Here is a 69,466-nt window from a genome sequence, read left to right as displayed (position 1 = left end):
TCTCACTGACCACGTATTTGATTACAATAGCCATTACAGTCCCCTGATCTAAACCACATTGAAAACCTGGTGTGGAGACATTCTGCATGGATAGTTGATCCCAGATCCCTTCCTATGGATTTACCCACATCATCAGTCATTACAGTAATGATGTTATCTCTGCATAATTAGGATGCACAAAGTAATAAATGCAGGGTTGCCAATAATTGTTATACATGTTTTGGAGAAAGATATTATTTTCCAGGTTTGGGGGTTGGTCAATTAATTGGGTTTCCTTGCTTAGTTGCCTCATTTAAATCCTTGGTAAGGCTTGGGCACCTGTGAGGCCAACCAAGACAGAAGTCAGGAGAATGTGTTCCTTCACATTAGGATTCCGGTCTGGACTTTCGGATTGATCGAGCAGCGGGATAATATCCAAAACAGCATCTGATGTGCTGTACAAGACACATATCTAAACAACTGTCCTGTGTCTGCTGTGAGTTTCTGCAATGAAGCAAGGCCTTAATGACACATTTTATTTCAACTAACTGGGCAGAAACACTGGGTTAAAAGTAGAATAATACCTCACAGTTTCAGTTCAGGATCAAACTGATGAACAATAACAATACCTATTTCATAGCTTTTCATCAAATTTTACTAGGTGATCTAATAATCATGGAGGACACTGTATTTACAACCAATTTAACTCTAACGATTACACTGCGATTATCGCAAAGTCTCTTACTGTACCTGCACAGTGTTCACATTGTGACTTCATTCTCATACAGAATATAATCTACTGTACCTGCACAGTGTTCACATTGTGACCTCTTCATTCTCATACAGAATATAATCTACTGTACCTGCACAGTGTTCACATTGTGACCTCTTCATTCTCATACAGAATATAATCTACTGTACCTGCACAGTGTTCACATTGTGACCTCTTCATTCTCATACAGAATATAACGTTGATAATCACACTCAGAATCACAGCAGTTGTCAGGAAAGAAATAACGATGAAGAGTAGAGAATTAACCTGATTGCCCAATGGGTCTGAAACAGTCAAAGATAGTGTGAAATTATATACTCAACATTTTATCCAATGCTGGAGATATGTATTGCCTTAAAAGTGTAACATCTACTAATTAATATTCCTTATAATATTATAATATGAGTTTGTAATTGTTTACCTTGAATGTCGAGCTTGGTTCCATTCCCAAACAGTATCTCTCCACATGAAGCCACAGCACAGTAGTAAGTCCCAGTATCAGAGAGGCTGAGGTTCCTCTTGGGGAGGTTGTAGACACAGCTCTGTGTAGGAGACCAAGACTCAGGGCTCTTCATACACTGACCACTCCTGTCTCCATTGGTATAAATGATTCCTGGAGGAGATTCTCCTGAGTCATGTCTGAACCAATAGACACTGTGTTCTCCTTCACAGGTCCCAGTGTTTATTGTACAGTTTAGAGTCACAGAGTCTCCTGGCTGAACTGACTCAGAAACCGGTTGCTGAAGCACAGACTTGCTTTTGGATTCTGAACCTGAAATGAATGTACAGGTTCATGGTGTACATTCACTGATCCTGCTAGGTTAATTCATCTATGACCACATTTAAGTGACTTCATTTTAAAAAGAAAATTACCTTTGACAATTAGGACAGTTCCTGACGCAAATGTTATTCTGTTGATGTACAAAGCACCACAGTAGAATGTAGCTGAGTCCCCTGGTTCAGTCTTGGAGATGGTCAGGTTAAAGCTGTTCTCTCCTCGCATCACACTTAAACGTTTAGTCCCACTAAAGTCCTTGGTAAAGTTGTTGAAGTAAAACGTCTCTTGGGAGTAATGAGATGATGAAGCCATGAGAAGAGGCTTCTGTCCGACAGTTTGTTTAAACCAAAGAACACTGTTCATCATATTAGATGGACAAAAGCAAGTGAGAGAAACACTACGTCCTACACGTGTAACTATCACAGAGTCTGGTTGGATAACATCCGTAGTTAGTGCACAACCTGTGAAGAAAATTTGCAAAGAAAATCATGGTTATTGTTCAGGATTAAATTAAACAATGGATACAAAATACTTCATATGTTTTTAAGAATCGACTTACCCAAAATGGTGTTAAGCCAGAAGATAGTCCAAAACTGCATCATAACTGTTTCGTCATTCAAATCGCTTGTGCCCTGTAGAGAATGGTTTTCACAACCAGGCACCTTTTCTAGAAAGTGCTTGCTATGTAGGAGGGGAACACTGACGTGACTGATTGTATTGGTTGTCTGAACAGGCATTAAACATCTGTTGAAAACACAAACCCAATGGGTTCTGTGGTATACCTCAAAATCTGATATGGAGTTTCCACAGTGAAAAAATAAATCTCAGAGTGGAATTGCAATCATGTACATAAATCTAACGGAAATTTCACATGTTAGAAATCCACATGAAAGACAACGCCTTTTGGTATTTTCTTAAAAAGTAATAAACTATGTTTACCAAAAAGTTGTGATGCTGCGTAAAATGTAAAGAAAAACCGAATGCAATGATCAAATCAGTGCTAATCATTGAAACTATGTTCAACAGAAAATAGTACCATGACAACATATCAAATGCTGAAACTGAGACATTTTATTATCTCTTGAATAGAATATGCCCACTTTAAATTTGATGCCAGCAACATGTTTCAAAAAAGTTAGGACAGAGGAAACAAAAGACTGGAAACATTGTGTAATGATAAAAAACTGAAGCTGGTGGATTTTCACACAACTAATTAGGTCAGTTGGCAACAGGTCAGTAACATGATTGGGTATTAAATGACCATTACAGACAGGATGGTTTTGCCAGATGTGAGGATGAGGAGGGGTTCACCACTCTCTGAAATACAGTGTGTGCAAATATTGCAACAATTTAAGCATAATGTTTCTCAATGTAAAATTGCAGAGAGTTTGGGGATCTCATCATCTACGGTACATAATATCATTAAAAGATTCAGGGAATCTGGAGAAAACTTTGAATGCAAGGGACAAGGCCGAAAACCAATAATGGATGAATGTGATCTTCAGGCCCTCAGAGGGCACTGTATTAAAAACAGACACATTTCTATAGTGGACATCACAGCATGGGCTCAGGAACAATTCTCAAAATCACTGTCTGGGAACATGCAGTGTAATGAGAAATGTCTGTTGAGGAAGAGTAGAAGCGTATTCGACGAAGAGGCGCGTCTTACCCCACCAAGTCTCCAACATTCTCTTGGTGATGTTAATCAGGGGTCCTGCATGACATTTGCTTCTCTAAAGATCTGGACCACCAGGTGTGGGCCATCAGCCCCACCCCTCCTGAGCTCACATGGAGAGGTGTGAAACTCTGAGCAAACTGGAATGTAACTAAATGCATGATATTGTGAAAATTTATCTGGTCCCCATAATGGGCAGAATAGTCTTATATGCTTTATTGTACTGTACGGGTTATGGATCAAAGTTCACAAGAAGATAGATAGATGAGATCATTTTGTGGCACAGTTCATGTCCTTTGTGTTCATTGTTTTTGCCAAGGTAAAGTAATGCTAATGACTATTTGGGGGAGTGTTTAGATGTCTGCTTTTGGGATAAATATGCGTGGGGCTCCTAAAAGGTAGATGGCTCTGCCTGGCACATGCGGGGGGCACGTTGCTCTATTCGCCAAATAAGGTGTGCAACATCATTTTGGCATGTGCCGTCTTGCACCACATGGCTGAGGTAAACCTTTCAAACCACTCTCTAATACCTCTCACTCAGTACATCGATGCATCCACAAATGCAAGTAAAAACGCTACCATTTACCATTATATGGAACAATATATACAGGTTTTGTAGCAACATATGCTGCCATCCAGACAATGTCTTCTTCAGGGAAGGCCTTGCTTTTTTCTGCAAGACAATGACAAACCACATTCTGCACGTATTACCACATCATGCCTTCATAGTAAAATAGTCTGGGTGCCAAATGGGCCTGCCTGCAGTCCAGACCGGTCACCCATTAACAACATTTGGTGCACTATGAAACGAAAAATACAACAAAAGAGACACCGAACTGTTGAGCAGTTGAAATCGTATATCAGGCAAGAATGGAAAAACATTTCACTTTCAAAACTACAGCAATTGGTATACTCAGTGAACTCTGCACTGTGTTGTCTAATGATGTTTGAACAAATTGCTTGTGTTAAATCAGTGTTCTTCCTTTCCTCCTCTTGACAGTTTAGCAGATCAGAGCTTGCACTCTACTTTTGTCGTTACTGACATCTCCGTCTTCCCGCTCTACCAATCTGAGTTCTATATTCTATACTTATGCGGCCACAGGCGACACAACCATCGAGTTCCAATTAATGTCCCTATGACGTGGTATCGGCGCATGGTTATACTCACTGAACTCTGCGCTGTGTTATGTCTAACGATGTTTGATCAAATTGCTTGTGTTAAATTAGTGTTTTTTCCTTTCCTCCTCTTTCCTCCACACTTTAGATACAGTTAAAATCATGGATGTATCTTCTAAGTGAAATAATATAATACTGTAGAAAATATATCCTGGTTGTAAAATTCCCATACAAAACACTTTTAGAACAAGAATAAATAGATTGTCCCCCTGACAGACTGAACCAGTTGTATAACTGTATAGCTTCCAACACCCTTAACACCAAGCATGGCAAATTCTGTATGTCTTCATGACATCATCAAGGATTGCAACAAGAGACAAGCCTTCAAGAGAAAATAAGAGATAATAAAATATCCTTTTGCATACAGTAGTTCTCCTGCATCAGATGAGAGTGAGAGTCAGGGGGTTATGGGTACATTGTATAAACAACTAAAGTGGGTTCACAGGCTTGATTGTCTTTTTTGACACCAGGACCGCGAACAGGCCTTTCAAGAGGCGTGTGCTGAAACTGAATAAATGGTCAGAGTTGTCGACTCACACGGACGGACAACATGTTGGAGTGAGTGATGCCCGTAACAAAGATGGAACCTGCATACCTGTCAGAGTGTCACAGAGAAGGGCGCACGTCAGCAGGAAAGGGCACTATACAGCCAAGGGACATTAGTTCTGTACAGGTTGAGCCTTACTGTGCACGTGTATAAGCTGTGCTATATAAGACCTTAAATCATGGGTATGAAATATCACATTGTCTGAAATTGTTTTAGTTACCATGCTTTGGTTATGGTTACAAAACATGCTTTGGTTATGGTCTGTAAACATGAGGTATGAGTAGGTGGCAGAGACACAGTTATAGCATTACCCTTATAAACCTGTATAAGGCAAACGGGTTCTTATTTCAAAAGGACACTTCACCATGTGGTTGATAATGTACGTTGTTAACGGTTCCTACAGCTGAAAGTATACCAGGACTCCAGGCCCCCTAAAAAGTGACATTTTGAAAACGACACTGCAAATTTAAGGGAACACATAATCATCACAGTATAACACAAAGTCAGTTAAACCTCAAGGATATCAATCTGTCCAGTTTGAAAGCATAACCCGATTGTGAATCAATGTCACCTGTTTTGGTCCAAATGAAAGTGACAACAGGCTCACTGGAGAGGCAACAGCAAGACAACCGCCAAAAAGGGAATGGTTTTGCAGGTGGTGGCCACAGACAATTGATCCCTCCTTATCCTTCCTGACTGATTCTTCTCTAGTTTTGTGTTTCGCTATTGTCCTTGTAACTACTGGATTGGGCTGCAGGTACTGCATGAGGCAGTACCTGCAGCCCAATCAGGTTGCACAGGTAGTCCAGCTCCTCCAGGATGGAACATCCATAGGTTCCATCGCAAGAAGGTTTGCTGTGTATCCCAATACAGTCTCAAGAGCATGGAGGAGATTTCAGGAGACAGGCCATAACACAAGGAGAGCTGGACAGGGCTGTAGAAGGGCATCAACCCAGCAGCAGGACCAGTATCTGCCCCTTTGTGGCAGGAAAAACAGGAGGAGTACTGCCAGAACCAAACAAAATGTCCTCCAGTGGGTTACTGTTGTGCATGTTTCCGACCAAACTGTCAGAAACAGACTCCATGAGGGTGGCATGAGGGCCCGACGTCCTCTAGTGGGACCTGTGCTCACAGTCCAGTACTGTGCAGCTCGATTCACCAGAGAACACCAGAATTGGCAGGTACGCCATTGGCGCCTTGTTGTCATCACAGATTAGAGCAGGTTCACACTGAGCACATGTGACAGACGTGAAAGAGTCTGGAGATGTTGTGGTGAACGTTAAGTTGCCTGCAACATTATCCAGCACGATCGGTTTGGCAGTGGGTCAGTGTTGGTCTGGGGAGGCATATCCTTGGAGGATCGCCTCCCATCATCAGATCACACCCATCATCAGACCTTACGCTGGTGCAGTGGGCCCCGGGTTCATCCTGATGCAGGACAATGCCCGGCCTCATGTGACCAGAGTATGTAGGCAGTTCCTGGATGACGAAGGCATTGATGCCATTAACACCATTGTGCCCCACAAGCTGGTGGTTAAGCTCAGGGACCTGTGTCTTGACCCCACTATGTGCAGATGGATCCTGAACTTCCTGATGGGCAGACCCCAGGTGGTGTGGATAGGCAACGCCACATCCTCCTCACTGAATCGCAGTACTGGTTCTCACCAGGGCTGTGTGTTGAGCCTGCTCCTGTACTCTCTCTTCCCCCACGACTGCCTGGCAACACATGACTCCAACACCATCGTTAAGTTTGCTGACGACACCACCATCATAGGCCTGATCTCTGACAATGACGAGTCAGCCTATAGAGATGAGGTAAGGTCACTGACTTTGTGGTGTCAGGATAACAACTTCCAAACAACTCAATATCAGCAAAACGAAGGAGATTATTGTTGATCACAGGATGCAGTGGCGGGGAGACCACATCAATGGGTCTGCAGTAGATAGATTTCACAACATCAGGTCCCTCTGGGTCAACATCAGTGATAACTTGACTTGGTCTCATCACTCTAACAACTTGGTGAAGGAAGCCAGGAAACGGCTCTTCTTCCTACGCCGATTAAGGAGATTTGGCATGGATTCCAGGAGACTCACCAACTTCTACAGATGCACTACTGAGAGTATCCTGACCAGCTGTGCCTAGCATGGCAGCTGCACCGCCCTCGACCGCAAAGCACTTCAGAGGGTGATTAAAACAGCAGAGCGCATCACAAGGTCTGACCTGCCATCCCTGCAGGATCTCTACACAGAGAGGTGTAGGAGGAGGAGCAAACGGATCACTACAGATCCCAGCCACCCATGTCACGGACTGTTTACCAAGCGTCAGGCAGAAGGTACAGGAGTCTTCAGTCTAAAACAAACAGGCTACGGGACAGCTTCTTTCCACAGGCTGTAAAGCTGCTAAACTCAAGAAACCCTCTTCCCTTCCATCCATAGTCCATGCACACCTGTCACTTTATATCATGCTCATCTGCCAATCATATCATGCACACCTGTCACTTTATATCATGCTCATCTGCCAATCATATCATGCACACCTATCACATTTACATTGCACTATGGTTTTATAGTTGTATAGTTATTATTATTGATGTGTGTTTTTGTACAGTGTTATTACTGAGTGATTAAGTTATCTTCTATTTTTTTTAAATTATAATTAATGTTACTTTTTTACTTTTAACTGCACTGTCGGGAGTAAGAAAACCAAGCATTTCATTGCCGTAACTTGTTATTGCAAATGACAAATAAACCTTTGAACTTTGTCTCTCGACACTTAATTAGCAAAAGAAGAATGAACATGCAAATTCTACAGTTTCAATGGCCTTAACAAAACAACAAGCTACGTAAATACATGTATGCAAATGGTGTGCAAATAACGAATAAAAAAACAATACATTAGTTCTCAAGAAAAATACAGTTGATATCTGTTATGCAGAGGCAGAAGCACAGGCCACCAAAAATGTTGAACATGGTATCTATCCCCATAGAATTCCTGTGTCTGTCACAAATAAGCCTAGTAAAATCGACACATAATTATCAACAGAAGAACCAACATGCAAATTGTAGTGTTATTATTTTGTGTATTTTCCGTCTCTGTTCACACCAGCGAAGTGACACTGTTGTGCGTGCAGAGAGTTCATCCGATGAGTCTGCAAAGAGCACATGCCTTTAGTCTGCACACTTAACATTAGAGAAGACCCAAGCCTCTGATCTCCTCTGGTACCACAGCTCTCCAAACCACTTATTATTGTACAACATGCATGTACAAAAAGTGACTATGCGATTAAGATAGCACAATGCTTTTAAAATTTCATTGTGTCTTTGTACTCCTCCCAAATCGGGCACACCTCTAGAGACTGAGGTAGTTTGGTTTCGGTTTAGGTCAATTATTTTTAGTCTGGTGGTAAGTGTGGAAAGAGATACAGAAAGGGGAAAGTGTATCTGAGAGAAAGAGAGAGAGAGAAAGAGAAAAAAGAGAGGGTAGGGAGAACAAAAGATTGAAAGAGAGGTTAGAGAGAGGGTGCAAGACAACAACAGGTTACTGTGGTGGAGCTGAGAGCTCCAGGTCAGTCTTCCTGTGGTGATTTTTGCTCGTCTTCAGCAGAGAGAGAATAACATGAGTAAACTGCAGTGGAAAATAACTAGGCCTGTCAGTGTCAACATAAATCATCCATAGAAAAAAGGATTGTCCACACAAGATAAAAAGTAGGCTGTCAATATTAAGTAGGCTACAGTAATTTTCCACAAATCTTAATGGTAAAAAAAATGCCCCAGTCTTTGTCCGTTTTGTTGTACTTTACATCCCAAAGTTGTATTCATTCAAAATTGGTCTGAATGCCTTTGATGCATGGGAAGCTAGCAAGCTAAAGAGCACTGGAGACAAACCAGGGGGGAATCTTTGTCCCAAAATCCTCACCAAACATAGAAATGGAAATAAAGTGTTGAGTGAAACAAAACAGGCAAGTCTCAGTCATCAGCGAGAGACACATGGCAGAGTCCCTGTAGTCAGAAGAATTCCAACACTAAATAGTTAGTAGAGTACAGTGGTGAGGCTGGGTCTTCTACACAAACCAACAGGAAATAGATCAAGCTAATAAAATGTTTTATAGTGTCTGCACATGAAAAGGTTTAGAGTATGGGAAATACTTTTAGCCAATTTGTATTTACACAATACATCTTTTCAACTGAAGGCAGGGGTCTAAGTGAATGTGGGAGGTCTACAGTGTGGGTGGTTTGATGCACTTAAGCCCAGCCTTCCTGTAGACCTGGTTAATCGTCTATAGAGATTCACACCAAGGGCTACCACAGTGGAAAGTTACTTCTGGTCCATGTCTCTGTCACACGTCATCTCCTCATTGTCACAACACCGCAAATTTCCACATTGGCACCAAAAAAGATTATAAATATAGAATCAGTAATAACATCTATAACCAACTTAATTTAGGTGGTAGGAGATGAACTGGAAATATAGAAAGACACAATGAGACCAAGAGAGAATGAGAGATGGTATAAGGGCTATATCCCTCTCCCCCAGTGTATTAGTTTATGAGAGGCCCAGTGATGTTCACTCCAGCAGGTCCACTCAACACTGAGCTGCTACTTCCTGCCACTCACACTACAGGAAGTGATGCTTTCTTCACTGGTCCCTCCCCCTCTACCTCAGACCCCAATCATATTCTCCTTATAAGGTGATTTACTGCTTCTTAGAATAGGGGTCCGTGATAAGCATGAAGAGAAAACAGGAAATACCAAGGAGCAAGAAACATAATGACAAAGTACATTTTCATTCAAGCCTTTATTAGTGATCAACATGATACAATGCAGTTATCTATACTTTTTTCTTAAGACTAACCAATTGAAGATTACCAAATCACAAATACATACAGAGGTACAGTATAGGTAAGCTGACAGGCCAAAATAGGCAAAAGCATCTCTATGGCCATTAAGTGTTTTGCCTTCATAAGCCTCTTTTCTAACCACTCTCTGTTCTACTGGGTTTTGTGGCCTAACTGAGTGGAAGAGAACTTCAGCAAACATACCCAGGAGGGATTGATTGATCATATTACATTTCAATACATTTAATTAAGGTAAATTTATAAACATCATAGTCTCTGTGGAAGAAATGTAAACTTCATGGCTGTCAAAGTTAACATGTTAACAGATGCGTTTAATTAAAAAATGTGTAACAACGTAAAGAATATTATCGCCGTAAACGCGCTTTGTTTTTTTTTTGCCTCAGAGCCATAGTTACTGCTTGAACTGAGCTGTCACTTATTTATTTTACTACAGTATACGGGTAACTTTATTTGGCACTTGTGCTGGAGTGGCCGAGAGTGCATCACATTTGATTTTTTCAATATAATTATGTAATATAGCCCATGCATTCATGTCATTTATCGCGTTGACTCGCCGCTTGTCTGTGAATCCTGCCGTTAAATGGAGCACTGACGCTTTCAGCAACGGCATGGCGTTTATGTGAGAAAACGGGGTGTAAAAGCACATTATAATAATCAAAGTACAACACCTCAAAAAGGCATAGGTGTGATTCAGTGTTGGATTACATGCCTGCAGCTGTGCAGAGAGAGGGAGGGGCTGATGGGTGATTAAACAGAACCCTAACATCATTTGTATTGTACTTGGTGCCTTGATCAAGAGCACAATGGAAGATGGTAGAACTACTGGATCATAGACCAACAACTTTCTATTTAGATTTACATGGGTTACCAATATGTCCTGCCAATCATTGTGATAATCTGAGCCATGACATACCCTATTTGAATGTACCAACTTGGATAATGGCAGCTCCTGCTCCTGTTTTCAAGTCAAGCAGTTAACATAACGCACTGCTTCTTAAACAGAAATGTGTTTTTTTGGGACCAGATCTGTGCAATTAATTGTGATTAATTCTTTTTCATCTTGACCGTTAACTTAAATATGTATTCAAAGATATGGCAAACCAATTTCTGTCCTCTTCCACCGCTCCAACTTGTCATCTGGTAGCAGCATACACTACATGGGTGTCCAGCTCCGTCTCCCTCCTCTGCATTTTCCTCTTTATATTCCTGGAGGTGATATTCACTGTGGCATAATTCAGAGCATCAGGATCTTGGTCCTGTAGATTGAGAAACACGATAAAACCCAGTTAACATTATTGCAGTGCTTGATTTGTATTTTAGAGATAATTTCTCGAAAAACATACTATACGTACCAGATTATTTCGTGGTGGTTGTTGTGAGCCAGCAACTGAATATGATAGAAAACAGAGAGGAGATATCAACGGTTCATTCCATTTTAGTGTGCATATGAATTAATAATATTTACCAAGGTTGAACAACCTTCATTTTTTGCCTCCACAATGTTGTGGGAAAAATATTGACATTTGTGAGTGTTGTTCACAGGCCAGATATTATCATGAACAGGGCTCCATACCTGGGCTTAGTCTGTTTGTGTCTCGTCTGATCTTAAGGGCCAGGAGAAGGAGGACAGTCAATAGAACAGCAGTCACACCAGCCAGGATCGCAACCAATGGGAAGAAGTCTGTGGTTCCAACATCATCTTCTCCTATCATAAGACTTCATTCAGCATCAAAACTATAGAAATTATACCTAATTTACTACCAATTTTGGGAATGCTTAGATCATAGTAAATGCAGTTATGCTGTATTTTTCTTTGGATGTTACCATTACTCTAAACAGTTATCAGCTCAGATTATCAATGTGGGTTGAAGTTAATGCTTTGAATGGTTCTTTGTCAAAAAACTTTAAATCTACATACCTTTATGACATTGTCCTAGCTCTTTGGGTGTGTTGGCATCTCCATGACCTTTTGGATCAATTGGACTGTTAAACATTCATACAGGTTACATAACTGTTGATTGCAAATTCATTTATTTCCAACTCTTTCATGAGCACGGCAGTCTTGTAGCACAAAGTTTCATCGAGGCATCCAATATTCACAGTAGATGAATTAATAAAACATTACCTATGACATGTAAAACAGTTGCATTTGTGAAGATGAAGTATCTATCGAATAATCCACAAAAGTACCGACCACAGTCAGCAATGTCCACTTCTGTGATTTTAAGAAGTATCATTTCATTCTTCAGTACCATTTCCATACGGCTGGGCTGAAAACCGTTATGATGTGTAATGTACGACTCCGTGCTGAACATAGAAACGATGCAAAGAGGCTCTGATTCATTGACTTGCTTGAACCAGGCTACATGTCCAGGAACTTTAAGGGTATTTTTACACTGTAGAGTGACATTGTGACCCGGATGGGTGATCACTGAAGCTGACGGAGAGACAAACTTGACCAAGGACAGACCTAAAACACTCAAAAATAAGATACAGATACAAATGTTAGTAGTTAATTAACACACCTAAAAACAGTCATAACTGTTTGAGCGGATGTCTTTACGGATTTATCAAAAAACCTAAACTGAAGATACAGTAACTTACAGAAGCAGTAGAGGACAAGAGCTGGAACATGAAGGCATTCCATTCTGGGTGTAGATCAACTCTGCCAGACCATGAAGAACTGAATCTTCATAAACTAGAGTTGAGAGTAATTTGTGATTATGGGCGGGACATCGATGGAGTGGCAAGCAGAGTTGCATGTTACCACAGATAATTTATTTTTAACCACAAACCTCTCTTGTGTATGATTTCAGAGAAACAGTAATACCATATTTTAGTTGCTGACAATAGCTAGTCTTTTCAAATTAATAGATAAATAAAATCGGACACACGAAATTGGCAGTTTAGTTTATAAATTGTCTTAACCATTCACTAGGGACAAAGTCAGGGACTATTACCATGTTGTAGACTCACACCTTGCTGTTGGGTATAACTAACTATCCTCTGATTTATAAACTAAACATAGAGATGTGTTAAAGTATTTTAATGTTGAGCCAAAATGGGTATAGATAAATTGCTTACCTCAACTTATTTTGGAAACTGAGTTTACGCTTGGAGTGTGACTGAAATACAGTACCACATTGCCTAATTATAATGTAGTGACATGACAGTTTCCTTAATTTTTTTTAAATTTGGAGATCAAGTTGATTTTTACATAGGCCATGGCTGCTTCTCCAAATTTTTCAGGAACTTTAGTATGTCCGACTAATTGTGTAATCTGAACATGTTTATTCTCAAACACTACTCTGTCAAAAGCAGATTTTTCCATCTCCATCCATCTTCTCCCGCTTTATCCGGGGCCGGGTCGCGGGGGCAGCAGTCTAAGCAGGGATGCCCAGACTTCCCTCTCCCCAGACACTTCCTCTAGCTCTTCCGGGGGGACACCGAGGCGTTCCCAGGCCAGCCGGGAGACATAGTCCCTCCAGCGTGTCCTAGGTCTTCCCCGGGGTCTCTTCCCAGGAAGGCGTTCCGGAGGCATCCGAAAAAGATGCCCAAGCCACCTCAGCTGACCCCTCTCGATGTGGAGGAGCAGCGGCTCTACTCTGAGCTCCTCCCGGGTGACCGAGCTTCTCACCCTATCTCTAAGGGATCGCCCGGCCACCCTGCGGAGAAAGCTCATTTCGGCCGCCTGTATCCGGGATCTTGTCCTTTCGGTCATGACCCAAAGCTGTGTATTTATGGTCATTGTCCTGTTCTAAGTCAAATCTTCAGCCTAGTCTAAGGAACACTCTGGAAAAGGTTTTCATCAAGGAACAGTTTACTTTGCTCTGTTCTTCTTTCCCTGAATCCTGACTAATGTCCCAGTCACTGCTCCTGAAAAGTATCCCCACAGCATTATGTTGCCACCACCATGCTTCTCTGTAGGGATGGTATTGGCCTGGTGATGAGCAGTGCCTGTATCCTCCAGATGTGATGCTTGGAATCCAGGCCAAAGAATTGTGTTTCTCATGGTTTCAAATTCCTTTCAGTGTGTTTCGGCATGCTCCAAGCAGACTTTCATGTCCTGTCATGTGTTTTTTACTGAGAAGTGGGTTCCATTTGGCCCCTATCACCAAGGCCTGAAATTTCTTCCATTTAAAAATCATGGAGGCCACTGTGTTTTTGGGGACCTTCAATGCTGCAGACATTTCTGGTACACTTCTCCAGATCTGTGCCGAGACACAATCCAGTCTTGGAGCTCTTCAAGCGCCATAGCAAAGGGTTTGATAAGAATTATGGCTGTAACCTAACAGACTGAGGAAAAAGTGAAGGGGTCTGAATACTGTCGGAATTCACTGTAATTCATGGTTACACAAATCACCCCAGAGTGACAAGCCGAAAATATGTTTTTAGATATCTGTGTTCAGTGGGGTTCAAGTCGGGGCTTTGGCACATTCACATTGGCCCAAAGCATACGCAGCGTTATGTTGTCTGTGTGCGCTACTGTGCTGAAAGAGGGATCTTCTACCCAGTCTGAGGACCTGGGAGATCTGGATCAGGTTTTCAGGACTTCTGTATTTTTCATTGTTCCCTTATTCCTTATCAGTCGCACAGGCCCTTCTGCTGAAAAGCATCCCCACAGGATGATGCTCCCACCACCATGCTTCACCATAGGGATGGTATTATGAAGGTGATGAGTACCTTGTTTTCACCAGACATAGTGCTTGTCATTCTGGCCTAATCATTTCAGTTAATTTTCATCAGACCGGAGACTTTCTCCTCATTCTCTCAGAGTCCCTAAGGCTGCACTCTAGATTAAATATCTGAATAGATGGAGTGCTGCAGAGATTCTTGTTCTTCAGGCAGGCTCACCGATTTCTGCAGAGAAACTCTGAAGCTCTGTTAGAGTGGCCACTGGGTTTGTGTCACTTCCCTGGCCAAGGCTTTTTTTTTGCATGGTTACTTTGTTTTTACAGACAACCAACTTTAGGAAGAGTATTGGTGGTTCCAAACATCTACCATTTCATAGTGATGGAGCCCGCATTGCTCATGGGAACTTTAAATGCTGTTAAAAAATTTTTTCAACCTTCCTGTGATCTTTGCCAAATCATGTCCAATCAATAAAATGTTATACTTAGATGATGTGTGTGCAAATCCACCTGCTAACACCTTGCTTGTGGCATGGTAAGTAATTTTTTTTAATGTTTTTGCTCACCAGTGGTATACAGGTGCTGGTAATATAATTAGAATATCATCAAAAAGTTGTTTATTTCAGTAATTCCATTCAAAAGTGAAATTTGAAATAATGTATACATTCATTCCACAAAGACTGATATATTTCGAGTGTTTATTTCTTTTAATTTTGGATGATAATAACTGACATCTAATGAAAACCCCCAATTCAGTATATCAGAAAATGTGAATATTATGAATAGGTTCAATATTGAAGACACCTGGTGCCACACTCTAATCAGTTAATTAACTCAAAACACCTGCAAAGGCCTTTAAATGGTCACTCAGTCTAGTTCTGTAGGCTACACAATCATGAGGAAGACTGCTGACTTGACAGCTGTTCAAAAGACGACCATTGACACCTTGCACAAGGAGGGCAAAACACAAAAGGACATTGCTAAAGAGGCTGGCTGTTCACAGAGCTCTGTGTCCAAGCACATTAATAGAGAGGTGAAGGGAAGTAAAAGATTTGGTAGAAAAAAGTGTACAAGGAAAAGGGATAACCGCACCCTGGAGAGGATTGTGAAACAAAACCCATTCAAAAATGTGGGGGAGATTCACAGTCCATAGCTGTGGACTGCAGCTGGAGTCGGTGCTTCAAGAACCATCACGCACAGACGTATGCAAGACATGGATTTCAGCTGTCGCATTCCTTGTGTCAAGCCACTCTTGAACAAGACACAGCATCAGAAGCATCTTGCCTGGGCTAAAGACATAAAGGACTGGACTGCTGCTGAGTGGTCCAAAGTTATGTTCTCTGATGAAAGTACAATTTGCATTTCCTTTGGAAATCAAGGTCCCAGAGTCTGGAGGAAGAGAGGAGAGGCACAGTTGCTTGAAGTCCAGTGTAAAGTTTCCACAGACAGTGATGGTTTGTGGTGCAATGTCATCTGCTGGTGTAGGTCCACAGTGTTTTCTGAGGTCCAAGGTCAACGCAGCTGTCTACCAGGAAGTTTTAGAGCACTTCATGCTTCCTGCTGCTGACCAACTTTATGGAGATGCAGATTTCATTTTCCAACAGGACTTCACACCTGCACACAGTGCCAAAGCTACCAGTACCTGGTTTAAGGACAACGGTATCCCTGTTCTTAATTGGCCGGCAAACTTGCCTGACCTTAAACCTATAGAAAATCTATGGGGTATTGTGAAGAGGAAGATGCGATACGCCAGACTCAACAATGCAGAAGAGCTGAAGGCCACTATCAGAGCAACCTGGGCTCTCATAACACCTGAGCAGTGCCACAGACTGATCGACTCCATGCCACGCCGCATTGCTGCAGTAATTCAGGCAAAAGGAGCCCCAACTAAGTATTGAGTGCTGTACATGCTCATACTTTTCATGTTCATACTTTTCAGTTGGCCAACATTTAAAAAAAAAAAAATCTGAGATACTGAATTTGGGATTTTCATTAGTTGTCAGTAATAATCATCAAAATTAAAAGAAAAAAACATTTGAAATATATCAGTCTGTGTGTAATGAATTAATATAATGTATAATGAAGTTTCACTTTTTGAATGGAATTACTGACATAAATCAGCTTTTTGATGATATTCTAATTATATGACCAGCACCTGTACATTAATATTGTAACTGGTCACATTTTCAACAAAACATATTACATAGGAATTGACAAATAACTTCAATGCTGTGCAGTAGATCACTCCTGATTAACATTTGTAGATAAAAATCAGTAGCAACCTTAGCTACTTCATCCCTTTGCCTGTTATTCAAGTAGCCCATTGAAGGGATTTGGTTGAAATTGGGAATAATTTAATATAGACAGTGTTGTGGCCAAACAACTAAAGCTATTGTTTGAAGATCCCCATCTGAAAGTTGTAGAGCTTTAACAAGGCATTAACAACAAAAGATGGGAAGTGGCAAAATCTGGAAGCTGATTTTGGGAGAGAGCTTGAATGACAACTGGCAAAAATATGACAAAATGTATTCATACAAAAAATGCAAATACAACAATTTGATTGGCCAAACCCTACTACTCATTTTTGTATCTATTTATTTTGTGGTTAAATATGATCAAGACACATTTTAAAGGCAATATGGCTGCAATAACTGGGGTAAAAAGATCACATTATGTAGAAGTTTATTTCTAAACATAGCTATTGGGAGCTACTGGGAGTACAGCTCTTAAACTCAAATAAAACAGAAATGCTCATTTTAGGACCCAAAAAACAAAGAGCGTTGTTAGCAGATCTCACTGTGAACCTTGACGGCTGCATGGTCGTATCCCAAAAAACTTTAAAAAACCTTGGCGTTACCCTTGACCCTGACCTCTCCTTTGAAGAACATATAAAATATGTCTCAAGAGTTGCTTATTTTCATCTTCGAAACATCGCAAAAATTAGAAACTTTCTATCAAAAACTGATGCAGAAAAATTAATCCATGCTTTCGTTACTTCTAGATTAGATTACTGCAATGCTCTTCTCTCTGGTTATCCAGACAAATTAATAAATAAACTTCAATTAGTGCTGCACACGGCTGCTAGAATCCTAACTAGAACAAAAAACTTTGAACACATTACTCCTGTCCTGCCGTCCTTACATTGGCTGCCTGTTAGGGTTAGGGCTGATTTTAAGGTTTTACTCTTAACCTATAAATCAATACATGTACTTGCTCCTACTTACCTGGCTGAAATGATCCAGCCATACATACCTACACGTAACCTTAGATCGCAAGATGCAGGCCTTTTAATTGTACCTAGAATTTCTAAACAAACAGTTGGCGGCAGGGCCTTTTCTCATAGAGCTCCACTCCTGTGGAATGATCTGCCAATTAAGGTTAGAAGTGCAAACTCAGTGCAAACTTTCAAGTGTCTACTAAAAACTCATCTCTACAGCACGGTTTATAATTAGGTGTAGCCTGGCCCAGGGGCGTGAAGGTGACCAGTAGTCTTGATACTGTCCACCCTTGCTGTCTTGCCAGGTGGGCTCTCATCGCCACTGAGATGCCCTCCCTCCAATGCCTTTCGGGGGAAGAGTCACTGGCTTGTTGTTGACTCTCTGTTGCGCACTTGTGCAATTGGGCTGTACGCCGCTAGCAATACTCGGCCCTCATTCAGGGGGGTTGCGGTTGGTGGGCGTCCCTTTGGTTGATGCCTGGCAATGTGGTTGGATTGATTTCCTGCCTGTTGGGCCCTGTCCGGGGCCTCCCCCGGGTATGGCCACAGTGTTACCGGACCCCCCGTCTCAGTTCCAAGGTGTTACGCTGTTATATTATTGTGCTGGGGGATATGAGGGATGCACTACTAACTTTTCTCAGTTTCCTCCAGTTTTAAATTTTAGAAGGAGATGAGGTCCTGGTCCACACCTGCGGATTACCTGGTTTGGGGGGTCCGTTGCTGTCCCTGTCCTTGTCCACCTGGTCATACTTCTGACCTAGTCTAAAATCAAATAGACTCTGGATTTAGCCCAGAGAAATGTATTAATTATTCCAATTGGACTCTTAATACCTCACCCGGCACAGCCAGAAGAGGACTGGTCACCCCTCTGACTCTGGGTCCTCTCTAGGTTTCTTCCTAAAATTCGACCTTAGGGAGTTTTTCTTAGCCACTGAAATTCAACACTAATGTTGTTTGCTCCTTGGGGTTTAAGGCCGGGTGTCTCTGTAAAGCACTTTGTGACAACTGCTGTTGTAAAAAGGGCTTTATAAATAAATTTGATTGATTGATTGAGTGTTGGCTGTGACTGGTAGACTAGACTTACTGCATAACCCATGGGCATGCAAGCGCACATCTCTTCATGGGTGGGTTGAGTATGTTTGAAGACTGTTGTCCAACTGATGATTTTACTCAGTGTATCCTTAATGTGTGCTAATGAAGAGGTGGTGTCAAGTTAAAAATATGCAGCTTACAAACCCAGTGCCATCTAACACAGTGGCAAAGTATAATAATAAGTAGCTGAACACTTTGTCATCATTTTCATTTTACCAGATTGGTTATAGATGCGAGCTAATTGTTCTTGTAAAACAAGGGAAATCATGACAGTTACTGTCAAATCAGTTCATTTATTACGTAGATCGTGCACTATTGATGACAGAATGTAAATATTTTATGTAACCAAAGGTCTTTACCATGATATACAGAGATGTATAGAGTGCAAATAATTTATAGTTCATTGTGTTAATACAGTAGTACAGCAAGATGTGTTTCTTAATGATTTGAAGTGTTACTGGATACTTATATATCGATCACTCTTACAGCTCTGGGAAAAAGTAAGAGACCATTGCACCTTTTTCTTTCTTTTCCAAAAAAGTTGAAAAGGAAAGTTTTGAGTGAGGAACAGAAGCATTCAATTTGCAGTGGTCTCTTCATTTTAACCCTTCAAGAAAAACAATTACTAATTGTTGACTCCTGTCATTCCTGCTGCAGGTACCTGACCTCAGAGTACACTGCTTCTCTTCTGACAGTCTTGTCTTCTACTCGTCTGGCGTTCTGGAGTTCTTCTTGGGATTGAATCTCACCACTGCATAGTTTAATACATCACTGTTCTGGTTCTGAAGGGGTGGAGCCATTTTAAAATGCATAATGATTAAATTATAATTTCATAATTAAATTATAATTTCAGTGCTTGCAGCAAGAGAAAGCAGGGCAGAACCACTTCCACTTACTGGTTTTACTCTGCTCTGCTCTTTCATTTTTTTCTGCCCGCGGGCTGTCTCAGGACATTTTATTTCGCTTCTCCAGTCTCAGAGTTAGCTGTTGTCTTTGGACTCTGCGCTGTGTTGTGTCTAATGATGTTTTAACAAATTGCTTGTGTGAAGTTAGTTTTTATTTTCCTCCTCTTGCCAATTTAGCAGATCAGAGCTTGCACTTTACTTGTGTCATTGCTGACATCTCCGTCTTCCCGCTCTACCAATCTGAGTTCTATATTCTATACTTATGCGGCCAGAGGCGACACAACCATCGAGTTCCAATTAATGTTGCTATGACGTGGTATCGGCGCATGGTATCGGCATATTTCTATGAGTTGGAGTACCAGTACATGAGCCCGGTATCGGTGTGTCCCACAGTTACCTTTCAACTCGAGAGGTAGACACATTTTTAACAAAATAAAGAGACGCGCAGATAAGTGATAAGAATTAAATAGGCCTAAGTCACTAAACTATGGAGATATTTGTATGTTTATTGAAGTAAACATAAAAAGTATACAAGCAAGTAATGCATCAAATCATTAGAAACTCAGTAAGAGTTTAAGTTCTGTCTCCATTTACAATCTTTGAAACAAGTTAGACTCTGAGTCATCACATTTCAAGGACTCTTATTGTTGACGTCTGAAGAAATGATTGAGTGATTCTAAATTAACTTAATATCAAATTAATATGACAATTCATTTTTAAGCTAATCCTTTATCCAACTAAATGGTCGTCCTACAGCAAATTACAATTATTAAAAATAGTCATGTGACTGATCCAGAACATCATAAGGTGGAGGTCAAAGGAGGGGTGGGGCTTAACTCAGAATGATTGGAGTCCACTCACACCCTGTCTCTGTGACTCAAACCAGAGTAGATGGTTTCTTCCTCTCTCTGATTTCTCATCTCTGTCTTTTCCCTCCTTGGTCTCCTGGACTGGGCACTTTTCTTGTCAGTGAACTTCAGGGAGACATAGTTCATGGTAGTGTCATCATGGAGCTTAGGGATGAAAACACAGAGTAGGTCAGTAAAGACACTAGGTTTAATAGTCAAATGTTTTACTTCTCAAATACCCATATCCAGTCTAACATTTCGTAGAAAGTTTTCTGCTAACCTGTCTGTTTGACATGCTGGCATTAGCATTTCCATGATCGCCATGCTGAGTAGTGGTTTCTGCTAAAAGACAAATGTCTAAACATTAAAAAAAAACTGAAAGGTATGCTGTTAAGTTACCAACAAAAAGACAAGCACTGTTTCATTATAATCTTTATGTGTACTCCTCCTTGGACTAGGGGGTCAATGATATTAAAGCTGATAACCCCTAAAATGATCCTTCACAAAATGTGACATTGTTTGTCCAATAAAACAAACAGCCATCTGTTGTTAAAACATTTTGTATTGATTTTTTTGTTCAGAAATTACAAAAAGGTACAGTGTCTTCTATCATTATTGGCAAAGAGGAGCAAAAAGTCTATGAAATAATGTCATTTTGTTCATAAACTTGATTGTCACTGAAAATACTGTATGATAGAAACCTGTCAAAATACTGCATAATTTCTTCCCAAGATTTTCTTTTCCCGTTTATATGTGGATCGAAACAAGACTTCACCACAGCTCATTACACTCCAAAACATGCTAAGCGATACATCATCTTTAGATCTCAGTAGCAGCTGGAATTTTCTGTTAGGATATTGAACCACATATCCTCGGGATGGTAATGTGGTACAATTGGTTCATCCAGCAGAATGGTCTAAATCGTTCCTCCAGATACATACAAAAATGTCTCACTGACCACGTATTTGATTACAATAGCCATTACAGTCCCCTGATCTAAACCACATTGAAAACCTGGTGTGGAGACATTCTGCATGGATAGTTGATCCCAGATCCCTTCCTATGGATTTTCCCACATCATCAGTCATTACAGTAATGATGTTATCTCTGCATAATTAGGATGCACAAAGTAATAAATGCAGGGTTGCCAATAATTGTTATACATGTTTTTGAGAAAGATATTATTTTCCAGGTTTGGGGGTTGGTCAATTAATTGGGTTTCCTTGCTTAGTTGCCTCATTTAAATCCTTGGTAAGGCTTGGGCACCTGTGAGGCCAACCAAGACAGAAGTCAGGAGAATGTGTTCCTTCACATTAGGATTCCGGTCTGGACTTTCGGATTGAGCGAGCAGCGGGATAATATCCAAAACAGCATCTGATGTGCTGTACAAGACACATATCTAAACAACTGTCCTGTGTCTGCTGTGAGTTTCTGCAATGAAGCAAGGCCTTAATGACACATTTTATTTCAACTAACTGGGCAGAAACACTGGGTTAAAAGTAGAATAATACCTCATAGTTTCAGTTCAGGATCAAACTGATGAACAATAACAATACCTATTTCATAGCTTTTCATCAAATTTTACTAGGTGATCTAATAATCATGGAGGACACTGTATTTACAACCAATTTAACTCTAATGATTACACTGCGATTATCGCAAAGTCTCTTACTGTACCTGCACAGTGTTCACATTGTGACCTCTTCATTCTCCTACAGAATATAATGTTGATAATCACACTCAGAATCACAGCAGTTGTCAGGAAATAAATAACGATGAAGAGTAGAGAATTAACCTGATTGCCCAACGGGTCTGAAACAGTCAGAGGTAAAATTATATACTCAACACTTTATCCAATGCTGGAGATATGTATTGCCTTAAAAGTGTAACATCTACTAATTAATATTCCTTATAATTTTATAATACGAGTTTGTAATTGTTTACCTTGAATGTCCATCTTGGTTCCATTCCCAAACAGTATCTCTCCACATGAGGCCACAGCACAGTAGTAAGTCCCAGTATCAGAGACGCTGAGGTTCCTCTTGGGGAGGTTGTAGACACAGCTCTGTGTAGGAGACCCAGACTCAGGGCTCTTCATACACTGACCACTCCTGTCTCCATTGGTATAAATTATTCCTGGAGGAGATTCTCCTGAGTCATGTCTGAACCAATAGACACTGTGTTCTCCTTCACAGGTCCCAGTGTTTATTGTAAAGTTCAGAGTCACAGAGTCTCCTGGCTGAACTGACTCAGAAACTGGTTGCTGAAGCACAGACTTGCTTTTGGATTCTGAACCTGAAATGAATGTGCAGGTTCATGGTGTACATTCACTGATCCTGCTAGGTTAATTAATCTATGAGCACATTTAAGTGACTTCATTTTTAAAAGAAAATTACCTTTGACAATTAGGACAGTTCCTTGTGCAAATGTTATTCTGTTGATGTACAAAGCACCACAGTAGAATGTAGCTGAGTCCCCTGGTTCAGTCTTGGAGATGGTCAGGTTAAAGCTGTCCTCTCCTCGCATCACACTTAAACGTTTAGTCCCACTAAAGTCCTTGGTAAAGTTGTTGAAGTAAAACGTCTCTTGGGAGAAATAAGATGCTGACGCCATGAGAAGAGGCTTCTGTCCGAAAGTTTGTTTAAGCCAAAGAACACTAATCATCATATTAGATGGACAAAAGCAAGTGAGAGAAACACTATGTCCTACATGTGTAAGTATCACAGAGTCTGGTTGGATAACATCTTTGGTAAGTGCACAACCTGTGAAGAAAATTTACAAATAAATAAATGTTATTGTTCAGGATGAAATTTGAACTTCGTAGAATGGATCCAAAATGTTATATGTTTTTAAGAATCGACTTACCCAATATGGCGTTAAGCCAGAAGATAGTCCAAAACTCCATCATAACTATCGTCATTCAAATCGCTTGTGCCCTGTAGAGAATGGTTTTCACAACCAGGCACCTTTTCTAGAATGTATTTGCTATGTAGGAGGGGAACACTGACGTGACTGATTGTATTGGTTGTCTGAACAGGCATTAAACATCTGTTGAAAACACAAACCCAATGGGTTCTGTGGTATACCTTAAAACCTGACATGGAGTTTCCCCAGTGAAAAAATGAATCTCAGAGTGGAATTGCAATCATGTACATAAATCTAACGGAAATTTCACATGTTAGAAATCCACATGAAAGACAACGCCTTTTGGTATTTTCTTATAAAGTAATAAACTATGTTTACAATTATTACAACCCTGTTTCCCAAAAAGTGGTGATGCTGCGTAAAATGTAAAGAAAAACAGAATGCAATGATCAAATCAGTGCTAATCATTGAAACCCTATATTCAATTGAAAATAGTACCATGACAACATATCAAATGCTGAAACTGAGACATTTTATTGTCTCTTGAATAGAATATGCCCACTTTAAATTTGATGCCAGCAACATGTTTCAAAAAAGTTAGGACAGAGGAAACAAAAGACTGGAAACATTGTGTAATGATAAAAAACTGAAGCTGGTGGATTTTCACACAACTAATTAGGTCAGTTGGCAACAGGTCACTAACATGATTGGGTATTAAATGACCATTCCAGACAGGATGGTTTTGCCAGATGTGAGGATGAGGAGGGGTTCACCACTCTCTGAAATACAGTGTGTGCAAATATTGCAACAATTTAAGCATAACGTTTCTCAATGTAAAATTGCAAAGAGTTTTGGGATCTCATCATCTATGGTACATAATATCATAAAAAAATTCAAGGAACCTGGAGAAAACTTTGAATGCAAGGTACAAGGCCGAAAACCAATAATGGATGAATGTGATCTTCAGGCCCTCAGGTGGCACTATATTAAAAACAGACACAATTCTATAGTGGACATCACAGCATGGGCTCAAGAACAATTCTCAAAATCACTGTCTGGGAACATGTAGTGTAATGAGAAATGTCTGTTGAGGAAGAGTAGAAGCGTATTTGACGAAGAGGCGCGTCTTGCCCCACCAAGTCTCCAACATTCTCTTGGTGATGTTAATCAGGGGTACTGCATAACATTTGCTTCTCTAAAGATCTGGACCACCAGGTGTGGGCCATCAGCCACACCCCTACTGAGAATGTAACTAAATGCATGATATTGTGAACATTTATCTGGTCCCCATTAAGGGCAGAATAGTCTTATATGCTTTATTGTACTGTACGGGTTATGGATCAAAGTTCACAAGAACTTTGTAGAAATTATTGTCCTTGTTGTATTTCTGATAACAACTGATGGCAACGCCCTGTCCATTCCATAATTCTGCATTGATTAAGTGGCACAGTTCCTGTCCTTTGTGTTCATTGTTTTTGCCAAGGTAAAGTAATGCAAATGACTATTTGGGGGAGTGTTTAGATGTCTGCTTTTGGGATAAATATTCAAATATATCCAAAAAGTTATTTGAGTATGTCATCGTTACAGAGACCTCACAACACATTGTGTTGTGGTCATATTTAGGAGTTTGTCCTCATTAAAGAGACCTCCCAACACATTGTGTTGTTATCATATTCAGGAGTTTGTCATCGTTAAAGAGACCTCACAACATGTGGTGTTGTTGTCATATTTAGGAGTTTGTCCTCGTTAAAGAGACCTCACAACATGTTGTGTTGTTGTCATATTTAGGAGTTTGTCTTCGTTAAATAGACCTCCCAACACTCTGTGATGTTGTCATATTTAGGAGTCTATAGTTAACAGAAGCACCTAGAACACCTTTGTGCTATAATGTGTCTCATGCTCTACTTAGTAGACTTTTAGACTAGTTGGGATGACATTGAATTGTGTTGGTATGTCACTATGTTTTGTATTGTAACTTCATTAATTGATTGGATTATTTTTTTATTACTTTGGAAAATAGATTACTATGGCACTCCTTGTTCATCTTCACACTCAAGCTCGTAAGGCTACTGATAATCACGCACACATACATAAGTTGAAGTGACCAGACTTGACATCCCTGAGTTCTGGGTCTCTGAACAGTCTGGGTGGTTCCAGGGAAACATGCCATCTTGGGCATCCCTGAGTTCTGGGTCTAGGTTGGTCCCAGGGACACATGACCTCGTAGGCATCCCTGAGTTCTGGGAATCTGATCAGTCTGGATGGATCCAGACACACATGTCATTTTAATGTTAGGCTTGTGATGAAAGGAGTAGCTAACCTTTACTAGGGACTTCCAACATTTGGTCATTTACGATAAAATTTATTTACTAACAATATGGAGTCCGATCATATGTTTATATTTATTTATCACTAAGGTTTACGTTCCCTTGGACTCATTTCCCTAAATTTCCCCCGATAAACTTCTAAGTGGTAAACCTTTCAAACCACTCTCTAATACCTCTCACTCAGTACATCGATGCATCCACAAATGCAAGTAAAAACACTACCATTTACCATTATATGGAACAATATATATAGGTATTGTAGCAACATATGGTGCCATCCAGACAATGTCTTCTTCAGGGAAGGCCTTGCTTTTTTCTGCAAGACAATGACAAACCACATTCTGCACGTATTACCACATCATGCCTTCATAGTAAAATAGTCTGGGTGCCAAATGGGCCTGCCTGCAGTCCAGACATGTCACCCATTAATAACATTTGGCGCATTATGAAACGAAAAATACAACAAAAGAGACCCCGAACTGTTGAGCCATTGAAATCGTATATCAGGCAAGAATGGAAAAACATTTCACTTTCAAAACTACAGCAATTGGTATACTCAGTGAACTCTGCACTGTGTTGTCTAATGATGTTTGAACAAATTGCTTGTGTTAAATCAGTGTTCTTCCTTTCCTCCTCTTGACAGTTTAGCAGATCAGAGCTTGCACTCTACTTTTGTCGTTACTGACATCTCCGTCTTCCCGCTCTACCAATCTGAGTTCTATATTCTATACTTATGCGGCCACAGGCGACACAACCATCGAGTTCCAATTAATGTCCCTATGACGTGGTATCGGCGCATGGTATCGGCATATTTCTATGAGTAGGAGTACCAGTACATGAGCCCAGTATCGGCCCGATACTGGTATTGGTATCGGTGCATCCCTAGTGTAAACAAACGGATGATGATTGGTTCTTAGCCGGTTGGGCGAAACCAGAGCCGCGCATTGTCCAATTCTCCAATACTTTGCCTCCTGGATTATTTTTTCTCCTCCCGCTGCCCAGTGGCCTCAGCCGCCAGCTTCTCCCGCTGCCCTGTTTTCACCGCCGCCAGGACCCGCCATGGACTGGCCGCCGCCCGGGCCCGCGGATGACTGGCCGACACCACCCGAGTCCGCGGATGACTGGCCGCCACCGCCCGAGCCCGCGGATGACTGGCCGCCGCCTCCCGAGCCCACGGTTGACTGGCCGCCTTGTCCCGCAGCGCCTTCTCCTGGCCTCAGCGGTGCTCTCGCCTGTCCTGGCCTCAGCGGCGCCCTCGCCTGTCCCGGCCGCCAGCTCCTCCCGCTGCCCTGTTTTCGCCGCCGCCAGGACCCGCCATGGACTGGCCGCCGCACGGGCCCCTGTCTCCGGCTCCTCCGCCGGCTTCCCCGTCTCCGGCTCCTCCGCCGGCTCCTCCGCCGGGTACTGTCACGTCCTGGCTGTGCCCCTAGCCATCTCTGCGCTGGGCTCGGGGCATAGCCAGGACAGGACAGGAGGTGGCCTTTAGCCACCTCTAATCCTTTTTTTGGTTTCCCCAATTGGAGGCAGGTGTTAGTTATTGCCTCCAATTGGGGACCCTATTTAAGTTCAGTTTGTAGGCCCAGAGGTGTGGTTCATTTTGGTTTGCACGTGTTCAGTTAAACCCACGGCACTGGTTGCTGCCTTTTGTTTTGTTGGGGTCCTTTTTTTATCTCATTAAACATGGATTATCTTCAATACCTCTACTCTGCGCCTGTGTCCTTCTCATCCCATGACCGTGACAACTTTTAGAACAAGAATAAATAGATTGTCCCCCTGACAGACTGAACCAGTTGTAAGCTTCCAACTCACTTAACACCAAGGTTTGCTGTGTCTCCCATAACAGACTCAAGAGCATGGAGGAGATATCAGGAGAGCTGGACAGGGCTGTAGAAGGGCATCAACCCAGCAGCAGGACCGGTATCTGCCCCTTTGTGGGAGGAAGAACAGGAGGAGTACTGCCAGAACCAAACAAAATGTCCTCCAGTGGGCTACTGTTGTGCATGTTTCAGACCAAACTGTCAGAAACAGACTCCATGAGGGTGGCATGAGGGCCCGACGTCCTCTAGTGGGACCTGTGCTCACAATCCAGCACTGTGCTGCTCGATTCAACAGAGAACACCAGAATTGGCAGGTACGCCATTGGCACCTCGTTCTTATCACAGATTAGAGCAGGTTCACACTGAGCACATGTGACAGACGTGAAAGTGTCTGGAGATGTTGTGGTGAACGTTAAGTTGCCTGCAACATTATCCTGCACAATCAGTTTGGCAGTGGGTCAGTGATAGTCTGGGGAGACATATCCTTGGAGGATCGCATGGACCTCCACGTGCTAGCCAACGGCACTCTGACTGGTGTTAGGTCCCGGGATGAAATCCTCAGACCTTCCGCTGGTGCAGTGGGCCCTGGGATCATCCTGGTGCAGGACAATGCCCGGTCTCATGTAACCAGAGTGTGTAGGCAGTTCCTGGATGAGAAAGGCATTGATGCCGTTAACTGGCCCTCACGTTCCCCAGACCTGAATCTAATTGAGAACATCTGGGATATGTACCGGTCTCCAACACCATCGTAAAGTTTGCTGACGACACCACCATCATAGGCTTGATCTCTGACAACGACGAGTCAGCCTATAGAGATGAGGTAAGGTCACTGACTTTGTGGTGTCAGGATAACAACTTCCAGCTCAATATCAACAAAACAAGGAGATGTTTGTTGATCACAGGAAGCAGCGGCGGGGAGACCACGCCCCCAAACACATCAATGGGTCTGCAGTAGAGAGAGTTCACAACATCCAGTTCCTTGGTGTCAACATCAGCGATGACTTGACCTGGTCTCATCACTCTAACAACTTGGTGAAGGAAGCCAGGAAACAGCTCTTCTTCCTACGCCGATTAAGGAGATTTGGCATGGATTCCAGGAGACTCACCAACTTCTCCAGATGCACTATTGAGAGTATTTTATAGTTGTATACTTATTATTATTGATGCATGTTTTTGTATAGTGTTTTCACTGATTGATTATCTTATCTTCTTATTCTTTTTAAATTATAATTCCTGTTACTTTTTCACTTTTAACTGCACTGTCAGGAGTAGGAAAAACAAGAATTTCATTGCCGTAACTTGTTATTGCAAATGACAATCAAACCTTTGAACTTTGTCTCTTAGAAATAGGCCTAGTAAAACCGACACTTATTTAGCAAAAGAAGAATGAACATGCAAATTCTACAGTTTCAATGGCCTTAACAAAACAACAAGCGACATAAATACATGTATGCAAATGGGGTGCAAATAATGAATAAAAAAACTATACATTAGTTCTCAAGAAAAAGAGAGTTGATATCTGTTATGCAGAGGCAGAAGCACAGGCCAGCAAAAATGTTGAACATGGTATCTATCCCCATAGAATTCCTGTGTCTGTCACAAATCGACACATAATTATCAACGGAAGAATCAACATGCAAATTGTACAGTGTTATTATTGCCATCAAACTGTAAACACGGTTGATACTAATTATGCAATGGCAAGATGTTTTTGTTGTTTTGTTGTTAAGTGGAAACGTCCAACCAGAATCTTTTAAATGAGGGTTTTGTGTATTTTCCGTCTCTGTTCACACCAGCAAAGCGACACTGACCGCAGGGGAAAATGTTGTGCCTGCAGAGAGTTCATCCGATGAGTCTGCAAAGAGCACATGCCTTTAGTCTGCACACTTAACATTAGAGAAGACCCAAGCCTCTGATCTCCTCTGGTACCACAGCTCTCCAAACCACTTATTATTGTACAACATGCATGTACAAAAAGTGACCATGCGATTATGATAGCACAATGCTTTTAAAGTTTCATTGTGTCTTTGTACTCCTCCCAAATCGAGCACACCTCTAGAGACTGAGGTAGTTTGGTTTTGGGTTAGGTCAGTTATTTTTAGTCTGGTGGTATGTGTGGAAAGAGATACAGTAAAGGGAAAGTGTATCTGAGAGAAAGAGAGAGAGAAAGAGAAAGAAGATAGGGTAGGGAGAACAAAAGATTGAAAGAGAGGGTAGAGAGCGGGATGAAAAGACAACAACAGGTTACTGTGGTGGAGCTGAGAGCTCCAGGTCAGTCTTCCTGTGGTGATTGTTGCTCGTCTTCAGCAGAGTGAGAATAACATGAGTAAACTACAGTGGAAAATAACTAGGCCTGTTAGTGTCAACATAAATCATCCATAGAAAAAAGATAAAGATAAAGATAAAAAAATAGAAATCTGTCAATATTAAGTAGGCTACTGTAATTTCCCACAAATCTTAATGGTTAGTTGTACTTTACATCCCAAAGTTGTATTTATTCAAAATTGTTCTGAATGCATTTGATGCATGGGAAGCAAGCAAGCTACAGAACACTGGAAACAAACCAGGGGGAGAATCTTTGCCCCTAAATCCTCACCAAACATAGATATGGAAATAAAGTGTTGAGTGAAACAAAACAGGCAAGTCTCAGTCATCAGTGAGAGACGCATGGCAGAGTCCCTGTAGTCAGAAGAATTCTAACACTACTGTTTAAAACACACGGGTGTTGGTGCAAACTACAAACATTGGTAGATGTCAACCGATACTGTATACTAGTAATAGCCTGACTCAGAGATGAGAGGCCTAGAAACTCCTATAATGTTTAAAAACCCCCAGAAAATAGTTAGTAGAGTACAGTGGTGAGGCTGAGTCTTCTACACAAACAAACAGGAAATAGATCAAGCTAAGTACAATATAAATTGGAGGTAATGTAGTACATGAACACTATGTGCATGTAAGACACAACACATTGCACTGTGAACACTGATACTGACTGAAGTTGGCTAAGAACTTGGATCTGAGGTGACAGAGGTTTCCATGAAGAAAATCAGTAGATAAATATCAACAATAAAAACATTTTATAGTGTCTGCACATGAAAAGGTTTAGAGTATGGGAAATACTTTTAGCCGGTTTGCATTTACACAATAATTTTTTTTAACTGAAGGTGGTCTAAGTGAATGTGGGAGGTCTACAGTGTGGGTGGTTTGATGCACTGAAGCCCAGCCTTCCTGAAGACCAGGTTAATCGTCTATAGAGATTCACACCAAGGGCTACCACAGTGGAAAGTTACTTCTGGTCCATGTCTCTGTCACACGTCATCCCCTCATTGTCACAACACCACATATTTCAACATTGGCACCAAAAAAGATTATAAATATAGAATCAGTAATAACATCTATAACCAACTTAATTTAGGTGGTAGGAGATGAACTGGAAATATAGAAAGACACAATGAGACCAAGAGAGAATGAGAGATGGTATAAGGGCTATATCCCTCTCCCCCAGTGTATTAGTTTATGAGAGGCCCAGTGATGTTCACTCCAGCAGTTCCACTCAACACTGAGCTGCTACTTCCTGCCACTCACACTACAGGAAGTGATGCTTTCTTCACTGGTCCCTCCCCCTCTACCTCAGACCCCAATCATATTCTCCTTATAAGGTGATTAGCTGCTTCTTAGAATAGGGGTCCGTGAAAAGCATGAAGAGAAAACAGGAAATACCAAGGAGCAAGAAACATAATGACAAAGTAAATTTTCATTCAAGCCTTTATTAGTGATCAACATGATACAATGCAGTTGTCTATACTTTTTTCTTAAGACTAACCAATTGAAGATGACCAAATCACAAATACATACAGAGGTACAGTATAGGTAAGCTGACAGGCCAAAATAGGCAAAAGCATCTCTATGGCCATTAAGTGTTTTGCCTTCATAAGCCCCTATTCTAACCACTCTCTGTTCTACTGGGTTTTGTGGCCTAACTGAGTGGAAGAGAACTTCAGCAAACATATACAGGAGGGATTGATTGATCATATTACATTTCAATACATTTAATTAAGGTAAATATATAAACATCATAGTCTCTGTGGAAGAAATGTAAACTTCATACCTGTCAAAGTTAACATGTTAACACATGCGTTTAATAAAAAATGTGTAACGACGAAAATAATTTTATCGCCGTAAACACGTTTTTTTTTTTTTTTTGCCTCAGAACCATAGTTACTGCTTGATCTGAGCTGTCACTTATTTATTTGCTACAGTATACAGGGAAACTTTATTTAGCACTTGTGCTGGAGTGGCCGAGAGTGCATCACATTAGCTTTTTTCAATATAATTATGTAATATAGCCCATGCATTCATGTCATTAATCGTGTTGACTTGCCGCTTGTCTGTGAATCCTGCTGTTAAATGGACCACTGACGCTTTCAGCAACGGCATGGCGTTTATGTGAGAAAACGGGGTGTAAAAGCACATTATAATAAAGTAAAACACATCAAAAAGGCATAGGTGTGATTCAGTGTTGGATTACATGCCTGCAGCTGTGCAGAGAGAGGGAGGGGCTGATGGGTGTTTAAACAGAACCCTAACATCATTTGTATTGTACTTGGTGCCATGATCAAGAGCACCATGGAAGATGGTAGAACTACTGGATCATAGACCAACAACTTTCTATTTAGATTTACATGGGTTACCAATATATCCTGCCAGTCATTGTGATAATCTGAGCCATAACATACCCTATTTGAATGGACCAACTTGGATAATGGCAGCTCCTGCTCCTGTTTTCAAGTCAAGCAGTTAACATAATGCACTGCTTCTTAAACAGAAATGTGTTTTTTTGGGACCAGATCTGTGCAATTAATTGTGATTAATTCTTTTTCATCTTGACCGTTAACTTAAATATGTATTCAAAGATATGGCAAACCAATTTCTGTCCTCTTCCACAGCTCCAACTAGTCATCTGGTAGCAGCATACACTACATGGGTGTCCAGCGCCGTCTCCCTCCTCTGCATTTTCCTCTTTATATTCCTGGAGGTGATATTCACTGTGGCATAATTCAGAGAATCAGGATCTTGGTCCTGTAGATTTAGAAAAACGATAAAACCCAGTTAACATTATTGCAGTGCTTGACTTGTATTTTAGAGAGAATTTCTCAAAAACATACTATACAAACCAGATCATTTCGTGGTGGTTGTTGCGAGCTGGCAACTGAATATGATAGAAAACAGAGAGGAGATATCAATGGTTCATTCCATTTTAGTGTGCATATGAATTAATAATATTTACCAAGGTTGAACAACCTTCATTTTTTGCCTACACAATGTTGTGGAAAAAATATTGACATTTGTGAGTGTTGTTCACAGGCCAGATATTATCATGAACAGGGCTCCATACCTGGGCTTAGTCTGTTTGTGTCTCGTCTGATCTTAAGGGCCAGGAGAAGGAGGACAGTCAATAGAACAGCAGTCACACCAGCCAGGATCGCAACCAATGGGAAGAAGTCTGTCGTTCCAACATCATCTTCTCCTATCATAGGACTTCATTCAGCATCAAAACTATAACAACTATACCTGATATACTACCAAAGTGGGGAATGCTAAGATCATAGTAAATGCAGTTATGCTGTATTTTTCTTTGCATGTTACAATTATTCTAAACAGTTATCAGCTCAGATTATCAGTGTGGGTTGAAGTTAATGCTTTGAATGGTTCTTTGTCAAAAAACTTTAAATCCACATACCTTCATGACATTGTACTGGCTCTTTGGGTGTGTTGGCATCTCCATGACCTTTTGGATCAATAGGACTGTTAAACATTCCTACAGGTCACATAACTGTTGATTGCAATTTCATTTATTTCCAACTCTTTCATGTGCATGGCAGTCTTGTAGCACAAAGTTTCATCGTGGCATCCAATATTCACAGTAGATGAATTAATGAATCTTTACCTATGATATTTACATCAGTCGCATTTATGAAGATAAAGTATTTATTGAATACTCCACAAAAGTACCGACCACAGTCAGCAATGTCCACATCTGAGATTTTAAGAAGTATAATTTCATTCTTCAGTACCATTTCCATACGGCTGGGCTGAAAACCGTTATGATGTGTAATGTACGGCTCCGTGCTGTACATAGAAACGATGCAAAGAGGCTCTGATTCATTGACTTGCTTGAACCAGGCTACATGTCCAGGAACTTTAAGGGTATTTTTACACTGTAGAGTGACATTGTGACCTGGATGGGTGATCACTGAAGCTGACGGAGAGACAAACTTGACCAAGGACAGACCTAAAACACTCAAAAATAAGATACAGATACAAATGTGAATGTTAGTAGTTAATTAACACACATAAAAACAGTCACAACATTTTGAGCGGACGCATTTACAGATTTATCAAAAAACCTGAACTGAAGATACAGTTACTTACAGAAGCAGTAGAGGACAAGAGCTGGAACATGAAGGCATTCCATTCTGGGTGTAGATCAACTCTGCCAGACCATGAAGAACTGAATCTTCATAAACTAGAGTTGAGAGTAATTTGTGATTATGGGCGGGACATCGATGGAGTGGCAAGCAGAGTTGCATGTTACCACAGATAATTTATTTTTAACCACAAACCTCTCTTGTGGTGGAGAGTGCCTGCCTCAAGTGGAGGAGTTTAAGTATCTAGGGGTCTTGTTCACGAGTGAGGGAAGGATGGAACGGGAGATTGACAGACGGATCGGTGCAGCTTCTGCAGTAATGCAGTCGATGTATCGGTCTGTCGTGGTGAAGAAAGAGCTGAGCCGCAAGGCGAAGCTCTCGATTTACCAGCCAATCTACGTTCCTACTCTCACCTATGGTCATGAGCTTTGGGTCATGACCGAAAGGACAAGATCCCGGATACAGGCGGCCGAAATTAGCTTTCTCCGCAGGGTGGCTGGACGATCCCTTAGAGATGTGAGAAGCTCGGTCACCCGGGAGGAGCTCAGAGTAGAGCCGCTGCTCCTCCACATCGAGAGGGGTCAGCTGAGGTGGCTTGGGCATCTTTTTCGGATGCCTCCGGAACGCCTTCCTGTTAATAGATAAATATAATAGGACACACGAAATTGGCAGTTTAGTTTATAAATTGTCTAAAACATTCACTAGGGACAAAGTCAGGGACTATTACCATGTTGTAGACTCGCACCTTGCTGTTGGGTATAACTAACTATCCTCTGATTTATAAACTAAACATAAAGATGTATTAAAGTATTTTAATGTTGAGCCAAAATGGGTATAGGTAAATTGCTTATCTTAACTTATTTTGGAAACTGAGTTTACGCTTGGAGTGTGACTGAAATACAGTACCACATTGCCTAATTATAATGTAGTGACATGACAGTTTCCTTAATTTTTTTTTAAATTTGGAGATCAAGTTGATTTTTACATAGGCCATGGCTGCTTCTCCACATTTTTCAGGATCTTTAGTATGTCCGACTAATTGTGTAATCTGAACATGTTTATTCTTAACTCAAACACTACTCTGTCAAAAGCAGATTAAAAAAAAAAGTATTCAGACCCCTTCACTCGCTACTGTACCTCATTGAAACCCCTTTGGCTGTAATAACAGCCTTGAGTCTTTTTGGGTGTGAATCTACACGGTTAGCACATCTGGATCTGGAGTCTTCCCTCCATGGGGAATATAGATGCGCAGCCATTTTAAAATCTCTCCAGAGATGTTCAATCGGGTTCCAGTCTGGCACTGGCATTTTCTTAGCTGTGTATTTATGGTCATTGTCCTGTTGTAAGTCAAACCTTCGGCCTAGTCTAAGGAACACTGGAACAGGTTTTCATCAAGGAACAGTGTACTTTCCTCTGTTGTTCTTTCCCTGAATCCTGACTAATGTCCCAGTCAGTGTCTGCAGTGTCTGCTTTTCCTCCAGATGTGATGCTTGGAATCCAGGCCAAAGAATCTTGTTTCTCATGGTTTAAAATTCCAGTGCGTTTTTCTGAGGAGTGGGTTCCATTTGGTTCTATCACCAAGGCCTGAAATATCTTCCATTTAAAAATCATGGAGGCCACTGTGTTTTTGGGGACCTTCAATACTGCAGACATTTCTGGTACACTTCCCCAGATCTGTGCCGAGACACAATCCAGTCTTGGAGCTCTTAAAGCGCCTTAGCAAAGGGTCTGATAAGAATTATGGCTGTAACCTAACAGACTGAGGAAAAAGTGAAGGGGTCTGAATACTGTCGGAATTCACTGTAATTTATGGTTACACAAATCACCCCAGAGTGACAAGCCGAAAGTATGTTTTTAGATATCTGTGGTCAGTGGGGTTCAATTTTGGGCTTTGGCTGGGCAACTCATGCTCATTCACATTGTCCCAAAGCAAACACAGCGTTATGTTGTCTGTGTGGGTTACTGGGCTGACTGATGGATCTTCTACCCAGTCTGAGGTCCTGGAAGATCTGGATCAGGTCTTCTGTATTTTTCATTGTTCCCTTATTCCTTATCAGTCGCACAGGCCCTTCTGCTGAAAAGCATCCCCACAGGATGATGCTCCCACCACCATGCTTCACCATAGGGATGGTATTATTAAGGTGATGATTATCTTGTTTTCACCAGACAAAGTGCTTGTCATTCTGGCCTAATCATCCCATTTTATTTTCATCAGACCGGAGACTTTCTCCTCATTCTCTCAGACTCCCTAAGGCAGCACTCTAGATTAATTACCTGAATAGAAGGAGTGCTGCAGAGATGCTTGTTCTTCAGGCAGGCTCACCGATTTCTGCTGAGAAACTCTGAAGCTCTGTTAGAGTAGCCACTGGGTTTGTGTCACTTCCCTGACCAAGGCTTTTTTTTTGCATGGTTACAGACAACCAACTTTAGGAAGATATTTCAGGTGGTTCTAAACATCTTCTATTTCATAGTGATGGAGCCCGCATCACTCATGGGAACTTTAAATGCTGTTAAAAAATGTTTTATCCTTCCTGGGATATTTGCCAAATCATATCCAATTAATTGAATTTTGTACTGAGATGATGTGTGTGCAAATCCATCTGCTAACACCTTGCTTGTGGCATGGTAAATAATTTATTTTTATTTTTTTTGCTTGCCAGTGGTATACAGGTGCTTGTCATATAATTAGAATATCATCAAAAAGTTGATTTATTCCAGTAATTCCATTCAAAAAGTGAAACTTGTATAATGTATACATTTATTCCACACAGACGGATGTATTGCAAGTCTTTATAGATTTTAATTTCGATGATTATAACTGACAACTAATGAAAACCCCAAATTCAGTATCAGAAAATTTGGATATTGTGAATAGGTTCAATATTGAAGACACCTGGTGCCAGACTCTAATCAGCTAACTAACTCAAAACACCTGCAAAGGCCTTTAAATGGTCTCTCAGTCTAGTTCTGTAGGCTACACAATCATGGGGTAGACTGCTGACTTGACAGCTGTCCAAAAGACGGCCATTGACACCTTGCACAAGGAGGGGAAGACACAAAAGGTCATTGCTAAAGAGGCTGGCTGTTCACAGAGCTCTGTGTCCAAGCACATTAGAGAGGTGAAGGGAAGGAAAAGATGTGGTAGATAAAAGTGTACAAGCAACAGGGATAACCGCACCTTGTGTCAAGCCACTCTTGAACAAGACACAGCATCAGAAGCGCCTTGACTGGGCTAAAGACAAAAAGACTGGACTGCTGCTGAGTGGTCCAAAGATATGTTCTCTGATTAAAGTAAATTTTGCATTTCCTTTGGAAATCAAGGTCCCGAAGTCTGGAGGAAGAGAGGAGAGGCACATAATACACGTTGCTTGTAGTCCAATGTAAAGTTTCCACAGTCAGTGATGGTTTGGGGTGCAATGTCATCTGCTGGTGTTGGTCCACTGTGTTTTCTGAGGACCAAGGTCAACGCAGCCATCTACCAGGAAGTTTTAGAGCACTTCATGTTTCCTGCTGCTGACCAACTTTATGGAGATGCAGATTTCATTTTCCAAAAGGACTTCACACCTGCACACAGTGCCAAAGCTACCAGTACCTGGTTTAAGGACCATGGTATCCCTGTTCTTAATTGGCCAGCAAACTCGCCTGACCATAACCCTATGGGGGTATTGTGAAAAGGAAGATGCGTTACGCCAGACCCAACAATGCAGAAGAGCAGAAAGCCACTATCAGAGCAACCTGGGCTCTCATAACACCTGAGCAGTGCCACAGACTGATTGACTCCATGCCACGCCGCATTGCTGCAGTAATTCAGGCAAAAGGAGCCCCAACTAAGTATTGAGTGCTGTACATGCTCATACTTTTCATGTTCATACTTTTCAGTTGGCCAACATTTCTAAAAATCTTTTTTTTGTATTGGTCTTAAGTAATATTCTAATTTTCTGAGATACTGAATTTGGGATTTTCATTAGTTGTCAGTAATAATCATCAAAATTAAAAGAAAAAAACATTTGAAATATATCAGTCTGTGTGTAATGAATGAATATAATGTACAAGTTAAACTTTTTGAATGGAATTACTGACATAAATCAGCTTTTTGATGATATTCTAATTATATGACCAGCACCTGTACATTAATATTGTAACTAGTCACATTTTCAACAAAACATATTACATAGGAATTGACAAATAACTTTGATGCTGTGCAGTAGATCACTCCTGATTAACATTTGTAAACATCAGTAGCCACCTTAGCTACTTTATCCCTTTGCCTGTTATTCAAGTAGCCTACCGAAGGGATTTGGTTGAAATTGGGAATAATTTAATATAGACAGTGTTGTGGCCAAACAACTAAAGCTATTGTTAGAAGATCCCCATCTGAAAGTCGTAGAGTTTTAACAAGGCATTAACTACAAAAGTTGGGAAGTGGCAAAAACTGGAAGTTGATTTTGGGAGAGAGCTTGAATGACAACTGGCAAAAATATGACAAGTTATTCGTACAAATAATGCTAATACAACAATTTGATTGGCCAAACCCTACTACTCATTTTTGTATCTATTTATTTTGTGGTTAAATATGATATATACAGAGACGTATAGAGTGCAAATAATTTATAGTTTATTGTGTTAACCCTTCAAGTTTTTCTTGATATGTCATTCCTGCTGCAGGTCCCTGACCTCATAGTACACTGCATCTCTTCTGATGGTCTTGTCTTCTACTCGTCTGACAGAGGAGATCTTCTTGGGATTGAATCTCACTGCTGCATAGTTTAATATATCACTGTTCTGGTTCTGAGGGGGTCAATACACATCAAAATGCATAATGATAAAATTAACAATTCATTTAGGATGTTTTGATTTTCCGATTTGACATTTCCTAATGGACATTCATATTGTGTTTTCAGAATGTGCATTACATGTAGATACGTAAATTACTAAACAAGATTGCAAATACCTCTGTGATCTCCTTTCCGAGTGTTGCATAACATCCAGAGGAGCAGAATGGTCACCAGACTCAGAAAAATGTTGGACAGTATCAAGACAAGAACAGTAGGACTCAGATCAAAAGGATAGTCATGCCCTGGGACTGTGAGAAAATGTATCAGTCAATTCTTGTAAGTGACCCAGTTAAATAAAGACAATGTTGGAGCTCACACTAAGGTAAAGGAAGTACAAATTCTTCTGAGGATTTATAAAAACAAATACTCTGAATTACCTTGAACATCCAGATTTGTCCCATTTCCAAACAGTATCTCTCCACATGAGGCCACAGCACAGTAGTAAGTCCCAGTATCAGAGAGGCTGAGGTTCCTCTTGGGGAGGTTGTAGACACAGTTCTGTGTAGGAGACCCAGACTCAGGGCTCTTCATACACTGACCACTCCTGTCTCCATTGATATAAATGATTCCTGGAGGAGATTCTCCTGAGTCATGTCTGAACCAATAGACACTGTGTTCTCCTTCACAGGTATCATTGTTTATTGTACAGTTCAGGGTCACAGAGTCTCCTGGATGGACTGATTCAGACACTGTGTAACTGTATTGTTTAAATCTGCACCTTTGAAATAAATGAATAAATCAAATGTATTAATAAAGCTCTTTTTACATCAACAGCTGTCACAAAGTGCTTTTACAAAACACCAGGTCTTAAACCCCAAAGAGCAAACAACAGTATTGTTGAATTTCATTGGCTTACCTTAATTGGCAAATCAGTCCACCGTAGTGGAGCTCTATGAGAGAAGGCCCTGCCTGTTTAAAAATCTGAGGTGCAGTTAAGTGTGACTTCATTATTTTGCAAGAGGCCAAAATAGTTTCCATAAACTAATACTTTAACTTCACATAAATTAGAACACGTTGAACTACACATCAGAAACATTGTTTAGAGGCCAATGTAGAGAACAGGACAGTCTTCCTGTGGAAAGGTTGGTTTCTGTCACTAGAAGATCAATGTAATATTTCCCATCCCAACTTTAGTAAAGAAATGTGTGAAAAGACGTCTGTTACATCTCAGATAGTTAAGCAAAATGGCATGAATGGGTGAGGTTTATGGCCAATATACCACAGCTAAGAGGATACTGCACTTAGCCCTGGTATTTTTGCAATATTTCACGATTCCCCAAAGATGCCAAACTGCACTTATAAACTGGTAACCAATGCAATTAGAGCAGTAAGTGATGTGATGTCATGCACATAGTATACCCCACATGGAAAGAACCTATATGAGGATATATGCGCATATATGTAACCTATATGCAGTCTATATGCACATATATGCTGCATATATACAGCATATATGCACATATATGATAATATATATGCTGCATATATGCGTGTATATGCCACATATAGGCAAAATTGAGGTGCATATATGTGCATATACAGGCCATATAGGTCTCCTGTATTGCTTCTTTATATCCACATATAAGCCCTATATGTACATACAAGATACGTCTCCTAGCTCATGGCAAGATCTGGTCATTTTGTAGCTCATATCTCACTTTGGAAACTGTCATACATGATGCCTAGCTTATATTTTCTATTATCAAGGCAATAACTAAGAAATAACTAAAAAAAATTATGCAAGAACTTATGTATGTGCGAACACGTGAAATGGGTATCACATCTAATTGGCATGTTATGGAATTTAACTATGGCACTTAAGTGAGAGGAGATGGAAAGCTATGATGTCTACACGTTTTCCTGAAACATTTACCAGGTCAATTCTTTCTTGTATGAAAATAGTGGAAAAGAAGGAAATGTATAACAAAATGGTTTGTGTTTTTTTTATTTTTGTCAATCAAGCCTTTTTTCAAGTCACTTCCAGATTCACATTACAGCTCATACACATCCACACATTCACCGTTACATCCACCAAATGCAATGTTTTCTGTATTGTCTTAATGCATTTTCCAGAATATGGCTGAAAGGTCATTATAGTCTGAATGTAGCAAAAAAACTAACAAAAGAAAAGTACATAGAACATACATTCAGGTAATCATCATCATCCCACATCTATCTGAGCATTTCACTGTGGTTAATGAATTTGAAGACAATGTCAACATTTCTGTTCACAGTTTTAACAAACAGACACTTTTCTTTTATCTGAGATGCTTGTATAGCAACTAAAGGCCCCAGACATTTCCCTACAGGGATGAAATAACAAGGATTCTTAAATTGACCGCAGATGTCCTGTTTCACTTTTTGGTAGTACTTCCCCACTGCATAACATGTCTCCCCCTGCCCCAGATCACAGACAATGAATGTCTTCACAGAGAAAATACTTTCCTCTCGATCAGAAAGAATGACAGTGTACGAGTTTCTCCGAAAAGTACGCGAGTAGTTTTGTGAATGAACTATTTCAAGATTAACCACTACTCTGCAAAAATACTTCACAGTGACTCTATTTTCAAGGTTGCTGATGCTGTTCAAGGCCAGAAAATCATCATTTCTGATCATACAAATTTTAGGCCTACCCAGAGATGTAACACCATGACAGCGACTTACTTCTTGCACCATTTTTTTCTCAACTGAAAAAGACTCTAAGAGAGCTAAGTAATCATCAGAAGCTGCCACCATGGTTTTTTGGGAAAATGATGGAAATGCAACCTGTAGCCAAACTGTTTTCATTATCTGCAGAGAAACTCCCTGGCTGCTCTTTATCATATCTAAAATGATCCCATTGTATGACTCAAACACAAATGCAGACTGTGCCCAGAGGGGACCCCAGTTCCTCACAGTATTGGGCAGATGAAGGCACAAATGTACATTGAAAGTGACATTATTGATCCCATAAAGGGTCTCCATTTCCTGAACAAACTCTGTTAGCAACCCCTCAGATTCTGATATGTGCAGTGGTGATATATTCTCACCGAGTAGAAGAGAAACCCCCTTTACCAACTTAAACCAGTGCTTCAGATATTTTTCAGGTAAGACCCCTTTCAATGTTGGTATGCTGTAATAAAACAACCACATGTTCCACTCGTGTGCCTTCCAGAACTTTTTCTCTTTCACTGAGCGGGGGACACGGGAAACATTACAGGGGGGTTTAATAGAAGTTAAAATGTCATCAATCTGTTCTGTTGAGTGTCCGATATACCATGGCGATTGGTTGTTTTCAGAATGAAACCACAGCGTGGTGATGCTTCTTGCTACACCCAGCAGCACACTGTGCATATAATCTGGAACACAGCCATCAATGATATTAAAATCAGGTAGACAAGACAAAATACTAGGCCCTTTCACTCCCTTAGTGGGGTTTCCAGCAAGAGCCTCTTCCACCAGATCATCAGTCTGGGAGGGATTCCTCAACTCTGCTTTTTCATAGGGATAAGCCCTTACACGCCCCCTGCGTTTTAGCACACTTGTTCCTTTCTGCATACAAAAAGAACACCCAAACTCACCATTAAACTGTTTAAAGTTCTGAATCAGTGGCCGAGCAACTGAATCTGCCACCATGGTAGTAAGCAGTACTTTACTTGTGACAATTTCCCCACTTTCACTTTCCCATATAAGACCATTAGAGTACAACTCTATGCATTCATCGACAAATGGTTTCATGTAAGTGTTCATATTTGGTTTGTTTTGACCAAACCACAGGCCACAAAGCATAACATGTTTTGCACGTAGCTGTATTGGCAGTTCATTAATAGTACACAAAATTGGCCACAAACTTTTTGTGTTTGATTTGTGCACTGGCACTCCATCACAGTTGAAAGTCAGTGATATGCTGTCTGGTGATGCAAGGGGTGATCGTTTTTTGTATAAATGTCCATCATATATATCTTTGATGGAGGCATCCTTCTTCTCAAAGCGGTGTTTCAGGTGTTTCCCTAATTGGTGGTCCTCAAGCAGTTTTTTAATTTGGTATTTTAGTGGCAAGTACAAAAAACACTGGTCTTTTTGTGCATGCGCTTTTGATGTGTCCTGGTCACAGACTGGGCACTTGACATTAAAGGGACCTTCCTGCATGCTTACCTTGCAACTCTTGCACACATAATGTACTTCTAATATGTCTTTCACTGAATCAAATGCTTTGTAGAAAAGGTACTTTGAGCCACTAACCAATTCCCCACCAGGACCAGCAATAAAGTTGATAAGATGCATGATGTCCTCCAAGGCTCTATTTGTTAATCCATGTTTGAGTTTTAATGCCAGCAGCAGGAGTTCCACCTGTTCTTTTGTTGGTTTCTGGTCTAAAGTTGGACTTGTGGGGTCTTCTAGATGTTCCTCTACTGGCTCCCCAGGTGAAGAGCTAGGGCCAGGTATGGGTTGGTTCATCTGTGAATTTAAAACATTGGATTAGCAATCCCAAATTTGCACAGACTCATACAAATGTACCATTTCATGTGGTTGGTAACCACTTGCATTTGAAGGCTCAAGTGTCTTTGTTTATTTTTTTTAACAGTCTTCTCCAAATTAATTTTATGCCCCCTTTTGTCCACATGTATATTTTTCTGACACTTTAAGCAACATCAGGAAGAATTGGGTTGTGGAATTATCTATGATGATTTACATTAACTAGTGTGCATGCACATGCACGAACAAAACAAAAAACACCTAACTTTAATATTTTTGCCATTTTTAGCCACTTACTGTGTCATCAGAAGCAGTAGACACCGGGTCATCTTGATTGTCCTCTTGGGTGAGATACCTAAAATAAAAATAAAAATCATTCAGCAAGAAATATGTAGGTTTTTTTATTTGGTATTTAATTTGGTGTGCGTGTTTTCTACTTACTGAGTTGTAGAAGAAGAGGCCACAGCTTCTTCATCATCACCCATATCTTCAGAAATGTCCCTAACAAAAATGTTGTGGTAATGTTAAAACACTTCATGCATCACTCAATATAATAGGATTGATATGACTGATTGATTAAGTCCAAGCAGGTAAATTCCATTCATGAGGTGAAACCTTTAAGACTGTAGATTCAAAACACACAAAGTGAAACATTTTCCTGGCTAGAGTTCCAACTTGAACAGTTTTCTTTATTTATTTACTTTGGACATGGAAAGGTACAGTGGACATGGAAAGATACATTTTACCTTTATACAAACATACTTAACATACATTAAGGGGAATTATGCCACATGCGTTTACATGGTATAGGAAATTATCTGTAGCTGGTAGCTTTGTTAGCTGGCTAATTTAGCTAGCTAGCTTCTAGTACGTTTTGTTACAAGACTTACTTTCGTTTACGTCTTCTCTTTGTTCTTTCTGGAACGGGTGCTTCGTCGTCAACGAGGTACCTTTTGTAACGTACTGGATCCATATCTATTGCTTTTCTTTAATTGCGTCTAAATTGCATTTCTCCACTCTGCTGCCACCGATCAGCCGCTACAGCGTCGCGTAGTTGATGACGTCATCCGCATGCGGCCCAGCACACTATCTTTCGCGCCGAAAGATAACGGCTGGGCGTAAAAATTGCGATATCAGCGTTGGAGATCCGCTATGTCCTACTTGAATGGACTGAGGGTGAGGATAGAGGGGCCCATAGTATTTTGGCTCTCGACTGTGTCCGGAATTTTTCAGTAAAAAAATTTCTTGAAAGGACTGAAAAAAACGAGAAGCTGGTGGAATGGCGAAAAGGCCGCCAACCCTGGCCGGTGCACCGAGCAAGAATTATTGACGTGGCAAGTATGTTACATGCTAACTTTATCTGACGTTATGTAGTTACATACCACATTTAATGTTTTTTCTCGCTCTTAAAGAAGTCTAAAATGGATCTTGCTAGGTCCCTGGTTAGCAATAGCTTCGCTTTCTGGCTCATGTTAGCTACATAATTTGCTAATGTAAGCGAAGTCCAATTGGGACTAATGTTAGATTTGGTAACGTTAAGCATGATTAGACAAACGTTTGCAGTTCATGATAACATTTTAATTTTATTGCACCAGAATTTGAAAAAACTCTCCAAATTAAACTGCGTGGGATCGAGATGGAGAAAGAAGTCACACAGCAAACAAAACGTCCTCACATCCCAAACTCAAAGTACCGTGATCAGGGGCAGACTGAGAAGGCTTCAAAGAAAAGGGTAACTGACTGCACCAATTGGTGCTTTACTTAAATGATCTCCCCCTCTCTCTCTTGTTTCTTAATGTGTAGGCATGTGTGTAGGTTTGTAATTGTGTCATCTATGATGATTTCATGTGCTTTGTTGACAAGATGTATGTGCAAGGTGGTGTAACGTAAGTTAATAAGAGTTGGGCTAAAAGTCAGTCTGTTTCTCTCTGTCAAGGTTGACAATAAAAAGAGATGTCCTTCTAAATACAACCACGAGGAGGAGGAGGAGAAGGAGGAGGAGGAGGATGAGGCGCGTCATGACAGGCCTTCAAAGAACAAGGTACACTACCAGTCTGCATCCAGTGTGTGTTGTTACATTGCAATACAGTAAAGATAAGTAAGACTTTTATAATAAAGTGCATTACCAGTAGCTGTAACAAGGTATGACACCGGCACAGTAGGCAACTTTGTCCTCTCTCTTTCTCTCTCCCTCCCAGCGGGCCAGCGAAGAGGAGGAGCGTATTGGGGATGAAGAGGACATAGTACCACCCTCTAAGAAAAAGGTAGCCTAAATGATGACATCCATTGTGTGGTGTATTACATACATACATTACATGACATACAAGATGAGGAAGTTTCATGTTTTAAGTAAGGAATAACCACCAGGAGGCCGGACAACCAGTTACATATAGCCAAGTGGAGGGACTTCTGCCCTAGACTTCTTGCCACCTTCCTCTTACACCTCTCGTGACATCCTCCCAGCCAATCAGAATCAACCATTTACAAAATAAGTTATATAACAATTAGCTGTTGTTCTTCTCTCTGTCTCTTTCTCGTAGACAGCTGCTGAATTTAGAAAACACCTGGATGAACAGATGTGGGAGAGAAGGAAACTTGACCAAATGCAAAGAAATTTGCAGGAGTTGAGAAATGAAGTCCATTCTCTTAAAAATGAAAATGCACGTCTGAAAGACATTATCATCAATCGTAAGTATTCCTAATTTTTATATTTATTAGCAAGGTTTTTTCTGGAGATGGATATTGCGGTGGCAGAGAAGTGTAAACTTAGAAATGTTATGGGCTGAAACACGTGTTTGGCAAAATATGTTGTTAGCTGGTGAGGTAGTGTGTGTGCTCATATAGCCGTTGATAAGATTCAAATTAGATTTATATTTATTTGTCTCTTTCTGGAGGAATTTGTAGAGGGTTAACAAAAGTCATGGCCTAGAGAACATACAGTTCATGAGAATAAATGATGCTTTTCTGTCTTCAACGGCTCAAGAAGGCAATCGGCTCCAGAAAAAAACCCTGGGGAATTAGAATTTGGGAGAAATTGGAGAAAGAAAATTGCGTTCACAACCAGGTTTCCTATGCAGAGCCTTATCAATGGGCTTTGGAGGGTTTTAGCTTGAGTTCACACCTGCAGGAAATGTCTTTCGAAGAGTAAGGGCACTGAGTTGCTGGGTGCTATTTTGATCTAGTGATTGTAATTATAGTTTTTTCTTTATATAACCTCTTTCTAGAAACCCCTCAAATGAAAAGTGACATCGCCATTATTGCTCAAAAGGTAAGTTCCTCTGATTTTCATTGCTTTTTAAAATTGTTTCTCAAGCAGAACTGGAGAGACTTGTGATGTTGGGCTGATTGATAGTGTTAATTTTTTATGTATTTACACTTTAATTTATTTAAGAGAATAACTATATTTTTCTTCTATGAAGAAGACTGGAAGGACTCCTGTGGAGGATCTAGATTCCTCCTTCTCGACTTTTGGAGAAATGCAACCGGTGAGTAACCCCCTTGCATTTTTATTTATTTATTTATTTTAATTGTTACTCAAACAGAGCTATATGGATTTTTATTATGTTTGGCTGATTACTTTTGCATGTAACTTTAATTTATTGGCATGTTTAATGTTTTTCAAGCCCCCCCTGTAAATAAGAATCTATAGTGGCTTGCTTGGATGAATAGAAATTGTTGAGTTTGACTATGTTTCTTTCTTCTCTAAGACTCCAGAGAGGAGACAGAGCCCAGAGGACACCGAGCCCTTTAAAGAGAGTCCCATGGTGACTGAGCGCTTTCGAGAGACACCACAGGTGTGTGTAACCCTTTTATACCTCAGATTTTACTTAAGGCTCCAACTGAGCTATAGGGATTTTTATGTTGGGATAGTTAGTGGTAATATGTAATTTACTTGCCCCATATTTATAAAATTGTTGAAGAGTTTAACAATGTTTTTCTTCTCTAACAAGACTGCAGCAACAGCTGAGACCTCAGCGAAAACACAGGTGAATAACATATTATGTAGTAAGGATGGGTATAAACTGTGTGCTTTGTAGGAGCCAATTAGTGTTATAAGTGACAATCATCCTCTCCTCCTGCCCCCCTTCACTCCTCTCCACCCACTGTCTTTTCTCCTTCCCTACTCTCCATCCAACCTCCTCCTTTCCCCCCACCCTGTCCTCCTCCTTCTCTCCTTTAATAACGTTTTGGGCAGTGATTAATTTGTTTCATTTCTTTATCATTCATCTGCATTTATACATATCATTAATCTGCATTTATACATAAAAACCTATTAACTATTGGGAAGCTAAGCATAAGAATCAATATGAAACATGAAAAAGTTTCTAAAAATTGCCAATAAATGTATATTGTGATGTGAAATTATTTTTCAGATGGAAGTTATAAAGGGCTCTGGGGTGTTTTGCCAGGCTGAAGCGTGGAAAGCAGCCCGCCTTGCCCCCTCTGCTACTGCCATGGTGCGGAATCTCCTGCTGGGCACCTTTGATTTGGAGACTTTGCTGAAAAGCAACCTGAATGGTACAAAACAACATGTTCCTAATCTCTTCTGTCCTTGAAAAAAAAAACAGTCATATTCTGTGGAATAAATTATGTGTGTGCGGGCATACCATCGCTTTTTTACTTGGCATTTTTGTATTTCCTTGCACCTCAAGAAAACATGATGTGTATATAAAAAAAACTCTTGCTTTCTCCACCTTCATTTTACACCCCTTTCATAATAATTTTGAAATATTACTTTAAGGTGGGAAGCCAACCAGAGGGGATGGGGAGCAGCTGGTCGCACTTGACCAAATTAAAAAGGCAGCCATTATTGGTGAGTAAATGCATAATGCATTGAGAAGGGAAAACCAAACTTTTAAGACTTTATAAGTTCACCACTTTAACCATAGCCTACTTGTATCAATATTTATTAGGCATCAATGGAGACTGCATAAAGTAGGGCACCAATTATTGTTACTGTATCTGCTTGGCACCTTTAATACTAATTCATCGCTTTCTGACTTCTTGATCCTACCTTTCCTCTTCTAAAGCCACATTGCTGGGGTATTGCGCTGTAAGGTGTGTAGTCCTCTATTTTGTAGAACATATAGTGTTGCAAATAACCTCATGGCATATTGTTGTCGTCTGAAGTGTTCTTAAATAATCATATTCACCCCTCCTTCACCTTAATCCCCTCTGTCCTGTGTTTGTGCCTTATTTTGTCTATACCGGTTATTGATTTGCTTGATTTTATTGCTTGATCTTATTGCTCTTCGAGTAAACCTAGCATGGCAGCTCGCGGGTGGAATGTGTGTGTGAATGGGTCAATGGGAGGACATTGTAATGTATTTTGGGGGTGCAGGAAAATGCTATAAAAGTGCAGCCCATTGACAACTAGATATGTTTACATGTGCAAAGTTTCTTACATCAGATAAAAAATTTGAGGGATTAGAATATCTGAATCTGTTTACATGGAAACAAATAATCTAATCATGACGTGCATAAACATGCACCAAGCCTTATTCAGAATAATAGCATTTTGACATCCGCAGAGCGGTCTTAATTTCCCTAAAACAACTGCAGAAGTTGTACTTCACCTGTGTTTTAAGCTAAACAAAAAACTCGGGAGTGGCAACATTTTTCCTATCCATGAATTTTCTCTGCTTTGGATGCACATGATTGACTGTGTGACTGTTAACAATGCAGTTCCCATGACGGACGTGTGCATATGAAAGAACAATGCCCCCCCCCAAAAAGGGGGGGTGATGTTTCAAATCAGAATTTCTTTCAGATTTAGCAGAATCCAATCAGAATCTTCCAATTGACGTGTTTACATGACACATTTTTTATTATGGTCAGCCCTTTATCCAAAATATGTCTCCAGTCGCAGCTGTACTGTAAGCACTTTGGGTTCCTGATGAAGCACTATATTATTATTATACTGTCTAATTATTTTTGTCTTCTCTAGATGCTACATTGAAGAAGTGGCCGGCAGCCAGCCGAGGGCAGATAGGCACATCTATCAATTCAAAGCTCAACAAGATAAATAGTTTTTTTTTTCTATTCAGTTTTTTGTCTTGTTTTTGTTCTTGTTCTATTTGATTGTTCTTAAGTAAATAAATAAATGTACATTTCTACATTTTGGGCTTTTATTTATGTTGCATAGTAGCTATGGATTTTAATAATTTTACTAATATATAGGTAAACATATAGGTGCATATATACATGCATATTTGCACCCATATATACTTGCATATATGTACCTATATAGGTACATGTATGCACGTATATATGTACCCATATATGTACACATATGTGCATATATGGGTACATATATACGTGCATATATGTACCTATATAGGTACATATAAGCCCGTATATATGTACACATATGTGCATATATGTGTACATATATGCACACATATATACGTGCATATATGTACCTATATAGGTACATATATGTACCCATATATGTACATATATGTGTATATATGTACATATAATATAGGAAAACGGCCAATTTTATATATGTCACATATATTAAAAACATATATCAAAACCTATATTTAAACATATATGTTTATATAGGTTATTTCCATGTGGGACAGTCTCACATAATATGGCTATCAGCCAATCAGCATTCAGGATTCAAACAACCCAGTTTATGGCAGTTAATATATCATGACAGAATGTCCCGAGTTAAGCATCAGAAGTTTCAACATAGGAAATGCTTTATTTTGCATTTTTAAAGTGACTGTTTGATACACAGCGTTGAACGGGTTGTTGTTTGGTCACCCCAGAGTATTTCAGCAGCTGATATTAACATAGTTTTGAAGGTTATGTTGTTCCACAACCCTTCGCATCCCTCTAACTCAGCCTGGCGACAGCCCACCCCTCATTTCGACCGTCTTTGGGTCTCTATTCCTAACCAGTCTGGACCTGAATGACAACTGTAATCTCTTCACATTTTACTGAATACATTTAAATACACTGTAGTCAAAAAACAGCTACAGTAAAAGGCACATTCATTAATTCCTCCTGTTCTATTGTCTAATTCCGGCGTATACTACAACTGGTTCTTCCTCCATGTTATTTCTCTGTCTTCTCGACATGTTCTTGTTCAGATTCAAAGCAACATAATGAAGATTGTCTGCATCCTGGTTCTGTGAAGAACAAAGGAGGCTTGTGAAGATTACATGTTTTTTTCACCCAGTGTTGTTTTGCCAAAATGTGATCATGCTGAATAGTGACATGAAATGATTCCTGCTTACCCCTGCAACTGACCGGTAAACTGTTGGACCTCTGGTTTGAGAGTCTGAAAACAAACACACAAAATACTGAAGATACCATAACATTTATTCCTCAACTGAACATCAGAATACGACATAATAACTTATTAAAAGGATGTGCTCTGACCTCTGCACTGCCGACACATCATCATATTCATCTTGTAAATAATGTAAGTAAGTACAATGATCAGGATGATTGAGACGCCCAATGCTACTCCGAGACAGTACACCAAGAATACAGGTTCAGTGTAATTGCCTGTTGAAATGTAAACAGGAATTAAAGAAACTCAGAGTAGAAGTAAATATGTTTAATTCAAATTAGACAACCCCATAGATTTAAACAAACTTTCACCTAACTTTGACCTCCAGATTTGTTCCATTCCCAAACAGTATCTCTCCACCTGATTCCACAGCACAGTAGTAAGTCCCAGTATCAGAGAGGCTGAGGTTCCTCTTGGGGAGGTTGTAGACACAGCTCTGTGTAGGAGACCCAGACTCAGGGCTCTTCATACACTGACCACTCCTGTCTCCATTGGTATAAATGATTCCTGGAGGAGATTCTCCTGAGTCACGTCTGAACCAATAGACACTGTGTTCTCCTTCACAGGTCCCAGTGTTTATTGTACAGTTCAGAGTCACAGAGTCTCCTGGCTGGACTGACACAGAAACAGGCTGCTGAAGCACAGTCTTGCTGGTTCCTGACACAAAAATAAGTAAATTCATTTGCAGCTTTAGACTGTAATAAAAAGTATGTCATAGACAAATATTACCATATTAAATACAAGCTGATGCCTACCTTTGAGAATGAGAAATATTCCAAAGGCAAATTCCATTGAATATAAAGGGACTCCACAACAGTAATAAATTGCTGAATCAGATGGCTGGATGTTTGAGATCCTAAGGTGGAACACACCTTTCCCACCAGGAACTGTAAACCGAGGGTTATCCTTGAAATCATTGTGAAATGTTACTCCATCAGCAAGTCTGAAAATAGTTGTAATAAGTTGAGGCTTCCCTCCTGCAGTTTGTTTGTACCATAAAATTTGAGGACTTTTTCTTGAAGGAAAGCATTGCAGAGTCACAATATCCCCAAGATGAGCGTTAAGAAAATAAATTGGATTACCTGGAATGAAGAGAAATAACACAGTCAGAACATACATCCTTAATGAATCCTGCTTTCAGTGTATTTGTTTCAACAATGAGGATGTTCCTTATGCCTAAAATACTAAATGGTAGAAAGTAATTAAACAATTAAACTGCCATGATGTAGATCAGATAATCAGATTGACTTACAGGCTTTAAAAAGGAGAACCAGGACAAGACACAATGTGAACATTCTTCAACATCTTCTGTCGTATCTGGTATTAGATAAGAACTGAGATGAGGGTCAAGAGAAAAAGTGATACAAAGACAGAGACAGAATCAACTGAAATGTCTACCACGCCACAGATGAAGCACAGGTTTTAGGTTGGCTCCCCTGGTTGTTTAGAGAGGAAGTGAGGTCTAGATAATGTCCCACTTTACATAACATGTTTTATCGCTTTGTCAATGTTGCTTCTTTAAATTGCTTTGGCCTTCAAAAATATGTTTAATGGTATTCTTTGGTATGTTTCCACAGTTTCTGTAGGTTGCTGAGAGTACTGGCATAAATGTCCTTTTAATATACAGAAAGGGTTTACAATGTTACATTTTTCATACTTCATGTCTGTAGAAGGCATTTCAAGTTTTTAAGAACCTGGTTAAATGGTAACCTTCACTTACTACCAAATGTTTTAAGGATGCCATGCAGCTAGGTCTGGAAATAATTGGACTCCTACACAAGTTTACCAAAATATATTCAAGTAACAGTTAAATAATGAATATGTGCTCAAAAAGCAATTTCTCAGCTTTAATATTAGGGTATTCACATCCAAATTTGAGGAAGGGTTTAGGAATTACAGCTCTTTTTCTCAAGGGACCAAAAGTAATTGGACAATTCACTCAAAAGCTGTTTCATGGACAGGTGTGGGTTATTCCTCCATTATGTCTTTATCAATTAAGCAGGTAAAAGGTCTGGAGTTGACTCCAGGTGTGGCATTCACATTTGGAAGCTGTTGCTGTGAACCCACAACATGCGGTCAAAAGAGCTCTCAATGCAGGTGAAACAGGCCATCCTTAGGCTGCAAAAAATCCATCAGAGAGATAGCAGGTACAGCAGAAGTGACAAAATCAACAGTTTGGTTCATTCTGAGAAAAAAAAAATTGCAGTAATTGCAGGAGTTGTGATTAGGTACAAATGTCCAGCATTCCTGTCCAAACAGAGCACAGGTTCCTCCCTGGGAGGCCAATAGATAGTCTAAGGCTGCCCTGCTCTGGAGAGCAAGCAAGCGTACAGCTCCCAGCTCCTCAAAGATCAGATTACTGGCCCTAGCGGTCACATTAGCAAGATGTTCTAGTCCTAAAGCTTAATCACGCACCTGATCCAAGGCTTGAATCACACCGTACATGGGCAGTACATGACCATCATTCGAGTGCCCCAGGTCCGCTTATGGGTCAGCCAGGACAGGTGACGTGTTGGCCGCTGGCTACTATTGACAACAACAGGGGAAGAATCTGAGACCTGCATCGCCGGAATGACATATACCAATCCACAAGTGCCAGCTCAGTTATTAGGTAGGAAATCATAAGCCTGGGTACCACTGTGATGGCAATTCCATTGATCTGAACTCTTAAAGGAGGAAATACAGAGACAAAATTCTGTTGGCATAATTAGTGTCGGTTACCCTGGGTCTGTTACAGTTTACCACTACCACCTAATGGCCTTCTCCTTTTTTTGGAGCTCTTTCAGGGGTTGAGAACATACAGTAGATCACAGTACTAATGGTTAATGTGTATGGGTTAATCACAAAGAATACAATTGTAACTTCATATCTTATGGGCACATAGGTTGTCATTACTCTCTCTAGGCAATTGTTGCCTACAACTGCGTCCTTCTTTTCCTGGTCCCACAAAGCTGTTTTACACATTTGGGTGGAAGATTTTGGTGAAGCAGATTAGAGACTTACTACAGTTGCAGGAGCCCTTGGGGTAAACGGACATTCTATATGGGCTATTCTGTTTGTCTGTTTCTTTCTTACCTCCGGTCTAAATTGGGTCGTGAACTGGGGCAAGGGGCGGGAAAAGGGTTGGTCCTCCATTTTCTCCTATGGCCACCCTGGCCCTACAGATGGTGGACCATATCGCACCTGGATACCTCGATCAATTAGTGCAACCTGTTCTTTATTAGTTATTTTCCTGAGGTGTTAATAATGAAGAACATGCATACAGCATAAAACCTATGAGGAAGCCTTTCGTCAAGCTATAATGTGATGGAGAGAGAGCCTCCACTTTCCCTAAGGATTGGACTGGAAAATATATATGAATGTAAGGTGTACTTTAGAGGAAAACCCTTGTGGGAGCCATTCCTGGTTAGTAGCTAACTTCAGTCCTCCTGCTATACAGTTTGCCCCAGTTGGAAACCCCTGGATACCCAGGGTCAGATACTCTGCCTTCATGCCTGGAATGTTATTGCAATTCAGGTATACCTCTGTTCCTCCCACTAAGGTTCCTGCTCTGTCTTTTCCTCCCCCTTTGAACTTTGTGTTCCCCAGAATGTGTTGCTGGAGAGTGTAGGTGAGTGGTGGAAGTGTTTAGGTGCAGTGGAAGTGCAGTTACGTGTGGTGGCATCCGGTTTCTTTGCTTGTTCGGTTTGGCTGTCAGAGTCAATGCTTTAAGCCCGTCTTTGGCAGTTCCTGTGGATTCTAGACTCCACAGAACTCCCACAGCACTTCTGTTGTTCTCATTATCTAGGCACATTCACTTCCAATGAAACGTACATTCACATTGTAATTGTTAATGCACAGATTCCACAAACCCAAAGAATGTCAAACGTGAGGTGAGGCCCATCCTGCCAAAACAGAACCCTTAGTAGAATGGGTACACACCCTGGTAATTGCTTACCACACTTTAGAGACAGCTAAAATCATGGATGTATCTTCTAAGTGAAATAATATAATATTGTAGAAAAGATGTCCTTTATTAATTTAACAATACTGATTTTTGAGGAAGCACATCCGTTTCTTTCCACCTTTTTATGAGCACAGCTAGTTCTGCTGTGAGGGAACCTGAGAGGTACAGCGATGCATCAGCAGACCTTTAGATGTCTCTTACCACAGTCTGAAGATTTCTAACATGGCAGTCTAGTAGAGTTGGTCAGGGTACTCACTCTGTCTGCTACTCTGCTGGTTGTCTTGCATGCGGTTGCTAAACCCACCCTCCACCTCTTTGGTTCTGTTTCCTTCTGTGGGGGATTGGTACTGTATAACTTGCTCATAGCCATTGGTATTGTTACTAATAATATTGTTTTAATATTGTTATTTGTAGTATTTTATACACAATCATGTAATGGCGGTGAGTTGCAAGCCTTATAAATAAGGCTTGTAACATGCAGCCTACTTGATTTGGTTAACTGTTTTTAATCTTATGTAATCTCCACAGTTTTTCAAGGCATAGTGCTGTCAACAAGTTTGCAGTGCTTTTGTACTCATGCATTTCCGAAACATGCCTGTGCTACTGGTCGGACAAATATATATATTTTTTTATCGCAACTGATAATAAAATATCCTTTTGCATACACTAGTTCTCCTGCATCAGATGAGAGTGAGAGTGAGTCAGGGGGTTATGGGTAACTTTTATAGGCAGCTAAAGTGGGTTTTTTGACACCAGGACCGCGAACAGGCCTTTCAAGAGGCGTGTGCTGAAACTGAATAAATGGTCAGAGTTGTCGACTCACACGGACGGACAACATGTTGGAGTGAGTGATGCCCGTAACAAAGATGGAACCCGCATACCTGTCGGAGTGTCACAGAGAAGGGCACACGTCAGCTGGAAAGGGCACTATACAGCCAAGGGACATTAGTTCTGTACAGGTTGAGCCTTACTGTGCACGTGTATAAGCTGTGCTATATAAGACCTTAAATCATGGGTATGAAATATCACTTTGTCTGACATTGTTTTAGTAACCATGCTTTGGTTATGGTTACAAACATGCTTTGGTTATGGTCTGTAAACATGAGGTATGAGTAGGGGGCAGAGACACAGTTTTTGATTTACCCTCATAAACCTGTATAAGGCAAACGGGTTCTTATTTCAAAAGCACACTTCACCATTTGGTTGATAATGTACGTTGTTAACGGTTCCTACAGCTGAAAGTATACCAGGACTCCAGGCCCCCTAAAAAGTGACATTTTGAAAACGACACTGCAAATTTAAGGGACACACATAATCATAACAGTATAACACCAAGTCAGTTAAACCTCAGGGATATCAATCTGTCTAGTTAGAAAGCATAAGAGATTGTGAATCAATGTCACCTGTTTTGGTGGAAATGAATGTGACAACAGGCGCACTGAGGAACCAGCAAGACAACCCCCTAAAAGGGAATGGTCTTGCAGGTGGTGGCCACAGACAATTGATCCCTCCTTATCCTTCTTGACTGATTCTTCTCTAGTTTTGTGTTTTGCTATTGTCCTAACCACTACTGGTAGCATGAGGTGGTATCTGCAGCCCATTCAGGTTACACAGGTAGTCCAGCTTCTCCAGGATGACACATCCATACATGCCACACGTGTCTGCTGTGTGTCCCAGTACAGTATTAAGAGCATGGAGGAGATACCAGGAGACGGGCCGTTACACCAGGAGAGATAGACAGGACTGTAGAAGGGCGTCAATCCAGCAGCAGTTCCGATATCTGCTCCTTTGTGTATGGAGGAACAGGAGGAGCACTGCCATAGAAAATGACCTCCAGCGGGCTACTGGTGTGCATGTTTCGGACCAAACTGTCAGAAACCAACTCCATGAGGGTGGCATGAGGGCCCAACGTCCTCTAGTGGGACCTGTGCTCACACCCCAGCACTGTGCAGCTCGTTTGGCATTCGCCAGAGAACACCAGAATGGGCAGGTATGCCATTGGGGCCCCATTCTCTTCACAGATGAGAGCAGGTTCACACTGAGCACATGTGACAGACGTGAAAGAGTCTTTAGACGCCATGGTGAATATTATGCTGCCTACAACATCATCCAGCATGACCGGTTTGGCGGTGGGTCAGAGATGGTCTGGGGAGGGATATCCTTGGAGGGTCGCACAGACCTCCCTGTGTTATCCAAATGTACCCTGACTGCTGTTAGGTAACAGGATGAAATCCTCAGACCAGCTGTCAGACCTTCTGCTGGTGCAGTGGGCCTCAGGTTCCTCCTGGTGCAGGACAATCCCAGAGTGAGTAGGAAGTTCCTGGATGACGAAGGCATTGATGCCATTGACTGGCCCTCATGTTCCCCTGAATCCAACTGAGAACATCTGGGACATTATCTATTGGTACATACAGTGCCTCCAGCTAGCGCCACAGACTGTCTATGAGTTCACTGATGCCCTGATCCAGGTCTAGAAGGAGATCCCCCAGGACAACATCCATTGTTCAAGTTCAAAAGGTTTACTTGTCATTTGCAATCACAAGCTACAGCAATGAAATGCTTGGTATTCCTACTCCCGACAGTGCAGTTAAAAGTAAAAAAGTTACAGTAATTATAATTACAAAAAATAAGATAACACAATCGCTCAGTAATAACACTAAACAAAAACACAAATCAATAATAATAACTATACAACTATAAAACCGTAGTGCAATGTAAAAGTGACAGGTGTGCATGATATAAGTGGCAGATGTGCATGATATAATGTGACAGGTGTGCATGGGACTATGGATGGAAGGGAAGAGGGGTCCCGGAGTTGAGCAGGTAAGAAAGCCGTCCCCTAGCCTGTTCGTTTTGGACTGAATACTCCTGTACCTTATGCCTGACGGCAGCTCTGTAAACACTCCGTGGCATAGGTGGCTGGGATCTGTAAGGATCCGTTTGCTCCTCCTCCTACACCTCTCTTTGTAGAGATCCTGCAGGGATGGCAGGCCGGACCTTGTGATGCTCTCTGCTGCTTTGCTGTCAAGGGCGGTGCAGCTGCCATACCAGGCGGTGACACAGCCGGTCAATAGCTCTCAATATTGCATCTGTAGTAGTTGGTGATTATCCTGGAATCCATCGAAAGAAGAGCCGTTTCCTGGCCTCCTTTACCAAGGTGTTAGAGTGATGAGACCGGGTCAAGTCATTGCTGATGTTAACACCTACTGCAGACCCATTGATGTGTATGTGATCGACAATCATCTCCTTCGTTTTGCTGATATTGAGCTGGAGGTTGTTATCCTGACACCACAAAGTCAGTGACCTTACTTTGTCTCCATAGGCTGACTCGTCGTTGAGAAAGGTCAGTTGTCTCAGGAGCATGTCCAGACGTTGTCAAGAGTGCATACAGGCACATGGGAGCCATACACACTACTGAGTCACATCAGATGTTACCATGATGACATTCATGGAAGTTGGAACAGCCTGTCATTTCAATAGCTTAGTAAATTTTTCGGCGTGAATTTGAATCCAGCCATCTATTAGGTAGGTGATTTTGGTTTCCATTGTCCAATTGTTATGTAATTTCGTTCTTAACGAATTACACCATGTCCAGTAAAGATTTTGATCCTAAATATATTTCATTAATCAAGACCAGATGTGCTATTTAAGTGTTTTCCACATTTTTTCGAGTGTATTTGCTGAATATTTTGTACATGACAGTTTAACAACATCTATAGAATTAAGAATTCTGTCAGAAATGAAAAAAAGTACATGTTGAACAAAGATTACAAAAGGCTTGTCTTAACAATACAACTAGTAACATAAATACACATAAGCAAATGGAATGCATACTGTCATGGAATTGGTAATAAACTCTAACAAATAGAAAAAACTATATATTAGATCTAAAAAAAATAAAAATAAAAAAAATATATATATATATATATATATATATAAAGCATGACATATCTGTCATGCAGTGGCAGAAGTACAGCCAACCCAAAATGTTGAACATTGTATCTATCCCCATAGAATTCCTGTGTCTGTCACAAATCGACACATAATTATCAACGGAAGAATCAACATGCAAATTGTACAGTGTTATTATTGCCATCAAACTGTAAACACGGTTGATACTAATTATGCAATGGCAAGATGTTTTTGTTGTTTTGTTGTTAAGTGGAAACGTCCAACCAGAATCTTTTAAATGAGGGTTTTGTGTATTTTCCGTCTCTGTTCACACCAGCAAAGCAACACTGACCGCAAGGGAAAATGTTGTGCATGCAGAGAGTTCATCCGATGAGTCTGCAAAGAGCACATGCATTTAGTCTGCACACTTAACATTAGAGAAGACCCAAGCCTCTGATCTCCTCTGGTATCACAGCTCTCCAAACCACTTAATGTTGTACAACATGAATGTACAAAAAGTGACCATGCGATTAAGATAGCACAATGCTTTTAAAGTTTCATTGTGTCTTTGTACTCCTCCCAAATCGAGCACACCTCTAGAGACTGAGGTTGTTTGGTTTTGGGTTAGGTCAGTTATTTTTAGTCTGCTGGTATGGGAGATATGAGACCCGATTGGTGAGAAGTATATTTGAGAGAGAGAGAGAGAGAGAAGGAGAAAAAAAGAGAGGTTAGAGAGATGCATGAAAAGACAACAACAGGTTACTGTGGTGGAGCTGAGAGCTCCAGGTCAGTCTTCCTGTGGTGATTGTTGCTCGCCTTCAGCAGAGAGAGAGTATACTACAGTGGAAAATAACTAGGCCTGTCAGTGTCAAGATAAAACATATGTACAAAAAATGATTTTACACACAATATTTTTTAAAGATTTTTCTGTAAATATTAAGTAGGTTTTAGTAATTTTAAACAAATGTTAAGAGTTATAAAGGCTTCAGTCTTTGTTAGTTTTGTTGCAGTTTACATCCAAAAGTCCTATTAATTCAAAATCGATCTGAATGCCTTTGATGCATGGGAAGCTTAAGCTACAGAACACAGAAGAGAATCGCCCCTGTGTGTTTATGCGAGGCCCAGTGATGTTCACTCCAGCAGGTCCACTCAACACTGAACTTCTACTTCCTGCCACTCACACTACAGGAAGTGATGCTTTCCTCACTGGTCCTTCCTCCTCTACCTCAGACACCAATCATATTCTCCTTATATGGTGATTAGCTGCTTTTTAGAATAGGGGTCCGTGATAAGTGTGAAGAGAAAACAGGAAATACCAAGGAGCAAGAAACGTAATGACAAATTCCATTTTCATTTAAGCCTTTATTAGTGATTAACATGATACAATGCAATTTTCTATACTTCTTGAAGATGACCAAATCACAAATACATACAGAGGTACAGTATAGGTAAGCTGACAGGCCAAAATAGGCAAAAGCATCTCTATGGCCATTAAGTGTTTTGCCTTCATAAGCCACTATTCTAACCACTCTCTGTTCTACTGGGTTTTGTGGCCTAACTGAGTGGAAGAGAACTTCAGCAAACATATACAGGAGGGATTGATTGATCATATTACATTTCATTACATTTAATATAGGCACATATACAGTTGTGCTCATAAGTTTGCATACACTGGCATTGATTTTGAAAATAAATATTTTATTAAAGGATAGTGTTCATATGAAACCATGTATTATTATAAAGTTGTTTGGCACCTTTTTAAATCATAATGATAACAGACACACCCAAATGGCCCTGATCAAGAGTTTACATACCCTTGAATGTTTGGCCTTGTTGGTGACACACACAGGTGAACATGGCAATTAAAGGTGAATTTCCCACACCTTTAAAAATAAATATATACTTTTGAAATTGCAGGTAGTTTCTGTATAGAAATAGTCAATGAGTTTGTTAGCTCTCACGTGGATGCACTTAGCAGGATAAATACTGAGCCATGGGGAGCAGTAAAGAACTGTCAAAAGACCTTCGTAACAAGGTAATGGAACTATATAAAGATGGTAATGGATATAAAAAGATATCCAAAGCCTTGCAAATGCCAGGCAGTACTGTTCAATCACTAATTAAGAAGTGGAAATTCTGGGACCTCTTGATACCAAGCCAAGGTGTAGGTAGACCAATAAATATTTCAGCTAAAACTGCCAGAAGAATTGTTCAGGATACAAAGAAAAATCCACAGATAACCTCAGAAGAAATACTTTCTGCTCTAGAAAAAGTGTGGTTGTTTCAAGGGGCACAATACCATGATACTTGAACAAAAATGAGTTGCATGGTTGAGTTGCCAGTAAGAAGGGGGTCAACAAGGCCTAAAGTGAACAGAATACCATCCCAACTGTGAACCATGGTGGTGGCTCACTAATGTTTAAGGGGTGTGTGAGCTCTAAATGCATGGTGTATCTTGTGAAAATTGATGAAGGTGAATGCAGCATGTTATCAGATATTACTGCCAGACAATTTGCATTCTTCTACACGAAAGCTGCGCATGGGATGTTCCTGGACTTTCCAGCACAACAATGACCCTAAACACAAGGCCAAGTTGACCCTCCAGTGGTCACAGCAGAACACGGTGAAGGTTCTGGAATGGCCATCACAGTCTCCTGACCTTAATATCATTAAAACATTCTGGGGAGATCTCAAACATGCGGTTCATGCAAGACGACCAAAGACTTTGCATGACCTGGGGGCTTTTTGCCAAGATGAATGGGCAGTTATACCACCTGAAAGTATTTGGGGCCTCAGACAACTATTACAAAAGACTGCCCGCTGTCATTGATGCTAAAAGGGGCAATACACAGTATTAAGAACTAAGGGTATGCAGACTTTGAACAGGGGTCAGTAAATGTTTTCCTTTGTTGCCATGTTTTATAATTGTGCCATTCTGTTATGACCTACAGTTGAATGTGAATCCCATAAGAAATTAAAGACATGTTTTGCCTGCACAATCAAGTTTTCTTTGGTACATATGGTACATACACACTTTTTGGCACACTTTTAGCCCCTTAGTGCCAATTGGGCATGGTTTAAATGCCACGGCCTACCTGAGCATTGTTTCTGACCATGTCCATCCCTTTATGACCACCATGTACCCATCCTCTGATGGCTACTTCCAGCAGGATAATGCACCATGTCACAAAGCTCAAATCATTTCAAATTGGTTTCTTGAACATGACAATGAGTTCACTGTACTGAAATGGCCCCCACAGTCACCAGATCTCAACCCAATAGAGCATCTTTGGGATGTGGTGGAACGGGAGCTTCGTGCCCTGGATGTGCATCTCACAAATCTCCATCAACTGCAAGATGCTATCCTATCAATATGGGCCAACATTTCTAAAGAATGCTTTCAGCACCTTGTTGAATCAATGCCACGTAGAATTAAGGCAGTTCTGAAGGCGAAAGGGGGTCAAACACAGTATTAGTATGGTGTTCCTAATAATCTTTTAGGTGAGTCTATATTACCAATGCTCCAAGGGTATGCAAACTTTTGAGTACAACTGTATAGTCGTCTCCACAGGTTGAACTGGTTGAACTTGATGGAATTGCATTTGCCTTTAGTCCTCTTCCAAGTGAACGTGGGGGAAAGTTTGAGTGAGGAACAGAAGCGTTCAATTTGCAGTGGTCCCTTAATTTCAAGACCTCTTTTCCTCACTCAAAAATTCCTTTTTGACTTTTTGGAAAGGAAAGAAAAAGGTGCAGTGGTCTTTTAATTGTTTCCGGAGCTGTATATTTTCAATTCTCCAAGGGTATGCAAACTTTTAAGCACAACAGTATATCAAAAATAGACACTGTAGAAAAATGTAAACATAAATATGTATTCAAAGATATGGCAAACCAATTTCTGTCCTCTTCCACAGCTCCAACTTGTCATCTGGTAGTAGCATACACTACATGGGTGTCCAGCGCCGTCTCCCTCCTCTGCATTTTCCTCTTTATATTCCTGGAGGTGACATTCACTGTGGCACTATTCAGAAAATCCGGATCTTGGTCCTATAGATTTAGAAACATGATAACACACAAATCACATGAATGCTGTGTTTGATTTACTTGTATTTTAGAAGAAAAAAATATATTATTTACCAGATCATTTTGTGGTTGTTGTTGTGAGTCATCAAATGCATATGATATAAAACAGAGAGGATATATCAATGGTCCATTCCATTTTAGTGCACATATGAATTGATAATATTAACTAGGGTTAAACAACCTTCATTTTATGCTTCCACAATATCATGGGAAAAATTGACATTTGTGATTGTTGTTCACATTCTGTTTGTGTCTCGTCTGATCTTAAGGGCCAGGAGAAGGATGACAGTCAATAGAACAGCAGTCACACCAGCCAGGATCGCAACCAATGGGAAGAAGTCTGTGGTTCCAACATCATCCTCTCCTATCATAAGACTTCATTTAGCCTCAAAACTATAAAAACAATACCTGATTTACTACCAAAGATGGGAATGCTTAGATTATAAACCTTTAACCCTCTCCTGGGGACTCCCAACTGTTTAGTTTTTGCCCTGAAATAGCTCACCTGATTCAACAGGTAAGGGCTTGTTAATTTTTTTTATATTTAAATCAGGTGTGCTAGCTCTGGGATACATCTAATAGATGGAATGGCTGGGGGTCCCCTGGAGAAGGTTGAAGACTATGGCTTAGATCATAGTAAATGCTTTTTTGCTGTATTTTTCCGTGTATATTACCGTTACCATTACTCTAAACAACAATTAGCTCTTATTATCAATATGGGTTGAAGTTAATGCTTTGAATGGTTCTCTGTCTAAACACTTTAAATACACTTTCATGACATTGTACTGGCTCTTTGGGTGTGTTGGCATCTCCATGACCTTTCGGATCAATAGGACTGTTAAATATTCCTACAGGTCACATAACTGTTGATTGCAATTTTTTTTTATTTACAACTCTTTCATGTGCATGGCAGTCTTGTAGCACAAAGTTTCATCATGGCAACTGATATTCACATTAGATGAATTAAGAAAACATTACCTGTGACATATAAAACAGTTGTATTTGTGAAGATAAAGTATTTATCAAATACTCCACAAAAGTACCGACCACCGACAGCAATGTCCACATCTAAGATTTTAAGAAGTATCATTTGATTCTGCAGTAAAAAAAACTTCATGATGTGTAATGTACGGCTCCGTGCTATACATAGAAACGATGCAAAGAGGCTCTGATGCATTTACTTGCTTGAACCAGGCTACATGTCCAGGAACTTTAAGGGTATTTTTACACTGTAGAGTGACATTGTGACCCGGAGGGGTGATCACTGAAGCTGACAGAGAGACAAACATGACTAAGGACAGACCTAAAACACTCCAAAATAAGATACAGATACAAATGTGAATGTTAGTAGTTAATTAACACAAAAAACTTGGACTGAAGATACAATAACTTACAGAAGCAGTAGAGGACAAGAGATGGAACATAAAGGCATTCCATTCTGGGTGTATAGATCAACTCTGCCAGACCATGAAGAACTGAATCTTCATAAACTAGAAATGAAAATAATTTGTGATTATGGGCGGGACATCGATGGAGTGGCAAGCAGGGTTGCAGAGTTGCAATTTATTTTTAACCACAAACCTCTCGTGTATGATTTCAGAGAAACAGTAATACTTTATTTTTCTCAGAAATATATAGTTAATTTACCTTTCATAGTGGACATTCATTTTGTGTTTTCAGAATGTGCATTGCATGTAGATATGTAAAAAAATGGACACAATTGAAAATACCTCTGTGATCTCCTCTCCGAGTGTTGCATAACATACAGAGGAACAGAAAGGTCACCAGACTCAGAAAAATGTTGGACAGTATCAAGACAAGAACAGTAGGACTCAGATCAAAAGGAAAATATATCTGTAAATTCTTGTAAGTGACCATATCATTTAAGGGTGCTCACACTGATGTAAATTATGTACTAATTCTTCTGATGATTTATAGAAACAAATGCTTTGAATTACCTTGAACATTCAGCTTGGTCCCATTCCCAAACAGTATCTCTCCACATGAGGCCACAGCACAGTAGTAAGTCCCAGTATCAGAGAGGCTGAGGTTCCTCTTGGGGAGGTTGTAGACACAGCTCTGTGTAGGAGACCCAGACTCAGGGCTCTTCATACACTGACCACTCCTGTCTCCATTGGTAGAAATGATTCCTGGAGGAGATTCTCCTGAGTCATGTCTGAACCAATAGACACTGTGTTCTCCTTCACAGGTCCCAGTGTTTATTGTACAGTTCAGAGTCACAGAGTCTCCTGGATGGACTGATTCTGACACTGGCTGCTGTGTAACTGTACTGTTTAAATCTGCACCTGTGAAATAAAATAAATTGATATGCGTTAACATTTAATTAACTTTAACATACATTGTCTTTAGTAGTATCTACAAAGTTGCTAACCATTAAGCACCAAAAGTGTCCCTTGTCCAAACTCTATATAGTTCAATCGTAAGACTCCACAATAGTAGATTCCAGCGTCCTCTGGCTTGGTAGAATATACATTTAAGTGAGAGGTTCCTTCTTTAAGCGTTAAATTAAAACGCCCATCCTTGAAGTTATCATGGTAACGGACCAATTTGTAAAACATATCTGCCTTAGCCACATGGTGGATATTCCTGCCTGTGGTGAGCTTGTACCAAACCATGTGAAGACTGTTCCTTTTCACAAAGCATTCAATTGTCACCTGGTCCCCCAACTGTGCTGCTAGGAATGACGCAGGCTGATGTACCTCCGTTGATTGAACCACCCCTGAAACAACATTCGGTATTCCATTAAAACCAGTTGAGTACAAAACACATAATATTTATCTCTGTTTCAGTGGATATTTTCTTTGGCCATTGTTACTTACATAAGTTGTTGAGAAGAATAAAGACAAGGAGCTCAACCATCCTGCTGTCCTTTGGTATTATGGATCACTGGTGTTCTTTTAAAGACATCCTGTACAAAGTCTCAGAGTCACACATCATTAGTATGATTGGTCAAATGTAAGTCGCATCTGATTTGACTGTCAGGTTTGTTCCATTTAACAACCGATTGGCTAGCCAGAAGGTTCAGGCAAGGAACAGTCTCCAAGGTCAGAATCAGTGTTACTTCATTAGATTGGAAATAATTTCACTACAGGAATTATCTTTAGATCTGGTATGAAACAAATAAGCATTGCTGTGTGATTGCCAATGTAGGCTACTGTTTTTCTCTTTTATTCTGTTCTGATGATTAACTAGTAGACAGGGTGACACGTTGTGGACGAAAAACAAGCATAGTTCTTACCCAAGATAGCCATATGTTAGAAAAGCAACATAGCAACACAGCTAGAGAAAGGCTAACATGCTAGTGTTTGTAAACACAACCACAAAGTTGAACAGAATCGGCACAACGTATGCAAACTTATTGGCTGTGTAAAATTCTGGGGTGTTTTTGAACTGGCACTAAGGGGAATGGACAATTCCTTAAAGATAATAGCAAACAAGCGTGTTTAGGTTACTTTATTTCGTTATTCCCAGTGGATTTGGGAGAGATTAATATTGTAACAAATGTTCCCCCAGGCATACGTTCCAAGGCATTCTGCTGTTTTCCATGTCGGTCAACGTGTGTGAGAATACACTCGCTACTGATGACCTCAGTCAGCTTTGGCAGACACCTGACCTGTGTAAGGGATTCCCTTGAGCATGATGAGACAAGGTGAACATGGTTTGACCCTGGAGCATGATGAGACAAGGTGACCATGGTTTGACCCTGGAGCATGATGAGACAAGGTGACCATGGTTTGACCATGGAGCATGATGAGACTAGGTGACCATGGTTTGACCCTGGCGCATGATGAGACAAAGTGACCATGGTTTGACCATGGAGCATGATGAGACTAGGTGAACATGGTTTGACCCTGGAGCATGATGAGACAAGGTGACCATGGTTTGACCCTGATGATGGTGCTTATGCATAGAAAACACAGTGGGCCATAACTTCCTACATTTTCCAGGTGATCATTTGACACAACATCATGATGTCTTGATCTCTAAAATAATATTAAGGAAAAATAGGTAATTTGTTGATACCTGATAACAGATTTCAATTGTCTGATTTGATTTATTAACCACAATAATCAAGCAGTAAAATAATATGAAAAACAGATGTTTATATTATTTTATTGCTTGATTGCATATTGCACGACTTAATCAGATTTCAGGGTCGATTAGGTTTTCATTAATTTGCATTATTTCATTTTACATCTCTTGATTAATCCTTCATTAGGGTTTTAAATACAGCAACAAAGTTTACAATATTCTATACTGCAGCTGGCAACATGAGCACTTGTCCATCTGAAACGATAAGTACATTTGGGTTGAGAGGATAATTTACATAGCATTTAAGACATTGATTTGTGTTGAACAAAGTACTTCAGATCTCTGGGTAATATTAACTAATAATGTGTTTGTGGTCTTTGAAATTATTAATCTGACTGTTTTTAAATAAGAATCTTCCTCATAAAAGAGTGGTTGATTTAAAAAAAGGGGATCTATTGTTGAAGATTATATGAGACTACAGAATAAATAAAAGACGGAGAGAACTCTGAGGATCCTCTAGGCACAAGCCCATCGGATCTTACCATTGCTTAGAGACAACCTACATTTCCGGCTGTAGAGTACCTGTATGTGTTCTATGTGAGGGAGTGTTATTGCCACACAGTGAGCCTTTCTCTTGAAATGTAAGCGCAGAAAACCTTTATGAATCAATCATGACTGATTATAACCAATATTCCTTCTGTTGTGGTGTCTGGTGTTCCACTTTAAGTGTGACTTCATTATTTTACGAGAGGCCAAAATAATAAGCACACGTTGAACTACACATCAGAAACATTGTTTAGAGGCCAATGTAGAGAACAGGACAGTCTTTAGTAAAGAACTGTGTGAAAATAAGTCTGTTACATCTGAGATAATTAAGCAATAAAGCATGAAGGGGTGAGATTATTGGCCAATATACCACAGCTAAGAGAACACTGCACATAGCTGTGGTATATTTGCAATATTTCACGATCCCCAGAGATGCCATACTCCACTTTCAATTAGAGCAGTAAGTGATGTCATACACGTGGTGCATAGTCTCATATTATGGATTCAAACCACCCAGTTTACGACAGTTAATATATCATGACAGAATGCCCCGAGTTAAACTTCAGAAGTTTCAACACAGGAAATGCTTTATTTTGCATATTTAAAGTGACCATTTGATACAAAGCGTTGAAGTGGGTGTTGTTTGGTCACCACAGAGAATTTCAACAGCTGATATTAACACAGTTTGGATGGTTAAGTTGTTTCGACAACACTGCGCATCTCCCCCAAATCGGCTCAGCCCATGACAAGCGGCCTGAGTGTTTTGTAAGTTTGGTGTCCCTGGAAACAGCCCACCCCTCATTTCATCCATGTTTGGGTCTCTATTCCTAACCAGTCTGGACCTGAATGACCACAGTGATTTCTTCACATTATACTGAATACATTTGTGTTGAAAGAGCTTATGAAGTTTAGATACACTGTAGTCAAAAAACAGCTACAGTAATAGGTACATTCATTAATTCCTCCTGTTCTATTGTCTAATTCCGGCGTATACTACAACTGTTTCTTCCTCCATGTTATTTCTCTGTCTTCTCGACATGTTCTTGTTCAGATTCAAAGCAACATAATGAAGATTGTCTGCATCCTGGTTCTGTGAAGAACAAAGGAGGCTTGTGAAGATTACATGTTTTTTTCACCCAGTGTTGTTTTGCCAAAATGTGATCATGCTGAATAGTGACATGAAATGATTCCTGCTTACCCCTGCAACTGACCGGTAAACTGTTGGACCTCTGGTTTGAGAGTCTGAAAACAAACACACAAAATACTGAAGATACCGTAACATTTATTCCTCAACTGAACATCAGAATACAACAGAAGAACTTATTAAAAGGATGTGCTCTGACCTCTGCACTGCCGACATGTCATCAAATTAATCTTGTAAATAATGTAAGTAAGTACAATGATCAGGATGATTGAGACGCCCAATGCTACTCCCAGACAGTACACCAAGAATACAGGTTCAGTGTAATTGCCTGTTGAAATTAAACAGGAATATAAGAAACTCAGAGTTGAAGTAAATACAAGATTTACACAAAATTAGACAATACCAGAGATATAAACAAACGTGTCACCTACCTCCAACATCCAGTTTCGTCCCATTCCCAAACAGTATCTCTCCACATGAGGCCACAGCACAGTAGTAAGTCCCAGTATCAGAGAGGCTGAGGTTCCTCTTGGGGAGGTTGTAGACACAGCTCTGTGTAGGAGACCCAGACTCAGGGCTCTTCATACACTGACCACTCCTGTCTCCATTGGTATAAATGATTCCTGGAGGAGATTCTCCTGAGTCATGTCTGAACCAATAGACACTGTGTTCTCCTTCACAGGTCTCAGTGTTTATTGTACAGTTCAGAGTCACAGAGTCTCCTAGCTGAACCGACTCAGAAACTGGTTGCTGAAGAACAGTCTTGCTGGATCCTGATGCAAAAAGCAGTAAATTCCGTTAATAAAAACTACTGAAGCCTTAGACTATAATAAAAAGTATGTTATAGACAAATATTACAATATTAAATAAAATATGATTGCCTACCTTTGAGAATGAGAAATATTCCAGTTGCAAATTCGACTGCATATAAATCAATTCCCCCACAGTAATAAATTGCTGAATCAGACGGCTGGATGTTTGAGATCCTGAGGTGGAACACACCTTTCCCACCAGGAACTGTAAACCGAGGGTTGTTCTTGAAATCATTGTGAAATGTTATTCCACCAACATTGAAAATAGTTGAAATAAGTTCAGGCTTCTGTCCTGCAGTTTGTTTGTACCATAAAATGTGAGGACTTTTGCCTGGATCAAAGCATTGCAGAGTTACGCTATCTCCAAGATGAGCATAATGAAAAGAAACTGGATGACCTGAAATGGACAGAGAAGAACACAGTCAGAACATGAATCCTTAATAAATCCTGCTTGCAGTGTATTTGTCTCAACAATGAGGATG

General features: G+C 40.4%; 9 protein-coding genes across 11 annotated transcripts in view; 1 reads left to right on the top strand and 8 right to left on the bottom strand.

Moving 5' to 3' along the window:
• Positions 1-822: 822 nt before the first annotated feature.
• LOC109615019 lies at positions 823-2,149 on the bottom strand. Its single transcript, XM_034290569.1, has 4 exons — positions 2,089-2,149; positions 1,625-1,990; positions 1,173-1,523; positions 823-1,035 (listed from the first exon to the last, which is right to left on the bottom strand). Exons 1-4 carry the CDS (start codon positions 2,129-2,131, stop codon positions 854-856), a joined length of 942 nt encoding a protein of 313 aa, XP_034146460.1. The 5' UTR covers positions 2,132-2,149; the 3' UTR covers positions 823-853.
• Positions 2,150-20,485: 18,336 nt separating this feature from the next.
• Positions 20,486-23,412, bottom strand: LOC105020615. The gene is made up of 6 exons (XM_020043294.3): positions 23,342-23,412; positions 22,873-23,238; positions 22,421-22,771; positions 22,154-22,288; positions 20,757-20,818; positions 20,486-20,641 (listed from the first exon to the last, which is right to left on the bottom strand). Exons 1-6 carry the CDS (start codon positions 23,394-23,396, stop codon positions 20,486-20,488), a joined length of 1,125 nt encoding a protein of 374 aa, XP_019898853.3. The 5' UTR covers positions 23,397-23,412.
• An 8,124-nt stretch (positions 23,413-31,536) lies between these two features.
• On the bottom strand, positions 31,537-34,030 carry LOC114830299. 3 transcript variants are annotated; one of them, XM_029117616.2, is made up of 6 exons: positions 33,918-34,030; positions 33,433-33,777; positions 33,226-33,273; positions 32,881-33,012; positions 32,660-32,694; positions 31,537-32,564 (listed from the first exon to the last, which is right to left on the bottom strand). In XM_029117616.2, exons 1-6 carry the CDS (start codon positions 33,958-33,960, stop codon positions 32,442-32,444), a joined length of 726 nt encoding a protein of 241 aa, XP_028973449.2. In that variant the 5' UTR covers positions 33,961-34,030; the 3' UTR covers positions 31,537-32,441. The 3 variants fall into 3 exon arrangements, with proteins under 3 accessions (XP_028973449.2, XP_028973448.2, XP_028973450.2); XM_029117615.2 differs by having other exon boundaries at positions 33,433-33,785; positions 33,918-33,977; XM_029117617.2 differs by having other exon boundaries at positions 33,502-33,785; positions 33,918-33,977.
• A 4,533-nt stretch (positions 34,031-38,563) lies between these two features.
• Positions 38,564-40,425, bottom strand: LOC105020616. The gene is made up of 4 exons (XM_034290805.1): positions 40,407-40,425; positions 39,126-39,437; positions 38,851-38,996; positions 38,564-38,701 (listed from the first exon to the last, which is right to left on the bottom strand). Exons 1-4 carry the CDS (start codon positions 40,423-40,425, stop codon positions 38,564-38,566), a joined length of 615 nt encoding a protein of 204 aa, XP_034146696.1.
• Positions 40,426-40,902: 477 nt separating this feature from the next.
• LOC117593908 lies at positions 40,903-44,194 on the bottom strand. The gene is made up of 4 exons (XM_034290560.1): positions 44,094-44,194; positions 43,645-43,704; positions 43,501-43,558; positions 40,903-43,185 (listed from the first exon to the last, which is right to left on the bottom strand). The coding sequence occupies exons 1-4, from the start codon at positions 44,174-44,176 to the stop codon at positions 40,921-40,923; spliced, it is 2,466 nt and encodes an 821-aa protein (XP_034146451.1). The 5' UTR covers positions 44,177-44,194; the 3' UTR covers positions 40,903-40,920.
• Positions 44,195-44,453: 259 nt separating this feature from the next.
• On the top strand, positions 44,454-49,232 carry LOC117593984 (cancer-related regulator of actin dynamics homolog). Its single transcript, XM_034290804.1, has 13 exons — positions 44,454-44,541; positions 44,799-44,935; positions 45,140-45,244; positions 45,402-45,467; positions 45,744-45,891; positions 46,428-46,471; positions 46,623-46,688; positions 46,911-46,997; positions 47,154-47,189; positions 47,577-47,721; positions 47,945-48,016; positions 48,234-48,261; positions 49,151-49,232. Exons 2-13 carry the CDS (start codon positions 44,840-44,842, stop codon positions 49,230-49,232), a joined length of 975 nt encoding a protein of 324 aa, XP_034146695.1. The 5' UTR covers positions 44,454-44,541; positions 44,799-44,839.
• A 696-nt stretch (positions 49,233-49,928) lies between these two features.
• On the bottom strand, positions 49,929-56,795 carry LOC105020600. The gene is made up of 6 exons (XM_034290803.1): positions 56,711-56,795; positions 51,268-51,594; positions 50,837-51,169; positions 50,599-50,739; positions 50,454-50,497; positions 49,929-50,345 (listed from the first exon to the last, which is right to left on the bottom strand). The coding sequence occupies exons 1-6, from the start codon at positions 56,793-56,795 to the stop codon at positions 50,226-50,228; spliced, it is 1,050 nt and encodes a 349-aa protein (XP_034146694.1). The 3' UTR covers positions 49,929-50,225.
• A 6,895-nt stretch (positions 56,796-63,690) lies between these two features.
• On the bottom strand, positions 63,691-65,065 carry LOC117593983 (immunoglobulin kappa light chain-like). The gene is made up of 4 exons (XM_034290802.1): positions 64,822-65,065; positions 64,388-64,735; positions 64,215-64,321; positions 63,691-63,699 (listed from the first exon to the last, which is right to left on the bottom strand). The coding sequence occupies exons 1-4, from the start codon at positions 65,063-65,065 to the stop codon at positions 63,691-63,693; spliced, it is 708 nt and encodes a 235-aa protein (XP_034146693.1).
• A 2,580-nt stretch (positions 65,066-67,645) lies between these two features.
• Positions 67,646-69,466, bottom strand: part of LOC105020618 — a 1,952-nt gene continuing 131 nt past the window's right edge. The window contains exons 2-6 of the mRNA XM_034290566.1: positions 69,058-69,381; positions 68,604-68,945; positions 68,372-68,500; positions 68,227-68,270; positions 67,646-68,118 (exon numbers count right to left, since the gene is read on the bottom strand). Of these exons, the coding sequence (XP_034146457.1) occupies positions 67,999-68,118; positions 68,227-68,270; positions 68,372-68,500; positions 68,604-68,945; positions 69,058-69,381 (959 nt within the window). The 3' untranslated portion in view covers positions 67,646-67,998. The remainder of the gene's footprint in view (positions 68,119-68,226; positions 68,271-68,371; positions 68,501-68,603; positions 68,946-69,057; positions 69,382-69,466) is intronic.

This window comes from Esox lucius, chromosome 24, assembly GCF_011004845.1.
Source record: "Esox lucius isolate fEsoLuc1 chromosome 24, fEsoLuc1.pri, whole genome shotgun sequence".
NCBI lineage: Eukaryota > Metazoa > Chordata > Actinopteri > Esociformes > Esocidae > Esox > Esox lucius.
The sequence above is the reverse complement of the archived record's forward strand: the minus strand, read 5'-3'. Positions and strand labels throughout refer to the sequence as shown.

Coding starts and splice junctions, on each gene's coding strand:
- LOC117593908 (XM_034290560.1), bottom strand. CDS start 44,176: ATGGATCCAGTACGTTACAAAAGGTACCTCGTTGACGACGAAGCACCC. Junction 43,705..44,093: donor AAGAGAAGACGTAAACGAAA/GTAAGTCTTGTA, acceptor CATTTTTGTTAG/GGACATTTCTGAAGATATGG. Junction 43,186..43,500: donor CTACTGCTTCTGATGACACA/GTAAGTGGCTAA, acceptor TTAAATTCACAG/ATGAACCAACCCATACCTGG.
- LOC114830299 (XM_029117615.2), bottom strand. CDS start 33,955: ATGCCTTCATGTTCCAGCTCTTGTCCTCTACTGCTTCT. Junction 33,786..33,917: donor TCTTGTCCTCTACTGCTTCT/GTAAGTAACTGT, acceptor CTTATTTTTGAG/TGTTTTAGGTCTGTCCTTGG. Junction 32,695..32,880: donor CACAAACAGACTAAGCCCAG/GTATGGAGCCCT, acceptor TATCATATTCAG/TTGCCAGCTCGCAACAACCA.
- LOC105020615 (XM_020043294.3), bottom strand. CDS start 23,396: ATGACGATAGTTATGATGGAGTTTTGGACTATCTTCTGGCTTAACGCC. Junction 23,239..23,341: donor CTGGCTTAACGCCATATTGG/GTAAGTCGATTC, acceptor TTTTCTTCACAG/GTTGTGCACTTACCAAAGAT. Junction 22,289..22,420: donor AACCAAGATGGACATTCAAG/GTAAACAATTAC, acceptor TGACTGTTTCAG/ACCCGTTGGGCAATCAGGTT.
- LOC105020616 (XM_034290805.1), bottom strand. Junction 38,997..39,125: donor GACAAATCTGGATGTTCAAG/GTAATTCAGAGT, acceptor ATTTTCTCACAG/TCCCAGGGCATGACTATCCT. Junction 38,702..38,850: donor ACAGAGGTATTTGCAATCTT/GTTTAGTAATTT, acceptor TGACCCCCTCAG/AACCAGAACAGTGATATATT.
- LOC117593983 (XM_034290802.1), bottom strand. CDS start 65,065: ATGGTTTGGTACAAGCTCACCACAGGCAGGAATATCCACCATGTGGCT. Junction 64,736..64,821: donor GACACTTTTGGTGCTTAATG/GTTAGCAACTTT, acceptor TTTATTTCACAG/GTGCAGATTTAAACAGTACA. Junction 64,322..64,387: donor GACCAAGCTGAATGTTCAAG/GTAATTCAAAGC, acceptor CATCAGTGTGAG/CACCCTTAAATGATATGGTC.
- LOC117593984 (XM_034290804.1), top strand. CDS start 44,840: ATGGAGAAAGAAGTCACACAGCAAACAAAACGTCCTCACATCCCAAAC. Junction 45,468..45,743: donor TACCACCCTCTAAGAAAAAG/GTAGCCTAAATG, acceptor TCTTTCTCGTAG/ACAGCTGCTGAATTTAGAAA. Junction 48,262..49,150: donor CTGGGGTATTGCGCTGTAAG/GTGTGTAGTCCT, acceptor TGTCTTCTCTAG/ATGCTACATTGAAGAAGTGG.
- LOC105020600 (XM_034290803.1), bottom strand. CDS start 56,795: ATGCCTTCGTCATCCAGGAACTTCCTACTCACTCTGGGATTGTCCTGC. Junction 51,595..56,710: donor GCCCACTGCACCAGCAGAAG/GTCTGACAGCTG, acceptor TCTTCATTCCAG/GTAATCCAATTTATTTTCTT. Junction 51,170..51,267: donor AATATTTCTCATTCTCAAAG/GTAGGCATCAGC, acceptor TTTTTGTGTCAG/GAACCAGCAAGACTGTGCTT.
- LOC109615019 (XM_034290569.1), bottom strand. CDS start 2,131: ATGATGCAGTTTTGGACTATCTTCTGGCTTAACACCATTTTGG. Junction 1,991..2,088: donor CTGGCTTAACACCATTTTGG/GTAAGTCGATTC, acceptor TTTTCTTCACAG/GTTGTGCACTAACTACGGAT. Junction 1,036..1,172: donor AACCAAGCTCGACATTCAAG/GTAAACAATTAC, acceptor TGACTGTTTCAG/ACCCATTGGGCAATCAGGTT.